At 36.9% G+C, this 72,089-nt stretch overlaps 1 protein-coding gene and 1 non-coding gene across 9 annotated transcripts; both read right to left on the bottom strand.

Moving 5' to 3' along the window:
- Positions 1-3,572: 3,572 nt before the first annotated feature.
- Positions 3,573-27,902, bottom strand: ZNF711 (zinc finger protein 711). Of its 8 annotated transcripts, XM_044234993.1 has the most exons (11): positions 25,716-25,827; positions 24,524-24,779; positions 24,054-24,158; positions 17,143-17,706; positions 11,372-11,527; positions 10,330-10,467; positions 8,077-8,214; positions 7,309-7,386; positions 7,178-7,225; positions 6,752-6,895; positions 3,573-6,275 (listed from the first exon to the last, which is right to left on the bottom strand). In XM_044234993.1, exons 3-11 carry the CDS (start codon positions 24,130-24,132, stop codon positions 5,098-5,100), a joined length of 2,523 nt encoding a protein of 840 aa, XP_044090928.1. In that variant the 5' UTR covers positions 24,133-24,158; positions 24,524-24,779; positions 25,716-25,827; the 3' UTR covers positions 3,573-5,097. The 8 variants fall into 8 exon arrangements, with proteins under 8 accessions (XP_044090928.1, XP_044090930.1, XP_044090929.1 ...); XM_044234995.1 differs by lacking the exons at positions 24,524-24,779; positions 25,716-25,827 and adding an exon at positions 27,771-27,902; XM_044234994.1 differs by having other exon boundaries at positions 24,054-24,612.
- A 1,640-nt stretch (positions 27,903-29,542) lies between these two features.
- Positions 29,543-29,684, bottom strand: LOC122897741. The gene has a single exon (XR_006382605.1). It is a non-coding gene; the product is annotated as a U4 spliceosomal RNA (small nuclear RNA).
- Between the last annotated feature and the right edge of the window lie 42,405 nt (positions 29,685-72,089).

Here is a 72,089-nt window from a genome sequence, read left to right on the forward strand (position 1 = left end):
TAAATAAATAAATAATAAATAAATAAATGAAATAGTAAATACTAACCTTTTAAGTAAAGATTCTAAGAAATAATTATGTCTGTCTTAATAAAACCTTTAACATTTAGTGACAAATAACACATAGTTCTTTTGCATCTACAAAGGAACACTGGAACTGTTATATAACATAATTACATGATAACCAGGAAGTCTTGGTAATCTTGAATCGGTCTCATAGATGAGATATTGTTAAGTCTAGGGTCTTTATGTTTGGTTTCCCCTCCCATTACGTTAAAATAATTACATTATTAAAGTTTATGTTCCAGAGATCCTTTACATTAAGAGATAGCCTTTGCGATACGCTTTGATTCACTACCTGGTATGCTAACAAAATCAACATCTTACAATCCTAGCTCCTACGTGCCAAGATTTAACAAAACAGACCAATTTCTTAAGATGGGAGAATATATGAGCTTTTTGAGATGGTCTCCTAAAGGGTTCTGATGAGCCAGTCATCAGGGTTATGATGGGTAGGTGGTGCTGGGATCTAGGATGACAAGGTTTGGGGCTCAAATGGATGGTGACTAGGACATAACATTATAGGTTAAAGGAGATAGTTTCAGTATGGCCAATTGGTCTAGATTTTAAAATGGAGCAGAGTTCCCTTTGGAATATTTACTTGGACAATGCTTAAAACAAAGGCATAGCAACTGGAACAAGGCGTATGAAAACATTTTCAGCTTCGGATATCTAGTACTAGAGCCTTGACCCTACAAATTATACAAGTTCTTCTATGAGGCCTCCAGATTCCAATTAACAATATCCAGTTTTATTCTAGGATCCAAGATTCTAAGATACCTTTCTTTCTTTTTTTTAAAGATTTTATTTATTTATCTGACAGAGAGAGACACAGTGAGAGAGAGAAAACAAGCCGGGGGAGTGAGAGGAGGAGGCTTCCCAGTAAGCAGGGAGCCTGATGCAAGGCTTGATCCCAGGACCCTGGGATCATGACTTGAGCCAAAGGCAGAGCCCAAGGCAGAGGCTTAACAACTGAGCCACCCAGGTGCCTCCCAAGAGACTTTTCTTAAGCAGTATCAAATTTACAAAGCTAATTCTTTTGGAATGACAGAATGGGGCTGAACAAAGCTGGGAAATTTCTCTAATCAAGTGATATAATATAATATAATCAAGGTTCTAGTTTAGTTCTGCATTTTCTCTAAGTCTTTTCTTAAACTTACTGAACAGAATTCCAAGTCTAGCCAGTTATTTTCTTGATTCTCACTAGGGGAAATAGGAAGATCTGAATAAGTGGATTCTTTTGTTCCTCTACCTTCACAGGAAGTGATTAATTTTTTCCCTGGAAGTAGACATATTTAAGAATCGTGCTATATTTTTCTTCAAAACTTTTTTTTTAAAAAAGCGGTCAGGGATTTACTTCACATTAAAGCCATTGGGAGAAGGGGATCTTCAGATTAAGCCAATCAGGTGCAGGTGGGTGAAGGGAACAATGAGGAATGTAAATGAGTCAAAACTGGCCAAAAAGTGATTGTTGACGCTGGGTGATAGTTATATAGGGTTTCATTTTATATATATATAATTATTATATATATATAATATATATATACATTATATATGAACAATGAGGAATATAAATGAGTCAAAATTGGCCAAAAAGTGATTGTTGAAGCTGGGTGATGGTTATATAGGGCTTCATTTTATATATATATATATATATATATATATATTATATATATATAATATATATAATATAATATAATATAAAATTATTATATATATATACACACACATTATATATATATTATATATATATATGATATATATATATATATATCATATATACCACACATATCTTTAAGGGCAGTTCAAGGTCCAAACTGGTAGTTGTCCTGTATGAGACATGGGTTGAATTTGAGAGTCCTACCCGAGTAACAATTCAAATAATTTCCTCTCCATTGTGGTATAGGCCATTTAGAAGTGACAACCAGACAAATCCATCTCCACATAATGACTGTGAACTGTTCTGGAAAAACAAATTTTTAGTAATTACCAAATTATTTCTCCTTATTTCATCACTTTGACCTGCTGGTAAAAATCTGTATTTTTTAAGACAATCTTCTTTTATTTGTAACATGGATTGAATTCTTATTTGTAATATCTTAGCTGAGGTTTTCTAGACCCAATTTACTTTTTTTAAAAGATTTATTTCTTTGAGAGAGACAGAGAGCTTGCGTATAAGTATGCACATGAGTGGGGGTTGGGGCAGAGAGAATCTTCAAGCAGACTTTGTGCTGAGCACAGAGCCTGACGGCAGAACCAATCTCACAAACCATGAGATCATGACCAGAGCCAAAACCTGAGAATTGGAGGCTCAACTGACTGAGCCACCCAGGTGCCCCTTAGACCCAATTTATAAGTAAAAGAAAATCCATCTATTTCTCTCCAGCTACACTGTAACTATGAACAACTGGAATAGCCTCTTCACATGGCTGTTTCCCTCAGCTTCTCTGCAATGCATTCCTCACAGAGCCTCCAGAGTGATCTTCAAAATGTAAATTGTATCATATTACTCCCTTTCCTAAAATCCTCTAAGGGTTTCCCATTTCAAATTCTCACAGGTCTCATCTCTTATCAGTCAGACTCCCTCACCAAAGTCCTGCCAAAGCTTGTTCCATCTCAGGTTATGTGTATTTGCATGTTTCTCTGCCTTGAATGCTCTTCCACAAGATCTTCATATGCCTTCTTCCTTCTTGCCGCTCATGCCTCCCATGTCTTCAGTATGGATCACCTGTATCCACTTAGCCATAGCTATCTGTTTAAGCAAACTTGCTGAAGTGTACCAGAATTACACTGGGGGATTTTGTCTAACGCATTTTTAATCCTATGGTGGTAACACATGGGGGCTTACTAGAAACGCAGAATTGAGGGCCCCATCCCACACTTACTGAAACAAAAAAAAATGTATTTTAATGAGATCACTAGGTGAACTCCATAGACCTTAAAGCTTATAAAGCACTGGTTTAACATATAGTGGCTAAAAGATTTCTTCTTTTTCTGTTAGTGATCATTTAGGAATAATTAGCCCAATTGACAATTTTAAGCAATAGGGCTATATATATATAGGTTCATGAATTCTATTGAATGTTGACTAATTTGAATATAGTCCGTTATTTTTATGCTCATTTGCATAAATCTTTCCTAAACACTTGATTTAATGCTCTTCCTTTTGAATGGGTATTGGTCTATTTGGAACATAATTAGATTATTTTCTCAGGTTTTGGTTACTTAAGCAGGAAAGGAATTTCTAGTTTTCTCTATAATACTAAATCCCAAGTCTTAAAATGAGCACCTTTATAGTATTTCATCACGGTTTTAGCAAAAATATACATTTTTGAGGAATAATAATGCCATAGCCATCATAATTGTTTAAGTTTCTAGCTCATGTTGTTAATGCACAAAATCTACAAGACATTAAATTATGGACCAAATTACCTAAGAGCAGTTTTAGGAAGAAAGTCTTTTAATAAAGAGTGAACACTACAACAAACTTTAAATAAATTCATAAAACCTTGAAGTGCAATAAATGCTTTTTATTGTATGCTCATTTCAATGAGTAACATTTAGAAATAATAATCCCACATAACAACGACAATCTTATTTTACAGCGTGTACATCATTTACAGCCACATAACACACTATTTTAAATTTTCCAAATTTAATATTCTGAAGTGAAGAAAGATAAAAAAATTTATTCTCAAGGAACAGATTCTCATCTGGTGCAGAAACAGAAAGGTGAACATTATTTCAAACACAAAGCCACAATATAGCATAAAGTAAAATTACATTTTAATTATGTTGAACAGCTGAGTGTAAACATGAAGCAACTATAACTTAAAAGTACACATCATATGCATTACATTTATGAACAAGATTTTCATTAAAATTTCCCTAAACCAGCTTTTTATATTAAGCGCCATTTTGATTTGCAGCATGCTAACACAAAGCGTTGTTAAAAGGATGCATATTTTAAATTTATACACTGTAAACTGAATATCCACCTCCAAACTCTATTGGCAACACAGTGTTTTGTTAAATACTGCATATATGCTACCTCACGTTGAAAATGCATGTTAATAATATGGTATATAGATTTTAAAAATCAAAATTTTCAATAATGGCATAAAATTGCACCTTGAAATATTAGAGCAAGTAAGACTAAACCAACCCTACTTGCTGAGACTGACCTAAAAAGAAACTTCTAAACATTGTTTTTTAAGAAAACTGTGTTCTCTCAATTTAATCTTAAGATCATTAAGAAATATAGTGCTAACTTTATTTGCAACACTACTGCTGCATCTGTTTTAGAAAGCCACATTTGACTCAAAATACTTTTGTCATATATGCCATACTGAAAAATCAACTTGAACATCAGAAAAAAGGGAGCTTTCATCTCAGACTTCACCTTAGACTTCAGCAAAGAATGCTGTATTTTAAACATCCTATCCTGTGATAAAATCTTAGCAGGTCTGAAATTCTTTTTAATAGCATTGAATTAATATAAGCTGTTTTTCAGTGACATTTCTTTTAATGAATACACAAAACTTTTGCCATTTCTGGAATTCAATTTTCAGATACCATAAAAAAGGATCAATGACTAAGTGACTGAAGGATGACTGCATTTTATTGCCCCACCTCATTTCGAAAATCACATAAAAGTGAGACTTGCTTGCCACAGCAAAGCACTGCTAAACTCAATTGATTATGATTTCTTCAGAAACATTGATCTCTAGTGTGATCAGCCAAATAAAGTCATTGTCTTTGCTTTTCCCTTCTGTAGTTTAATTATACATATAATACTATTAAATAGACACTTAAGAGTTTTTCTGCAACCGTTCTATGGTGCTTCTTAAATTCTTTAACTAATTTTCAAAGGGCTACAAGATCCCCTGTCAATTCAAATATTTCAAGATCTCTAATACAAAGAATGTAAAGTTATGATTTACTATCAAGCTTTGGAACTACATGAAACAGTTCATGAAATTTTCCTCCCATGTAGCATATCATATTCTTGAAATAGCTTCCTTCTTTATATTGATCTTATTACATAAGAGCCTCTTTGTGGTGCCTCATAATATGCTGATTTTTTTCTGATGGTCTTCGGAATCCCTTCTTGCAGAATTCACACCTGTGTGGGTAGTCTTTTGTATGTATTGATATCACATGTCGTTTAAAGCCAGATGCATCTGTAGTGCTATATTCACAATACTCACATTGATAAATCTTCCTTCCAGTGTGGGTCTTCATATGTTTTTTGAGCTCATTTTGTTGTCTGAACCCTCTCTTGCACCTTTTACACTTCAATGACTGATCCTTTGTGTGAACTGAAAGGATATGACCACTAAGAATAAACGGATCTGATGTTTTAAAGTCACAGTGCCTACACTGATGAATCTTTCTACCCTTATGGATATCGCTATGCTTTTTGAGCTCAGAAGGACGATGGAAACCTTTTTCACAGACCTCACATTTGTGAGGAAAATCCTTAGTATGGACAGATATGATGTGCCGCTTAAGGTCACTTGAGTTGGTGCTCTTATGGTCACAATGAGGACACTGGTGTGTCTTATGTCCTTGAAACAAATCCAGATGGCGTTGAAGCTCCCTCTCATCACCAAATGCTTGAGGACAATGCTCACATTTATATGGTAAACTGCTACCATGCTTAGACTTAATGTGAGTTTTCAGATTTGACTGATCTGCACATCTGAAGACACAATACTGACACTGATATGGCTTTTCACCAGTATGGGTTCTCATATGTTTCTTGAGTTCAGAGGGATGTCGAAAGCCCTTCCCACACTCAACACAAACATGAGGAAAATTCTTGCTGTGAACAGCCAGTAAATGTCTGTTTAATAGTCCTTGTTCTGCAGTTTCATAGTCACAGTATTTGCACTTGTGCATCTTCGGCTCCTTGTCTCTTAATATAAGTTTATTTGAACTCAGTGGACTAGCCTCTCTGTATCTTCGTGTGTATTCTGTAAATTCATGGGTTTTGTCAACTTTGTTTATAAGCTTATGGCTTTCCAAGTGGTTATGGAAACTTACTTTCTTGTTAGTTGTAAAGTCACAATCTGTACACTGATATTTTTTTCTCATCAAGTGATCAGGATGATTCTTCATGTGTCTTTTCAAGAATCCCCTGGATTTAAACTTTTTTGTGCAAATATGGCAAGGGTATACTGTCAGGGGCTGTCCATCAGGGCCTATTATAACAGCTACATTAAAAAAAAAGGAAGTTGTGACATTTGGCCAGATGTTTTAAAGGGTTTTACAATAAAGGTGCTAAAATTAGCTGGCATTCACAATATGAAAACTATACTAGTAGAATAAAATCTTGCAGGATAAAATGTACGTTAAAAGCAACTTATGATAAAATAGCTCACTAAAAAGTACTAAGCATCTTTGTACTATAGATTATTCACCTACCAACATTTTATATACATTTTGTAAACTAGAAATAGGCACCCTTTATTGTGAAACCAACCTGAAAATTCTCATTTGGGTAAAGAGCAAACAAACATAGTTTATATACCAGTCAAATATTAAAAAAGAAACAACTAATTAAATCAAACACAGGTATATGGAAGTGGGTCTACACTGTACAAACTGACTCTTTCTTTTGCTTATAAAAAAATGACTTCTACATTTCAAATCATGGCAATATTCATAAAAGAAAGTAGTAGTATTTTACCTGTTTGCCACTGCCTCGTTTCTCCCCTTCTCCTCTTCTTGGCTTTTTGTTTAAGTACTTTATTTGTATTAATGCTATCACAAATTTGAAGGTACTGTGCTGCTGTACTACTTCTGCTCTCTAATGTTGAGTCCAAGGCATTTCCTGGAAAAAAATTGATACACTATTAAATTATATAACATTTATACATTTTGCTTTTGGTTAGATGAATTACTAGATATGACATGGCATTAAGTTGCCATTGTGGTGCTAAATTTCACAAAGTATATCCATATTCTCTCCTATGTAATTAACTAGATAAGATATGACCAGGCAAGTCAGAGTCTAACATATGTGTCTTTACACACAAACCAGTAACTACTTATTTTTCAACCAGTATATAAAACTGGCTATTTAACTTACATCTCATATGTAAAGCTCTCTCACCTGATGCTTGACAATCTTCATACCTCCGGGTAACTCTTCTTTCATCTCCTAAAAAAAAAAACTAATTAAAAACTTACATGCTGAGTATAATGATTACTAGTGGATCACATCTTAATCTACAAAAATCTTACTTTGACCACTGTTCCTTGGATTAAAATTTTTTTTTGTTGAGTTCTTCCTCTCCCATAGATTAGAAATAATTTCACGCACTGAAAATAAGGGCTACTGTTAGCATCCTTGGAACTGTTAACATACAGAACAATCTTACATTTTAAATAAAAATTGAGTAGATATTTCTGCAAAATACACTCAAAACTGAAGATGCTCAATAAACGACTGCTGAATGAATGAACCTTTGAAAAAAACCAAGATAAGATAATGAATTGGAACACCAAAATTTTTCAAAGTAAAGAGTATACCTGGACCTTCTTGTAAATTAAGTAGGAATGAGGTAAAAAAAAAAAAAAAAACCTTGATAAATTAACCTTCCATTAGATACTTTGTAGAAGAGCATACCTGGATTTGTTTCTTTTCAAACCCCCAAGATTTTATTTGTGTCGTTAAAACATGAAATAAGTTTTTGAAAAAAGGGAAAGATCAATTTTCAAAGGATATTCCTATTTTAGAAAAATAAAAACTTTTTAATGGTACCCACTAATGCAGGTAGGATTTTAAATAAATCCTACTGAAAAACAATGCATTAAGCAAGGTTTATTTTAAATAACATAAGATATATGGTAGGAAAATCATGTAAAAGTACCTAGAGATTAATCAGTCCACAGCAAAACATTTTATAATATTAGTCAACTCAGGGGGGGCATTAGCACAGCATATTTAATGACCTAAAGGCTGATCAAATAGATATGTACTTATCAGGTGAAAAAATACCAGTGTCCTACCATATGCCGCAGCCCAGACAACAGGGACAATTGTTTTATTAACATCAGAGTCCTCAAGCTGAGTCTCAGGGAGAGAAGTTCCTTCCTCTTCCCCTACAATGACTTCCATGTAAACTTCATCTGCTATTTCAGCGCAACCTAAATTTTAGAAATAATTGCTTGTTTATAACCCCAAATATTTAATAAATGGGTAAAAATTCTAAACAATTTAAATCTTTCAACTGTCAAGATTTCAGTTTGGTTAATTTAAAAATGACATTAGGCACTTTGGAGACTAGTGCCACTAGAGACAATCATTTATCAAAACTCTTACTCTCCTCTTAGAACCTACCCTATGAAAAGGACTTTTAGGTTATATAAAACATGTGCGCTTGAAATATACTGACTGATTTTACAGACCATTGGGCATTACAAATTTGTAAAAAAATGTCGCAGTCCATAATTCTGCCTGATTGTTCTTTGGAACTCAGAAAGCATTTCCCGTAGAACCAATACTAGAAAGTGGTCCTTGCTACCCCACATTCTGTAACTTAAATGCAGTAGTGTACATGCAAAGAAAAGTAGTAAAAAATACTAGTAATTGAAAAAAATTAAATAAAATAATTAAAATTAAAATTTTAATTAAAATTAAATTAAAATCACATATATATGTAATATATATCCATACACACACACATACATACACACACACACACACACACTACATATATAAGCTGGTGCTCACGAATATGTGGACACCTTTTAAGAGGCAGGATTTTCAGAGACCCTACTGAGAAAAAAAAGCATTAAGTGAGATTCATTTTTAAAGAATATATAATTGGTGTAAAAAAATTTAAACCTACAGGGTCATTAGTGTATTTTATGTGCTTTAACCCACTTAGATTTAAGCTGTTAAGTAAAAAACTGGCTTGAATTTATGCTTTTCCTTTGACTCACACCCTGGGATCTTCTGTTCACTATGGAAGAAATGTGGAAAAAAATGTAGGGAAAAAGTATCCCTCTTCTCCCAAGTTTCCCTTCTTTCAACTGATGAGAAAGAGACACTGATTGAAGTTTGCCACATGCCCAAGGAATTCTGGCTTCAGCTAACCTCAGCTTCAGTCTCCCACCTTCCATTGTGCCCCTTTACCAACCAATGAGTAAATAAATAAATAAATAAATAAAGAATTTAGAGGCCAATAGAAATTATTTTCCTCTTTGATCAAATCCTCTAGACTTACTTGTTCTTATATTTTCAACTGTAGTGTATTATTCATGTTTGGGATTGGAATTCAGCTTCCCATGGCTTCTAGGGAAGGAAATCTGAGGAGTGGAGATCAGAGTACAGTATAGGTAAAACTGAGTATCATCCAGGTAACGTACTGAAGTGGAGGCTCTTGCCCTTCTAGGGCAAAACAAAATATTTTTTTCTCAGCATATCAAGAAAACAGAAGAAGCCTTAGGGAAGGACTGCATTCCTACACTGAGGTGAAAGAAAGTAGGCAGAGAGTAACATGTCTTCGTAAGGAAATGGGCAGCATGGCAGGAAAGGAAATCTGAGGAGTTATTTTCACCCTATGGTACTCAGCCCCAAGAAACCTTAAACAGCAACTACTTGAAGACCATCAAAGGCATAATAAGTAAATATTCTGGCAGCTTCACCTATTTGGAAGAATATTTACTTATCTAATCCTTCAGTGACAGAAGGAGAACCACCAGTTAACCCTTCCATTGCTAAATCCAGAGAGAGGCCAACAGTGTTCACTGCCATGTGGAAAGTACATTGGCAGTATTTAGGTAGATATGAGTTGAAATCCTACATTCCTCACTTAATATTGAAATTATCTTGGGTTATTCAATATCCGTGAGCATTTTTTCCTTCCATAAAACGAAGATAATACCACCTACCTCAGAGACGAGTTGTGAGTTTTAACATGCATGCAACATATCCAATAACACACAAAATAGATTTCCAATAATTCCATATATATCTGTGGGGACTAATGAAGTCAGGAACCATATGTTATTTATCTCTGTATCCCTGGAATCTGAGACATAGTATTTCATGTTTGCTGATTTGAACAATACGTGTATGCATGACTGGACAAAAGGACCATTTCCTTTTAAAATAATTACAGCAAAGGTCAGACTTATTTTACTGTACTTAGTTCCTATATAGTGCTTGTATTTCTGAGATTGCTTTCTCTTTTTTTTAAAAAGAATTCATGATGGCTACTGACAAGTCACTACAGTGCCCTTGTACTGATATCTTACTAATATCATCTTCTTCTTGAGAAGAATCTTTAACTGCCATGTAAACCATCTTCTCCCGCTGCATTCGGCTCTGGTCAAGCACTCCAGCTACGGAATGTCCATTGGTGTACTCACTCTCTGTGACAATTTCTGTTCCACCTTAAAAATTAAATCACATATCAAAATAGAGAAGTATCATGGAATAATTTCCTAAATTAGTAAGAAGGATGTGTAAGAAATATTTTCCTGGGTGCCTGGGTGGCTCAGTTGGTTAAAGTGCTTCAGCTCAGATCACGATCCCGGAGTCCTGGGATGGTGCCCTGCATCAGGCTATCCACTCAGCAGGGAGTCTGCTTCTCTCTCTGCCCCTCACCCCACACATGCTCTCTCTCTTACTCTGTCTCTCTCTCCAATAAATACATAAAATCTTCAAAAATTTTTTAAAAAGGAGCATTTTCCTTTAGAAAAAAATATTCCCCAAAATATTCCCCAAAATATTCCAATATAAATTTCCAAGTGTCAAGAGAATTTTCTTATAAATTACACTCTAAATTTCAGTAACCACTGAGAAATAAAAACAAATGTTAACACATTATACACATGCCAAGCACTATATAAGTCTTTAACATGTGCTTTGCCCATTTAATCCTCACAGTAGCCCTATGAGGTAGTAGTTACTGTCATTATGGCCATTTCATGGATGAGGAAACTGAGACAGAAGGAGGTTAAGTAACTCACCAATAGCCACTCAGCTAAATTGCAGAACTAGGATTTCTAAGCAGCCTGCCTCTAGCAGACCCTTAAACACTCAATATAACTTTCTACTCTAAATCAAATCCTCTCTACTCATTTGTTTTTGTAGTTCCAAATTTAATAGTCTACTTATGCTGAACGAATCCAAGAATGACATATTCTGCATTCCTTTTTATTCATATACAATTTTTTTAATATTCCATCCCCAAAGAAACCTATAAAAAATCTGCACTTTAAAGACAATTTTAGAATAGTTGCCAGAAAAGAATTAGTTTTAATTCCTATTATAGCAATAAATTAAGATTTGTACCTATTTCAACATCATCTTCAGCCTCAGCTTTAAATATATACACTTTAATTACTTCTGAACCAAATGCATCTTCTTTAACATCTTCTTGTGAACCATCACCTCCGATTTTTAATGGTGTGTTCCCCATATGCTCTAATTTTTCCCCAACATCATCCACTGTAAAATATAAAGAAGAAACTATTTTAGTCAAAAAGTACAACTGACATTTAGTGGATGTTAAGCACAAGTGAAACATGAATGTGTTAATCACCTATCCACTATCTTCACTTAATGAATTATTGTGCAACTATTGAAAGTGATATGATTCATGAAAAAAACAGTATATGAGATCAGATACATTACATGATCATAACCATATAAAAACTTATCTGGAAATTTTAATTTATATATGAAATACTTAATAACCATAGGGTTTTAATTAAAACAGTTTGAGAAATTATTAAATCATCTTCCATTACGTTCAACATTTTAAGTTAAATCTTAACACCCAGTCAATAAACAGAAAAAAATCAAAACATAAAATACATAGTACTCATAAAATAAGCTCACATAAACAACAATTTCTAAATAAAATAGCAATAATTCTAAAAAAAATTAGCATATGAAATCTAGAGTTAAATAAGAGGGAACAGAAAACAACTGAATTATTTTATAAAAAGGGCCTTTTAGGAATTAAAAAAATAAAATCTTAATACTTTTGATTCCTGTTAAGTCAATGGAAGACAACTTCAAACCAGAAATTTTGTGTACTTCTATATTTACTAACATATGCTAGACTCCAAAATCATGTAGAAAGGTAAAGCAACAATATGAAAATATTACTTACATTTTAAGTATGCTTAAAATTTTGATTCTCTGCTCTACAGTCTTTAAGAATAACACTTATTTCACGTGACTACTATGCGCAAACTATGCAGTAAATATATATTAATAAACTTTGTTCTTTGACCACAAATATTAAGTAATACACTTCCCCAAATATTATATGTCTACCATTTTTTATTTCAATGTTTGTACCCATGAAAACCGAAATGTAATCTGTATGAAAAATCTGCTCCTTCCTATTATGTATATCATAGCATCATATATGAAACATAAAATCCTAAAGACTCTGCCTATATCTAAACTGTTCCAGAACTACTTAGAACAAGAATAAAGTGACATAAAAAAGATAATTCAGTAATCTTACAAAAATGAATTTCAAGAAGATCTAAATGGGTCAAAGTCCAGATTTCCCTTACCTCAGTTACAAATCTGATACCTACAAGCTCAAAAATATTCTTTTGGCCTTTCAAAATGGTGAAAGACACTAAGTTTCAGAAATTCTTTTTAACAATGCAAAGCTACTTTAACTTTTTGATAAAACAGAAATGATTCCATACTATTTAAGAGTTCAAATAGCCTGTCTCTGAAGGAAAGGACCCAAATGATCAAAATAAATAGAATAAATATTGTCATTCCATAATAGCCCTTAATTCTAATACTATGTTTTTTTGGCAAAATTATTTTTGACAATGGGACAGATTAAAATGAAAGAATGAAAGATGATAAAGTATCTGATGTTGAATTAGTAGCTTCTTTTAAAATCTGTTAAATTAAAACAATGATATCACAGAAAAAAGAGGCAAGTTACGCTTCCAGAAAATGCTTTCTCATTCTTGAAAATAAAGACATAGGTTATGCAAAAACCTCAGAAAGTGTCCAAAATATTAATTTCTTAACTCAGAATAGCTAACAGTAAATTAATAGAATACTGAAAATACTCTCATTTGATATAATTGAATAGTTTAAAGTGATCACAGTTCTGCAAAAACTGAATTAAAACTGTAATTCACAAAATTTAAGCTCATGAAATGAAATATAGTTTGTGGTCACTTCTCCATAGCTTTGTACCATAGCTTTTACTTTAAGTACTGAAATAACTCTTGCTATTCTGATACCTACAAGCTCAAAAATATTCCATGTATTTATATCTATATATCTATACCATGCCTTATATCTATATCTAATATATCTATACCATGCCTTAAGGTCCATAGCTTAATGTATCCGTTATTTTCTACTTACATTCCTCAGAATGAACAATTTTGAAATATATGGAGTAACCAAACTTGTTCTGTATTTTAAGTTCATAAAAGATGATAAAGTTATTAAGGATGCTTGTGTGCAGTTTTAAAAGATAAACCATGAACTTAACCAAGATATATTCTATATTCTTTGTTATAGAAAGTAACAAAGTTAACAAAGACTTAATAGACAATGGAGTGATTTTAGAAAAGGATCCTCAAAGATCTTTTTAATGCAAATACTACTCAAAATACCCCAAACTAAGGCTTAACCTTTTTGCTTGTTGTAAGGCTTGCAATATCCTAGTCTCACAGCGCTCTTTCTTAACCCACAAGATGTTCCAAACAGTAACAGCAGGTAATATTATACACATCACAGAATTCTACTGGTGCTAAATATAACATAAAATAGTAAGATGCATTGTTGGCAAGTTTGCTAATGTTTAATATTCTTTTATATATCTCAACAGCACAATTTGATTAAAAATTTAATATTCCTTTTAAAAGCGGAGTAGGCTTTTTAACTCTACCCCTTTTGTGTTACATCTACCAAAATTATCTGGTAGATATGTTATTATCAATATAGAGTATTTGAATGCTCTATTATTATAATAACCACAGAAATCAGGTTAGGCAACATGTAAAGGATCTATACTTCATAGCACTGAAACAACCAAAAGTTGGTAACATTTAGATTACGAAGGTGTTCTATTCCCAGGTGTAAACCCAAGATATCTTAAAACATATGTCTGCATCATATCATGTACATGAATCTTCATAGCAGCATTATTCATAACAGCCCCAAAGTAGAAACAACCTAAATGTCTATCAACCAATGAATAGATAAATAAATTGTATACCCTTATAATGAAATATTAGTAACAAAAAGGAATGAAGTACTGACACATAACACATGCTACAATATGGATGATCCTTGAAGGCATTATGCTAAATGAAAGAAGTCAGACATAAAGGGCCACAAATTACATGATACTGTTTATATGAAATGTTGAGAATAGGCAAATCTATAGAAACAGAAATTGGATTAGTGATGGCCAGGGGAGGGGGAGTGGTAGGTGGAGGGGGGTGGGTCCAAGGTGACTACTAAAGGACATGGGGTTACTTTTTGGAGTGAGGAAAAAAATTCCAAAATTGTGGTGATAGTTATACAATGCTATGAATACATTAAAACCACTGTGTGCCTTAAATGGTGAATTTTATGACATGTGAACTGTGTCTCAACAAAGTCATTATATTAAAAAATACAAAGGTTTTAACTTTTCATTTTAAGCCTTGAAATTGGTGAGGTTTGATGGGATTTCCCATAATGACCCTGCCAAGAAATTTTACTTTATACAAAATTATGTTCCTGGAAGAAATATTAACAAATTTTATAGGTAAAAAACAATTGAATACTTTATATTGGTTCATTATCTAATGGAACATCCCTCTTCCAGTGCAGCTCTTATAAAGGAAATCATCACCCATAAATGTTTTATGGATGTTAGGTATTTTTAAAGAACAGCACACCTAAGATAATTTTAGAATTATACAGTTGTTCTATATTAATTTTCAAGTTGCTTAAGCACAAGTGGGAAACCCTAAACATCTGCTAAGACAGAGAACTTGTGACATTTGGCCTGAACGGGGAAAAAGCTGAAATGCTCCTCAGATATGAGATAAGACAAATTCCCTAACTGTAAAATTCAGCTACTGGAAAGATTTCCTTATGGGAATATTTAGGGATTCAGGAACAAGGCAAAGGTCTGCTTTAATTCCTCTACTTTATCTCTTAGATATTTTGAAAATCTCTATCTTGGGAAAAAAAAAAAACAAACAGAAAAGAGGACTTTTAAAATTGGCACTGAGGCCTTTATGGCAATTTATTCTCATAACTCCTGTAAGATTCAATAGCCAAGAGAAACCAAGAGGTAAAGAAAATGAAATGAAAATTATGAAGGAAGAAAGGGAAAAGCTAAATCAAAAGAGAACAAAATAAAATAAATGAAAATTGTAATGAGTAAGTAGCTCCAATTTGAGTATAACCATTATAAAAACGGTCAAGGATCTGTGTGGTGAGAAAATGGGTGATATAAAAAAATATTTAATTTTTGCATATTCCCTTAGCTACAGTAAAAAACTGCTTAGGTTTTAAATGGATTAAAAAAAATCATTGTTGTTTCTTTACTAATGATTAAGGAGTTAATTAATTCCCAGTCTAAATTTCCTCTAGAATGGTCCCATAGCAGTCCCAGCACTATTCGAGCAATACAATTTTCTTTATAATCTTCAGTTTACTCCTATTAGAGTAGGACAAAAATCATTTGCATTTAACATATATGGCAATATAAAGATAAACAGTGTAAATTAAAATATTCTAGAAACTCTTAAAAGATTCTGCAGAATTAAATCATAGCAGATATGTTAAGGTCTGACAATTCACAAAACATATGATGCCTAAATTTTTAACTACTCTAATATCAAAGAGTTTGATCTGACAAGTACTTTTTTAAAGGCATAATATTACTTTGATACAGAACGGCTGCTAACTTTTGTCACACCATTAAAAAAACAGATTAAAAATGAAAAAAAACATAGTTTTTTTTAACATCAGGCTAAGTTGTAAATATGAATTGCTTTAGTAATGGACATCAATTTAAAAAGAGGTAATAACATTTGCAGACAGTATTTTAGTGGCACAACTTATTCCCTTAGAAACAATGTAAATATTCACCCTGAAAAGTGGTTATAGAGGGAAAAAGTTAACATGCTAGACTTCAGAATCATATTTGCAAATTAAATAAATCCAATTGGTTTTTAGTTTTGTATTCACTGATACACATATAACATACAATCACTTTATAAACACATACACATAACTCTACCTGTTGATGTACTTCCCAATAAATCCTTTTTTATTTTAAAAAGAGAAGCACAAAAATCCACCATGAAAAAGTGAAGTTTTATCTAATCTTTAGTACTTCCAGCATGATCCCTTCAAATTTTTAAAGAATAGACCCACTTCTTCCTCACGCTCCTTCAATAACTCATCATGAGATTTTTATTATTGTTGCTGTTCAGGCAAACCCACCACTTAAAATGAGAACAAGATATTTCTATCTTCCTCCTTCAGATAGAATGTCTTATAGACATCATAAAGTAATCTGAAATAAACACAGTAAAGTATTTTTTGCTTAGAATATACACATGCACATTTAGACAAACAAAATAAACACAGGGAGAATTACAGAACACAGAGTTTAAGATCTCCTTTTCAAGTATTTATTAAAAAATTAATTACACATTTCTTAATATATTACGCTTAAATTCCTCAGCAAAACTGAACTGACAACTCCAGTACCTGCTACAATAAAAAGAAAGCAGTGGCTACACAAACTTCCCACTTTGAAATATATATATTTACCATTAAAAAATTTATCAGTTAGTGTTCTTATTGAACCTTCCTTTCTGCTCTAAGATATTAATTACATTATTTTGCTTAGTTCTGGATATGAACTTTCAATGAGCAAATTAAAAATATGAGCAAGTTCAAAAAAGCATCACAACCATACAGCTTTGGAAAAAATTATTTTTCAAAAAGATTATCCCCATGATTTTTATTGAATATATTCCCCATCCCAGAAAGCCTTCCCAGGTTTTATATAAATCAATCTCCCAAGTAATTCTGTCTTTTGTTTCACTTACAAGATATCATTAAGTAGTCTTCAGAAGTGCTCTTGACATCATCATCATCATCATCATCATCATCATCATCATCATCTTCGGTTTTAATAGTAACTGAAGAACCAGGAACACCACCAGCTGCTTGAATCACAGTTTCTGTATCCGAATTAGTTACAAGAACCTCCTCTGATACCATTGTGGGAGAGTCAACTCCTGAAACACAATCTTGGACCACATGTTCTAAGTGTCCATCAGGACCAGTAACAAGGTCAGCCACAAAAACCTGCTCAGGTACTCTAACAGTTTCTGTAATTAGCTCAGAAGTCAAGATATGATCACTATCATCTTCCTCTAAATCTTCTTCAATAGCAACATCAGCTTCAAGTACAGCTTCAGGAACAATTACACCTTCTGTTACTACATCAGTCTCAGTGATGATATCAGGCCCATGGACAACTTCAGCTGCAAGGCCATGATCAAGGGTTATCCCATCATCTGTGACAACATCAGAAACTAATACAGCCTCAGGAACTGAAACAACAATATGGTCTCCATCGATATGTGCAGTACCAGCCATTCCAGCCACTATAATACAAACAATTATCCAAAAAAAGTAAAGTTATTTTATTAATTAAAAGTACCATATTTAATGTATGAGATGATATAAAACATTTTAAAAATAGGAAATCGTTCTGGCCAAACTATCATTAAAAAAAAAAAACAACACTGACAAATTAACTGCACTAAAAACCATCAACAGCGGCATCTGGCTGGCTTAGTCAGTAGAATACATGACTCTTAGAACCAGGATTGTGAGTTCATGCCCCACATTGGGCATAGAGCTTACATAAAAGTGAAAAACAAACAAAATAGCACCAACCAGGCACTGGGGTGAAGGTAGGTGAAAACAATGTCAGTAAAATCTAAATCACGACCTTAAAAATAATGCACTTTATTTTCAGGTAAAACATGAAAGCCACATGAGATATCATTATATTAGAACAGATAAAATTAAAAAAAAAAAGAATAATATCACCACAGGTTGGTGAAGATACAAAGAAATGGTATGTCATACATTGCTGGTAGAAATGTAAAATGGTAGCAGCAACTCTAGAAAATATATGCCAGCTTCCTACAAAATTAAACATGTATTTACCATACAACCCAGAAATAACACTCCAAGGCATTTTTCCCAGAGATATAAAAACATATGTTTACACAAAAAACCATAGATGAAAATTCATAACAGGGGTGCCTGGGTGGCTCAGTCATTAAGCGTTTGCCTTCATCTGAGGTCATGATCCCAGGGTCCTGGGATCAAGCCCTGCATCAGGCTACCTGCTAGGCGGGAAGCCTGCTTCTCCCTCTCCCACTCCCCCCTCTTGTGTTCCCTCTCTCGCTGTCTCTCTCTGTCAAATAAATAAATAAAATCTTAAAAAAAAATCGTAAGAGACCATATTAGCTATTACACATAATAGCAAAAAATTGAAAATAACCCAAATGTACTCCCAGTAGATAAATAGTTGGTAAAACCAACTCTGGCACATCTTTACTATGGAATACTACACAGTAATAAAAAGGGGATAGACTATCCATACATTCAACACCTGAATGAATCTCCAGAATTGATATTGTACTACAGTTATATAAGATGGCACCACTGGAAGAAGAGGAGTACAGGCTACACAGGACACTATGTATTATTTTTTCTACTTCCTGTGAGTCTTGTATTTCAAAAAACTAAAATTAACATAAAAAGGACACACAAACATAAATGGGTACTAAAATGTTTAAGTTAGTAAACATTGTTACAACAAGGTGGCTATATTATAAAATATGCATTATAAACATAAAACTTATAAAAATTGTTATATTCAAAAGAGGAAGGAATCATTTAACACCTGATTTTGGGGAGAAAATTACAACTCATTTTAGATAAAGATTTGGTTTGATATAATTAATACACAGGGACTCTAAATTGCACTAAATTCTAAACTAGTAAATCTGCAGGAACAAAGCTTTAAACAATGTTTTTCTTGAGTAGCATGGTAAACACCAACTCCTACCCCCCTTACAAATGTAAAAGTGTAAAATCCCTTCATGAGGAACTCTTAAATCCAGCCTCACTGAAGTGTACAGGAAACAAGTTAATAGAGTTTATGGACCAGGTTATAACAAAATTATCTACATTAAATAATCTAATACAAAGCCTTCTTCACATAAAGTCATACCTGAAAGAGTGTCATCTGCTACCCAGCGTTCATTATTATTAACCAATGCATTATGGAAGTCAGTTAACAAGTCAGGATGGAGACCAATGGACATTGTTATTATTATTTTTTAAAGATTTTAATTTATTTATTTGATAGAGATCACAAGTAGGCAGAAGGCAGGCAGAGAGAGAGGGGGAAGCAGGCTCCCCGCTGAGCAGAGAGCCCGATGTGGGGCTCCATCCCAGGACCCCGAGATCATGACCTGAGCCGAAGGCAGAGGCCCAAACCACTGAGCCACCCAGGCGCCCTACCAATGGACATTATTAATACTCTTACCCAACAAAAGATAAGGTGAGAAGGGAAAGCTACCTTTCAGAATTATCTTCCTTTCAATCCCTCTGCATTGTTCTCAGTATTCTCAAACTCTTGCCTAAACCACCATATTATCCCAAAAGGACATAGCCTCAATCTTGGAAATCTGGTAGACAAAGAGAGTATGTATGAAACAAGTACTTCCTATTCACTTGTTTCTCCACTGGCCATTTTGGAGATAGGCAGTTGGTGAAGGTTCAAATTCAGCATTCAACCAGATTAGGAACGTGGTTTTTAGCAAGGGAAAATTAAATGCTAAACCTATAAAATTCATAGTATTAGAATTCTATGTATATAAAAAATTAAATTAATATTTTATAAAATCCTTCCACAGGTCAGACTTAAAATATGGAAAATTCTGGAGGTTAGTGTGATTCCTGAGAATAGACACTAGGTAATGGTGGAAGCAGAGAATAATGCTTAGTGCTGGCCTGGGTTCAGATGAACCCGGCTGGGAGCCTCTACTAGCCTCTACTCTAGTAGGAACTTGCCCATCAGAATAAATCAGATCTAAGCTAAAATAAATCCAAATATGCTTATTTACACTGAACTAAATAATATCAAGGATGCTAGATAAGGAATTGACAAGTTCCCCATAGGGTGCTGGCAGATTACTCAGGACAAGATCCAAGACATTTCCTATTAAATTTGCTTTTTCCTCTTATCAGCTCATCTGCTAGATCCCAGTGAATTTCTAAATAAAGTCAGGTATTTAACTACACACTAGCTATATGAACCAATGACTATGAATCAAGCAACCTGCTAATATTTTTACATGTATTACCTGTGTTATTATCTCCTATTTAAATGTGAAGGAACTATAAAAAGTATGAAGGAATAATGGTTTAAAGAAGTTAAATAAGCTTGATCAATGTTCAAGCTGAGGGCTGAACTTACTGTTTAACTCTAGACTTAATTCTACCTGCCAAAAGGAGAATAGAATTTACTTACCATAGAGACTGTTGTTTTGTTTTGTTTTGTTTTTTAAGAGATTTATAGGGTTAACCTCACTATTAAAGGAATAGTTTGAGAGAGGAAAGAGTAAAAAAATCTGGGGCACCTGGGTAGCTCAGTTACGCATCCAACTCTTGATTTGGGTTCAGGTCATGATCTCGGGGTTGTGAGACCGAGCCCCACATTGGGCTCTATGCTGGGCATGGATCCTGCTTAAGAGTCTCTCTCTCATTCTCCCTCTCCCCATCCCCACTTGTGAATGCATTCCCTCTCTCTCTTTACAAAAAAATGAGTAAAAAGATCTATCACATAGTCACTCACTCAATTAAATTTTAAAACATTTAATAAGCAGCATTAAGTGGCATTAACTATTTATGTCACTAGGTGACAAATTATAAATGGTAAGAAATCATTTAAAAAGTGTGAAAGAAATTGTATAACCAAACAACAGTAAGAAATAAGTCATCATTTCAAGCATTTCCCATTTTACTAAAGTTATTTCACTTAAATGTAAATACCTGGAATTTCACCAGAGGTATAGGATAAAATTTGGTATTTGTTGGGTCTATCTTGGGCCACTGTCTAAGGTTGTTTTGCTATTTAAGTCACAGAGCAACACAGAGTTTTTGCATCAATAAAATCTTAACTAGTAAATTCAGAGGCATAGATTCCAAGGACAACTATTATACTGAGACATAAGCAAAGTTATTACATAAATCATGTAATTTTTTTAAATCTCAGGGGCACCAGAATGGCTCAGTTGGCTAAGCTCTGCCTTTGGTTCAGGTCATGATCCCAAAGTCTTGGGATCCAGCCTGGGTGGGGCTCCCTGCTGAGCGGGAGTCTGCTTCTCCCTCTCTGCCCCTCCCCCTGTTCATGCTCACTGTCTCTCACTCTCTCCCAAATAAATAAAATTTAGAAAAAAAATTAAATCTCAAATATCCTTCAAAAGAAACTGGTCTAATGAGTTTTCTGAATTAAATTACTATTTCAAATCCTTAATATAGTAGCTATCCTATCCCCACAAAGAACATTATAGAATTAAAAGTTCCTGTGATACATAGTATCATTACACAGTATCCTTACTTGGCTAGCTCTACCTGTGTATGCCGAAGTGTTTCACAAACATCATTAATTTATGAGACTACAAATATCTAAGTTTTGATATTGGCAGAAATTTAAAAAGAAGCTGATACAGGCTACAATACTGATAAAACTTAAAAGGCCACATAAGGTATGGTTCCACTTATATATAGGTAAATCCATAGACAGAAATATTAGTGCTTGCTTAAGTCTGGAGCAGGGTTGGGGGTGACTGCTAATGAGTATTAAGTTTTATTTTTCCAATGAAAAAATGTTCTATAATTAGGTAGCAGTGATGTTTGCACAACTCTGTGAATATACTAAATCATTGAATTCTATTTTTTAAAATGGGTGAATTGCATGTTATATGAATTATTATCTCAATAAAAAAATAAAATAAGAAAAAAAAGAATATACATAATGTATTTCAATATGCATGTTCTACTTCCCTAGCAACTAAAAGAAAGTTTAGACATAATAAAGGATTGATTAAATCTTAAGACACCAAGGAGGAATAATGAAAAAGGTAAGAGGAAGACCAAGTAAATATTCACCAGCACTAAATAGATTTTTTTTTCAATCTTAGAAAGGTGTCAGGCTTTACTTGTTAACAGGCAACTTCTTCAGGAGTGAAGGGGGTCTGACACTTCTCCAAATGCTACAGGGTAGGTTAAATTTTGTATCATATGGAGAAAATGCTGTATTTCTTCCATTTCTAAGATATTTTTATTTTATTTTATTTTATTTTATTTTTTAATAGATTTTATTTATTAATTTGAGAGAAAGAGAGCACAAGCAGAGGGAGCAGCAGGAGAGGGAGAAGGAGGCTCCCTGCTAAGCAGGGAACCTGATGCAGGGCTCTATCCCAGACCCCATGACCTGAGCCAAAGGCAAACACTTAAACCAGCTGGGCCACCCAAGTACCCTCTAAGATATTTTTAAAAGGCAAAAAAAATTAAAGGTGACATTTCAACCAACACTTATTTACTATTCTGAAGTTCAAGTGCTCCGGTATTTTAAAAACTATTTCTAGCGAGGAATTCACAAAATTCTTTGTGAAATCTTTACTCTTCAGTTCTTTGTTCTGCTTCTAGAATTTATTCCTGTACTTTTTTCATCCAAGATCACTTCTAAGTCATCCATAATCAACATAATTGACTACTGACTCATTTAGCAAAATGAATCCATGATTGTTTTCTATTTCATCAATTCACTACACAGTCATCTCGATCTCCCACCACATTTAATCTTGATCTATGCACCACATCTTTATTCATCAGACAAAAGTGTCAAGGAATCATAGAACTGGAGAGGACCTTAAATGTTATCTAGTCCAATCCCCTGACAAAAGTGAGTTAAGTAATTTGCCCAAGTTTACACAGATAGCTAACGGGACTGCCAAGACTAGAATCCAGTTCTTCTGACTCTCAATACTTTAGGCCTTACAAGGGACAAAATAACATATTCATATTAATGTGAAAACATTGGTAGCATTTTCTTAACTGAGAAAAGCATTACTAGTTGTAATCCCCCATCCCAATATCATCTTTGATAATTCCATAATACCTTGTTTTCTCTTTACTTTTTATCCCAATTTACTATTTGTCTTTTCTACTCTCACTCTACTTTTCTTCAATTCTTACCACACTATCCCTGCCTCTTATACTTCGGATACGTCAGTCTCTTCTATAATTCAGACTGACCCTGCCCCAATTCAGTTTCTTTGTTGACTGTGATAGTCTTAACATTTCATCCAAATAACTATTGTTAAGAGTCTACTGAAAAACTTGGCCACAAAAGTAGGGAATCTTTTTTTTTTAAAGGAAAAATGTGATGTTATTAGAAACAACTTTCTGAGGATATTGCATCAGAATATAATTCATCACACAATACATGATTTTCCTATATCTCACTATATAAACACTTAACTTCTCTGTAATGACTGAAGTAGTTCTTTTTCCAGTTTTAGCAGCAATTTAAAATGAACTTTAGAAAGTCAATTCAATAATTCCTACATTTGAGAACTGATGTTTTTATTTATGTAAACTGAGTTTTTTTTTTTCATTTTCAATGTCACATTACCACTATATTCTAAGTTTCCTTATTTCACCCTTCCCACAAAATTTTTAGAATGATTTTAAGAAGACTACGGACACATAGTTTACTTTAAGAAAATGAGCCCTAAATATGAATTTTCCTATCAAAAGAACTTTTCTTAAACTATCCCTTTCTTCAATATAGTTTTGATATTTAGTATGCTATGACTCTTAAAAAAGAAAGAAAAAAAATACAACAAAGAAAATGCTTTACCAAAATCCTGCATAATCATGGTATGGGCCATTCTACAGTCTGATGTGTGCAATCCAAGACTTCCACCACCTGAATCCATATTTAGCAAAGTTCATTCACAAACCTCTGTAAAAGAAATGGTTTTAAAAATAGTTTAAATACATTTATTTAGGCCAAAGTATGTTGTTCTGAGGAAAATGCAATGGATAATATGCCTCAGAACCAAGTGTGCAAATCTTATTACAAAGGAAAATAAAAACCTTGATTAGATACTTTATGTGACAAGCATAAGTAAAAGAAGGGCTAAGTGAAAAAAAATAAATCAAAGATAATGGAGAATAAGGCACAGTAAGGGTGACAAGCCACAGGGGAAGTGATAGAAGCAAGCAAAAGAACAAAACAGTAGCACTGACGCTCCAGTTAAAATGTAGGTTATAAAAGAAGAAAAAGAACAAGATGACAACAGACAATATGGGATATGTATACATTACTAGAGGACTCAGATGTCTAGTATTAGTGAATTTCATCCAGTGGCTCTCATCCATTTCTTCCAGACCCAGCTCAGCCCTGCAGCGGAGCTCTGCAGATAAACTTGTGTTCACCTCTGGCTCCCGGGGTTCTACTTATAATGTAAAATGTTCTATCCCAGTTTCCCTGGAGTTCTTTGAGCCAGTAAGGACTTCTGGCCTCACTCTACTACATTCTCTTGTCTCATAGTTTTGAGGACTCATGAAACATGACTGCTTCCTAAATATGGTAGAGATAAGATCAATCACATACAAACATTTAGCAAATTGTTCCTTTCAGAATATCATTTACTTATAATTGTACAACTGATTTTTTTTCTCTTAATCGTTAATAAAGTCACTCTAGCTTCAAGCTAGTTTTGAAAGCAAGGATTCTATTTCATTTCAAGTGATGTATCCTATATTTAAGATCACCAGACAGTATGGAACCTAAAGTCAAATGCTGTCACTAAGTATATTTCTTACAAGTATATATGTGCATTTCCCCTTCAAACATGAAATTCTAAGTATATCAACCAAAAAACTATCAATTTTATAAAGCGTTTGTCTCATTTTTATTTAGGAGTGTTGAATAAATTGGGCTATATTGCACAAAAGATGAGGTTATATCATTAAACTTTTAGAAAGCTGCCATGTAAAGCAACTTAATCTATCTTTAAGATCACAAAGATTTTGTTTCCTTGCCTTAAAGTTCTGTTAAGTGTACAGAAGGCAGGAGAATATAACATTTTAATCATGTATATAAAAATCCTGACAGCAGGTGTTCTTTCTGTTTATCAAATGTTTCAACAAAATTACTTTATGTATTAACAAAATTTCAAAGTTTTAGAAATTCTTGGCGATATTTTGTCTTTTTTTCCCTTTTTTTTTTTCAAATACCACATTGTTTCCTGCCTCCAAAATGAAGCCATCATAGGCCAGGAGAGTTCATGATAAACTACCTAGAGTTCATGATAAACTACCCCAGTGTTCACGGAGATAAATCAAAATGCCATAAGGACTTATTTTTAACATTTAAAACAGTGTACTATTTCAACTTTAATTAGAATAATTGCTTTCTTTCTCACATAACTAATAGAACAATTACAAATGCCTGAAAATGTCTTAAACACTTACTTTTAATTATTAAATAAGATAAAACAATTTTGTTAATCACCTTAATATGACTGTCTCGAAGAGATTGTAGATTTTCTTACATATTGTAAAATAAAATCTGCAGCAATTTGTTTTGGTTATTTTTCCTTCTGACTTATGTTATTTTCTTTAGAAAAACGTTCTTTTTACCTATTGTAAAAATACACTCATAATTAGACATTTTAAAACATTTTAAACCAAATCTCTTATACAACTTGGGAATATTCTTTACACTTTAGCATGCAGGTTGAGGATGAGAAGGGCTCAAATGCTCAAATCTGTTCATCTAAAAAGCATCAGAATGGACTCCGACAGAAACATCTACTACGATATAAGCAACAATACTACACTCAGAATTCAACCACTTCATTACCTCAAATCTTCTCTAAAGCACATTTAAAAATCACTAGCAACACCTTATTTTGGAAAGGGAAAGAGAATCAACCAAGGGCAAGCTTTCTCCTTGCCAAATGGATAGAGAAAAATCTGCACTAGCGCTCAATTAAGTGTAAATTTTTTTAAGATTTTTATTTATTTATTTGACGGAGAGAGATCACAGTAGGCAGAGAGGCAGGCAGAGAGAGGGGAAGGGAAGCAGGCCCCCTGCTGAGCAGAGAGCCCGACGCGGGACTCGATCCCAGGACCCTGAGATCATGACCTGAGCCGAAGGCAGCGGCTTAACCCACTGAGCCACCCAGGCACCCCAAGTGTAAAATTTTTAACACATAGTGCAACTACTGCAGGAAGTATCACACTGTATGAATACAAATAAATAAACTGGAGGACCTTTTCCCATACAGGAAGTTTAAAATAAGATCAATAATAAATAAGGTGTGAGAATAGCATTGTGTTAAGTATTCAATAGCCAAAGATAGCTGGGCTTCTCAGTATTCTCAAGAGTATCTCACATCCTTATTGAATGGAGGTAACCGCTAAGTACGCTTCAAGTAAACATCTTCCTATCAGTGTACGGAGAGAAGAAATCACAATACAACCAAAAGAAAAAAAAAAAAAATTTACTCTCATCCGTCTCATCCAAACAGCTCATTCCAGACCTAGCTTCTTGATGATGTAAACAGGGTGAGAGGGGAAGAGAAATCTTAAGGCAGCAGAGCAAGAGAATGTGAAAGTATTATTTGCGGAGACAGCAGACAAAGGAGCTCTGGCAAGTAGCAGTATTGCAGCTTTGGACGCAACCTGCTCCCCGCATAAGTCTCCCTTTCCCACGACCATGCCAAGTTTCAGTCATTTAGGCAGAACGCACACACGTGCCCTCTTCAATATTCCCCATATGACTGGATCTTAAACCGAACCAGAGAACCTTCTCCGTGGAAAGACAGAAAGCGAAGAGACAAGAATACCCTTTCCCCTCCTCCCTCCTCTCACTTGGTGCAGCGGTTGCTACCGCTGCTACCCACGCCGTGCTGCCCAACCCCTCATCCTCCTCGCGCTCTTTCAGCCCTGCTACAAGGGAGACGGCTGGGAACCAAAATGGTGGTATTTCAGTGGAGGCGACAACTGCCGCACACACCCGCCCTCCCCCTAGGCTCTGCCTGCTCCCTACCCCCTAATATGCCCGATTCAGTGCCACCTCCTTGCAAACGCCAGCATCCCTCACGCATTCCAAGGTTACCATAAACAGCAGGCAGGGTGGGGGACAGAGAAACGGGAGGGGGCGCCAATGAAAGGAATACTGGGGGGTGTCGCCGAGAGAAAATGCCAGGGGGATGCCGCATTCTTCAATTCACCGTTTTGTTTTCCGCCATTTTCCCGTCACCCTAAACCACCGACGGTCTCAACGACGGCTCTTGCCCCTAGGGGTTCTGGCCTAGAGGAAGGTGAGGTGGCCTGTAGAGGGAAACACTCCACTTCCCTCCATTCCTCCAGTCGCCAGCTGCGGCTCAGAGGAAAAACTGCCAGACCGAGGGGGAGGTAAAGCTGAGGGACTAGACGCCACTTCCATTGTTCCCTTCGCCCCACACTACAGGCTGGGTGTGAGCCTCTCCTCCTCTCCCACGGGCGACACAGAGCGCCGCGGACCCAGATCCCTCGACTTTCTCCTCAGGCGTCTCCTTACCTGCTGCCACCACTACCGCCGCCGCCGCCGGTAGGATTCTGACCGCGCTCCAGATTTCTGCAGGGGTCGGCAGCTGTGGATCTGTAAGGTCCTCACATTCGGGTTTCCGAGGTTCCGCAGCCCGAGCCAATCACAAGCTACTCTGCGTCTGGGAGGCGCGCCGCCTTGTCCTTCTTTATATCGCTGCCGACTTGCTGAGGTTGCATTACGTCACGCTGCCCTTGCTGCAGGGTAGGGGGCCGAAGAGAGAGCGCGCGCGCGCGCGCGCTCGGGAGCTCGAGAAGCCCGCGCTGGGTTTGTGCTGGAAGATGCCGCGGACTTGCAATGGGTGGTTGGTAGTGGGTAGTGGATGGCGGGGGAGGGTGCAGCGCGCGCGAGTCCAAGTAAAGAAGCTTTGGATGTTGGGGCGCCCCTGAGGAGTTTCCGTGGGCAGATTTTGTTTTCCAGGATTCCCAAGGGAGAGGGGGAGAGGAAAAAAAAATCAATGACTGAATGGCAACTCACTGAACCTTTAATACATGTTGGAAGATATTTTAAAAAGCAAAAACAAAATAAACAAACAAATAAAAAAACCGGCCCTACTCTCGAGGATTTGACCTATTAGGCCGTCCAGAGTGGTTAAGAGGTATGTCTCCCTACCAAAAACCCTGTGTGTGTTTCACAGTTTCCTTCCCTCCCTGCTTGAAATTCCCTTTATATTTCATAAAAGTAGACAATTCGATGAGGAAAGTAAAGAAGAATGAAAAAAGGCATGGAAGGGAGAGGTGGGCAAGGGACCTAAAGTAAACGAACATGAGATACCTTCCATGTGTCGATTTCAGCTTGGGTCTGCACAAAATGGGAGAACAGTGAGAAATTCAGTGGTGATAAGTAGGAAGAGAGAGATGAGATGTGACTAAAAGGCAAAAGGCTTTATAATCTGAAAATTTAGCTTTAGTACTGTAAGCATTTGGACTGAAGAGCAGTGTTAAAGCAGGGAAAGAATACCATCCTAAAAAATAAATGAAAGGTGACTCATTACCTTTGTCTAAATAATTAGAATATTTTACAAATAAAACCTATCACTGTTCTTAATTAGCTAATTTCTCCAGTTCCCTATGACCTAATAGACCATTAAAGGATTCGACAAAATTAGAGGGCACATGATGTGAAAGCCCTAGGCACAGTCCCTGGCTCAGAGTGGACCAGGAGTCAGCGACTTTTTCTGTACAGGACCAGGTAGTAAATATTTCAGGCTTTGAGGGCTCTAGGGTCTCTGAAACAAATATTCAAGTCTGCAGTTGTAGCCCCAAACAAAGACTGCTTGTACACATAGTATGTACACAAATGAGCATGGGTGTGTTCCAGTAGAACTTTTATTTGTGGACACTGACATTTGAACTTTATATCATCTTAATGTGTCATGAGAAATTATTTTTCTTTCAATTATTTTCCACTACTAAAAATGTCAAAACTGTTTTTAGTCACAGGCCATTAAAAATATAGGCAGTGCTCCAAATTTGGCCTGTGGGCCATAGTTTGCCAACCCCTGTAGGTGCTACATTTTTGTTTTCCCTCCTAAATGAAGAAGGCATTTTTATGAGTGTATCTCCCATCCAAGTACTAACCAGGCCCGACCCTGCTTAGCTTCCGAGATCAGACGAGATCGGGCGCGTTCAGGGTGGTTTGGCCGTAGACTTATGAGTGTATCTCCATGTAGACGTGCTTCTATATTGACTACTCTAGTAAATACTACTGGAAATGTCTTCTCCCAGAGACTATTCCAATGGGACTCTGATGGAAGAAAGCTAAGAAAGATATGGGGTTTTTAATGTCAATCACCTTTGTGAAGAATTGTGGTAGATAATTTTTAATTAGCAATAATCGCGCCTCGGATAAACCTCATTGGCTATGATACTGCCACTGTGCAAAGCTTGTGGTAGATAATTTTTAAAACCTGAAGATCATCCTTGCTCTTTTTTCTTTCTTGAATCATTGGAGCCATAAAAATGTCCTGAGAATTCTACTTCCTTAATATCTACGGAATTTATCCTTTAAAAAAAAAGATTTTATTTCTTTATTTGGGAGAGAGAGAGAGAGTACAAGCAGGGAGAGCAACAGGCAGATAGATGGAGAGGGAGAAGCAGGCTCCCCGCTGAGCAGAGAGCCCTATGCAGAACTGGATCCCAAAGGCAGATGATCAACTGACTGAGGCACCCAGGATCCTCATCCTTTTTTCTTTTTTTTTTCCCCATTCCTAATATCATTACCTTGTTCAGGTTTACATCCCTTCTTACTTGCATTACTGCAATACTTTCCTAACTAGTTATTCTGTATTCATTTGCTCATCAAATCATGAAATCAGAAATCACCAAATGTGAAAAATATCTCAAACCGAGCTTCCTCACTCCATTTTCATTTTACTCGAGGTTCTTAACAAATGAGACTGCAGAACAGCTTCCTGACTCATTTCTCTGCGACAAGTATCTCTTTACTCCCCTTGGTAACTTTTACAGTATAGCCTACACCACCACAGAGTCACTTGCATAACAAAACAAAGAAAATTGATTATCTCACTCTCCTGCTTAAACAATGCTGTCAACTTCCATTAGCAGTCAAGGATGACACCCACACAAGGACAGAAAGAGACTTGTGGGAATCCCAGCTGGGCAACAATGTGAAAGACCATTCAGCATACGTCTTTTAAATATTTGATCAGTATTTATTTAGAGGAGTAAATTGAATGCTATCTTAAGGATGGCTGTACTATTATTTTGAATAGTGTTTTCATATCTAGACTTCAGCATTTTTGCAGTTTCATAGTAGCAACAAGACCAATAATATTAATTAGGTGCTATAAACTCTTCTTGATTTGTAGCTTTCTTTGTTTTGTAGTTTGCTCACTTTACTACTTCTACTTCACCCACTAATCTTAGCCAACTAATAGTGTCTTGCTGTGGTACATTTAGACGTCACATATTGCTGTCTCTTCTTCCTCATATGCCTCTGGAATCACAGTTTGTTGTCAGCTATATTTCCTTTAATCTCAACCTCTTACATAAAAACTCAGCCTTCATTCTTTAACTATAACTTGACCATCTCATAAAGAAATACTCTAAATTAACATGAGCATATTCTGGGTCATCTAGAAGGTCACCTTATAACTGAACCCTATTATGCATTATCAACACTCATATTTGTGTTTGTATTTGCAAGTACATTGTCACCAGATAGTACCACTTCAATTGTTGAGGTTGATTTGAAATGAAGGAGTCAGATTTTGTAAATTATATGGTCCTATACCAGGTGTGCTGTACATAATACAGTTTCTTGGTAGTTAGAAAAAAGTGGTAAGAAATGAGCCATCCCAAAGCACACAAGACAAGCTGCACTCAACATGCCATTGTGGAGTCACATGTTGTGAACTGTAATTTAGTTTCAGCAAAATAATATAATGCCTAACTTTAATGCTGTGAATATATTAGTTTTATTGTTTATTGTTTTGGCTTTATAATTATATAAACACCATAAGCCCAAGGCATTTATCTATACATAGTTCCACTGTTGTTTAAGTAACAGTATAATAAAACTAACTTAAATCAACATTGAGAATACAAATTTTCTTCTGTTAAAAAAAATACAAAATGATGAACAAATGGTCTTTAAATATTATTCTACATAAAAAGTATCAGGACTTCTTGGGGGAGAGGGGGAGAAGAGCTAATTCCAGATTTGAGGCAGGAAATAAATAAGATAAATTGTGTCAGTGAGCAAAACAGAAAAGACTAAGGGAAGCATGTTAAAAGTACACAAAGGCATCAAACAAACAATATTAATTGGAAGTAACTGAAACACATGGAATATATAAAAATCATGAGATTATTAGGAATACAGAAAGAGAGATAGAGATCCCCCTCACTTCCAAAGAAAAACCTCATTAGATACCATTTGAAGTGAATAAAATATCAACTTCTTACTCAACAATGAACAATTAAAGGAAGAAGAACTCAGTATTTTAATTCTACTTTTCTTCTACAAACTATTTGAGGACAATTGAAGAGCCCTAACTTGAAGAAAGGAAGTTCTTTAGAAGAAATAAAATTAATAACTGTATAATAAATGTGGAAAATCACCATTTTACAAACTTACTGGTTGTAGTAACCTGTTGAAGTAACTGGTTCAGACAATGATGACAGATAGGTGAAACGTAAAATGAAAGACTGATAGAAAAATTGTAAAGGAGTTTGAGCTCTCATCATCTGAAACCTCTAATCAGTTTTTCTGTCTCCTCACCAGCATTTAGTATTGTAACTATTTTTTGCTTTAGCTGGTCTAATAGTTATATATTAATACCACATTGTGGTGTTAATTTGCATTTGTCTGCTAGTTAATGATGTTAAACATCTTTTTATGTGCTCATTTGCTATAACTTCTGGTGAAGTGTCTGTCCAGTTTCTTTTTCCATCTTTTACTTTGGTCGTTTCCCTATTGTTGAATTTCAGAGCTTTAAAAACATGTATTGGGAAGCAAGTCCTTTAACAGGTATGCTGTTTTTTTTTTTTTAAGCTATTATCGCCTGGGATTTTCTTTTATATATATATATATATTTTCTTTTGCATATACTATACACTATAGTATACCATACATACAGCAAAGCAAAGTTTTTAATTCTGATAAAGTTTAAATTATCAATTTTTTCTTAAATAGATTGTGATATGGTATGTATTTTATGACTTCTTTGCCAGAAAAAAAAAGAATTATTTGCCTACTTTTAGCTCATAAACATGTTCTATTTTTTTTCTAAAAGTTTTATCTTTTTAGGCTTTACATTTACATATATGATCTATTTTGAGTTAGTCTTTGTATAAAGTGTGTGATGTAGGTTGTGGTTCATTTTTATGCTTATCAATGTCGAACAACATTTGTTAAAAAGACTGTCCTCTCTTCAGTGATATTTTGTGCCTTTGTAAAAAATCAAATGGCCATATTCATGGAGATCTATATCTGTCCTATTTACTAGGTTCCATAGATCAATGTGTATCTATCCCTTCACCTATACAACACTGACTTGATTACTTTAGCTTTTTAGTAATTCCTAAAATAGGGTAGTATAATTCTTCCAGTTTTTTTTTCAGAATTGTACTAGTTATTCTTGTTCATTTTAGTATCACCTTGTCTATATCTTTAAAAATTTGTGCTGGCATTTTGATTGATATTGTGTGAATCCTTTGATCTCTAAGGAAAACTGACATTTTTTTTTTACTACTTCCATTCTTCTAATATATATAACACAGTATGTCCATTTATTTGAGTCTCCGTGGGTGATTTCATCAGCATTCTTTAGTTCTTAGCATTCAGATTCCATACAGGTTTTGTTATATTCATGCATAAGTATTTCATTTTTTTGAATTACTGTAAATATATATTTTTTAAATTTTTGTTTTCAATTTGTCTTTAGTATTAAGTAGTTTGATGACAATGTATCTGAGCTTGGATTTCTTTGGATTTACTGTTTGGAACACATTCAGCTTTTTCTTTGTATATTTATATCAAATAATTTGCCAAATTAGGGACATTTTCAACCATTATTTCTTTGAATACTCTTTTATCCCATAATCATTTTCCAGTCCTTCTGAGACTTTGACTATATAAAGTTGAGACATTTTGTTGTGCCCCAGTCTCCTGAGGCTTTATTCATTTCTTTAATCTTCTTTCTTTTTATTGTTCAGATTGGATAATTTCTACTGGACTAACTTAAAGTCACCAACTTCTTCTGTCATATCTATTCTGTTGTTAAATTCAGAAAGTAGGGTCTTAGGGGTTTTAGATTTTTTGGTTATTATATTGTTAGGTTCTAAAATTTCCATTTGGTTCGGCTTTATATGTTCTATTTCACTGTTGATACTTTATTTTAATATTTGATTCAGTAGTGTTCATGATTGCTTTTTATTATTTCAATTCCAGTAGATTTAACATACAGTGTTATATTACCTATAGTGATTCAACAGTCCCAGACATCATCCAGTGCTGAACACAAGGGCACTCTCCTTAATCTCATCACCTGTTCACCCTTTCCATCCACCTCCCCTTTGGTAACCACCTGTTGGTTCTCTATAGTTAAGAGTCTGTTTCTTGATTTGTCTGTCTGTCTGTCTCTCTCTCTTTTTTTACCTTGCTCATTTGTTTTGTTTCTTAAATTCTATGTATGTGTCAGATGGTCAACAGACACATGAAAAGATGCTCAACATCACCCATCATCAGGGAAATGAAAATCAAAACTATAATGAGATAGCACCTCACACTTGTCAGAATGGCTAAAATAATATATATATATATATATATATATATATATATATATGAAACAAATATGGATGAGGATATGAAGAAAAGGGAACCCTGGGATGCCTGGGTGGCTCAGTTGGTTAAGTGTCTGCCTTCAGCTGGGAGTGTCCTGGGATTGAGTCCCACATCAGGCTCCTTGCTCAGCAGGGAGCCTGCTCTCCCTCTGCCTGCTCTGCCTGTTCTGCTTGCAACTCTCCATGCTTCTGTATTCTCTGAAAAAAATAAAAAAAAAAGTCTTTAAAAAAGAAAAAAAAAGGGAACCCTCTTACACTGTTGGTGAGAATGCAATCTGGTGTAGCCACTGTAGAAAACAATATGGAAGTTCCGCGAAAAGCTAAAAATAGGATCTACCCTACCATCCAGAGATCACACTACTTTTTACCCAAAAGTACTATTTACTCAAAAAACACTAATTCAAAAGGATGCATACCCCCTATGTTTATAGCAGCATCATTTATAATAGCCATATTATGGAAGTGGCCCAAGTGTCCACCAATAGATGAATGGGTATAGAAAATGTTATATAAGCATGGAGGACAAGGGGTGTTAGAGAGGAGAAGGGAATTTGGGTAAATTGGAAGGGGAGGTGAACCATGAGAGACTATGGACTCTGAAAAACAATCTGAGGGGTTTGAACTGGTGGGGGGGGTGGGAGGTTGGGGTACCAGGTGGTGGGTATTATAGAGGGCACGGCTTGTATGGAGCACTGGGTGTGGTGAAAAAATAATGAATAATGCTTTTCTGAAAATAAATAAATTGAAAAAAATAATAATTAAAAAAAGAAAATGTTATATACTATAGATATAGATGATAGATAGATATAGATATATATATTCAGCTAAAAAAAAAGACTTAAATATTGCCACTTGAAATGGTTGGAGCTAGAGAGTATAATGCTAAGCAAAATAAGCCAGTCAAAGACAAATACCATATGATTTCATTCATATGTGGAATTTAAGAAAGAAAACAAATGAGCACAATAATTTATTTGAGCAACTTTTTTGTCATAGTTACTTTAAAGTCTTGTTAGATATTTCCAACATCTTTATCATCTCATCATTAGCATCTGTTGATTATTTTTTCTCATGTAAATTGAGATTTTCCATGGATTTTCATGTGTTGAATACTTTGGTTTGTGTCCTGTACATTTTGAGTAATACACTGATACTATAGATCTTGTTTATATCCTATGGAGTATGTAGATATTTTGTTTGAATATACACTTGACTTGGTTGGGTCAACTGAATGAAGAAGAGTGAGAGAAAAGAACAAATAAATAGTGTTTTCCCTTACCCTCTTGAGCTTTAGAAAATCTCCTTTTTCCTCTCTCCCAGCCAGAACTAGTGGATTCATCATGTCTCTCTATCCTTGGAACCCCAGTACTCACTTTTGGGTTTCAAGTTATATCCAGTTAAGGTCACGGAATAATGGAGGGGGAAAAGGGGATAAATTAACCCCTGGTGTACTGGTACATTGAATTTTGGTTTTCTTCCTTGACCTTTTTGCTGACATTTACTTTTCACAGTTCTCAGCTTTCCATGAAGTCTCTCCATGTTTTATACTTGAGTTTGGTAGGTAATAGAAGGAAACATGTGTTTGCTACATCTTACCTAGAAGAAGTTTCAAAGTAAACATTTTCAACTGTTTTAAATTTATTCAAAAATCATTTTTCTTTCTTTTTTTTTTAACGGTTCTATTTATTTATTTGTCAGAGAGAGAGCGAGCACAGGCAGACAGAGAGGCAGGCAGAGGCAGAGGGAGAAGCAGGCTCCGTGCCGAGCAAGGAGCCCGATGTGGGACTTGATCCCAGGACGCTGGGATCATGACCTGAGCCGAAGGCAGCTGCTTAACCAACTGAGCCACCCAGGCGTCCCCAAAAATCATTTTTCTAAAAACATTTAACCAAATATGCAAGGAATGCTCAACATATCAAAAGCTTTTGACAGACAGTTCAAGTGTAATAACAGCTAATAATTGATTATTGGATTTGAAAATATGAAAATTATTTGTGTTCTTAACCAAACATTTCCTTGGAAAGTGGTGGGGACAAAAGCTTAGTTAGGATGAGTTTAAGATAGAATTGGATGAGAAAAATTAAATATAATGACGACAGATAACTCTTGAATTAATAAATTAAGGCTTTAGAGACCTGAGGCACCGAGGTCTAGTATTAGTCATTTATTCAGTCAAGCAGTCACTCACTCTCTTTTTCACCTATTTATTCAATAACGATTTAGTACCAGGCACTTCTAGACACTGGCATTAGAGATGTGAACAAGACAGTTCCTATCTTCAAGGAGCTTACATGCTTATAAAGATCTAATATTTAAGCCAAAGAAGGAGGGAACTCACATGGACCACTTGTCACTGTAGGGACTATAGGAAAAATTTTGAAAATCTGTGCATCAGTTTCTTCATTTGTAAAATGAAGATTTAAAGGTAATTTTACCTCATAAGATTGTGAGAATTGATGTAAAAATTAGAAGAAGATTCCTTATAAACAAAGGTGAATATTTGGCACATAGTAAAAATTCAGTAAATATTAGTTATTTTTTCTATCCTTTTTTAGAGAAGGAGTGGGGGAGGGGCAGAAGGAGAGGGAGAATCTTTTTTCTTTTTTAAATTTACATTCAATTAATTAATAAATAATTTACATTCAATTAATTAATATATAATTTATTATTTCTTTCTGAGGTAGAAGTCAGTGAATCATCAGTCTTATGTAAAGTCACCAGTGCTCATTACATCACATGCCTTCCTTAATGTCTATCCCCCAGTTGTCCTATCCTCCCTTCCCTCGAGCAACCCTGTTTGTTTTCTATGATTAAGAGTCTTTATGGTTATCTCTCTCTCTAATTTTGTCTTGATTTGACCCTAACATCCTCTGTTTCTTAAATTCCACATATAAGCGAGGGCATATGAAAATTGTCTCTCTCTGAATAACTTATGTGGCTTAGTGTAATACCTTCCAGTTCCATCCATGTCATTGAAATGACAAGATTTCCTTATTTGTTGATGACTTAGTAGTATTCCTGTGTGTGTGTGTGTGTGTGTGTGTACACACCACATCTTCTTTATCCATTCATCTGTCGATGGATATTTGGGTTCTTTCCACGGTTTGGCTATTTTGGACATAACTGCTATAACACTGGTGTGCAGATGCCCCTTTGGATCACTACAATTATACCTTTGGGATAAACACCCAGTAATGCAATTGCTGAGTCATAGAGTAGCTCTATTTTCAACTTTTTGAGGAACCTCCATACTGTTTTCCAGAGTTGCTACACCAGCTTGCATTCCCACCAACAGTGTAAGAGGGTTTCCTTTTCTCCACATCCTCTCTGACATCTGTCATTTCCTAACTTGTTAATTTTAGCCATTCTGACCAGTGTGAGGTGGTGTCTCACTGCAGATTTGATTTGTATTTCCCTGATGCCAAGGGATGTTAAGCATTTTTCATGTGTCTTTTGGTCATCTGAATGTCTTCTTTGTAGAAATGTCTGTTCATATCTTCTGTCCATTTCTTGATTGGATTATTTGTTCTTTGGGTTTGAGTTTGATAATTTCTTTATAGATCTTGGATACTAGCCTTTTTTCTGATATGGCATTTGCAAATATCTTTTCCCATTCTGTCAGTTATCTTCTGGTTTTATCAACTGTTTCCTGTGCAAAAGTTTTTTTTTTTGTTTGTTTGTTTGTTTGTTTGTTTTTTATCTTGGGGGCGCCTGAGTGGCTCAGTAGGTTAAGCCTCTGCCTTTGACTCAGGTCATGATCTCAGGGTCCTGGGATCGAGCCCCACATCAGACTCTCTGCTTAGCGGGTAGCCTGCTTCCCTCTCTCTCTTTATGCCTGCCACTCTACCTACTTGTGATCTCTGTCTGTCAAATAAATAAATAAATTTTTTTATAAAAAGGTTTATATCTTGATGAAGTCCTAAAAGCTCATTTTGGTATTTGTTTACCTTGCCTTTGGAGATGTATGTAGCAAGATGCTCCTGTGGCTGAGGGCACAGAGGTTTCTGGCTGTATTCTGTAGGATTTTGATGGATTCCTGTCTCACATTTAGGTCTTTCATCCATTTTGAGTCTATTTTTGTGTATGGTGTAAAAAAATGGTCCAGGTTTATTCTTCTGCATGTGGCTGACCAATTTTCCCAACACCATTTGTGGAAAAGACTATCTTTTTTCCACTGGATATTTTTTCCTCCTTTGTTGGAGATTAATTGACCATAGACTTGTGTGTCTGTTTTTGTGCCAGTTTCATACTGTCTTGATGATTACAGCTTTGTAATAGAGCTTGAAGTCGGGCATTGTGATGCCCCCAGCTTTGGTTTTCTCTTTAAACATTCCTTTGGGTATTCAGGGTCTTTCCTTGTTCTATACAAATTTTAGGAATTATTTGTTCCAGCCCTGTGAAAAAGATTGGTGATATTTTCACAGATATTGCATGGAATGTGTAGATTGCTCTAGGTAGCATAGACATTTTAACCATATTTGTTCTTCCAATCAATGAGCATCAAACTTTTTTCCAGATTTTTTTTCTTCCTCAATTTCTTTCATGAGTGTTCTGTAGTTTTCTGAATACAGATCCTTTGCCTCTTTAGTTAAGTTTATTCTCACGTGTCCTATGGTTTGGGGCACAGTTGTAAATGGGATCAACTCCTTAATTTCTCTTTCTTCTGTCACATTGTTAGTGTATAGAAATGCAACCGAATTCTGCCCATTGATTTTTTTATCCTACCATATTGCAGAATTACTGTATGAGTCCTAGCAATTTGGGGGTGGAGTCTTTTGCTTTTTCCATGTAGAGTATCATGTCATCTGCAAAGAGTGAGAGTTTGAATTCTTCTTTGCCTATTTGGATCTCTTTTATTTCTTTCTGTTTTCTGATTGCTATTCTGGGACTTCTAGTATTATGTTGAGCAACATTGTGAGAGTGGACATTCCTGCCATGTTCCTGACCCTAAGGGAAACAGTCTCAATTTTTCCCCATTGACAATAATATTTGCTGTGGGATTTTCATAGATGGCTTTTATGATATTGAGATATGTACCCTCTATCTCTACACTGTGAAGAGTTTTAATCAAGAAAGGATGCTGTACTTTGTCAAATGCTTTTTCTGCATCTATTGAGAAGATCATATGGTTCTTGTCCTTTCTTTTATTAATGTGGTATATCATGATGATTGACTTGTGGATATTGAACCACCCTTGCATCCCAGGAATAAATCCCACTTGATCATGGTGAATAATCCTTTTAATGTACTGTTGGAGTCTAATGGCTAGTATTTTGGTGAGAATTTTGGTGTATGTGCTCATAAGGGATACTGGTCTGTAATTTCACTTTTTGGAAGCTTCTTTGTCTAATTTTGGGATCAAGGTAATCATGGCCTCATAGAAAGAGTTAGGAATTTTTCCTTTCATTTCTATTTTTTGAAACTGCTTCAGAAGAATAGGTATTAGCTCTTCTTTCAATGTTTGGTAGAATTCCCCTGGGAAGACATCCAGGTCTGGACTATGGTTCGTTGGGAGATTATGATTACTGCTTCAGTTTCCTTACTGGTTATGGGTATGTTCAGGTTTTCTATTTGTTTCTGTTTCAGTAGTTTATATGTTGTAGGAATGCATCCATTTCTTCCAGATTGCCTAATTTGTTGACGTATAGTATGTCATAATATGTTTTTATACAGGTTTGTATTTCTTTGCTGTTCTTCATGATCTCTTTCATTCATGATTTAATTTATTTTTTCCTTTCTCTTTCTTTTTGCTAATCTGGCCAGGTGTTTATCAGTCTTATTAATTCTTTCAAAGAACCATCTCCTAGTTTCACTGATCTGTTCTACTGTACTTTTGGTTTCTATCCCATCGATTTCTTTTCTGATCTTTAAATTTCTCTTCTCCTGCTGGGTTTAGGCTTAATTTGCTGTTCTTTCTCCAGCTCCTTTAGGTGTAGGGTCAACTTGTGTATTTGAGACCTTTCTTGTTTCTTGAGAAAGGCTTGTATTGTTATTGTAGTCTCTTCTTAAGACCTCCTTTGATGCATCCCAAAGGTTTTGAAGAGTTGTGTTTTTATTTTCATTTGTTTCCATGAATTTTTTTTAAAAAATCATCTTCATTTCCTGGTTGACCTGTCGGTGCCCAAGCAGCTTGCGGCGCATGTGCAGCGGGTTGGGCTGTGTGCAGGGCCAGCGCGGAGCCGGAGCAGCCGCGGTGATGCTTCTGGGCTCCGCTGAGACTGCCGTGCCTGCTTGTTGCCTTGGCCGCCGCTGCCTCAAGCCGTTGCCGCTGCCAGGTGAGCGGCTGCCTATTGTTCTTCTTGGTGGTGACGGTGCGGAGCTGCTCCGGCTGGGCCCGCGGGGGGGGGGGGGGCCCAGGCGCCGCAGGACTTTGTCGGTGCCGGAAAGTAAACACGCCATTAAGATGGCGGCTGCAAGTGATTGGTTGTGCAACTTTGGTATATATAGACATGCGTGGGCGGGAGAGGGGGAGATCCCAACAGATACCCAGAAATAAAGCTTGCTTCGCTGAGGTCTCCTGGTCGTTCTTGCTGGCGAGAGCAACATTGACCTTTTCATTTTTTAGTGGAATGCTCTTTAGCCTCCATGTATTTGAGTTCTTTCCAACTTTCCTCTTGTGATTGAGTTCTAGTTTCAAAGCATTGTGGTCTGAAAATATGCAGGAAATTATCTCGGTCTTTTGGTACCAGTTGAGAACTGATTTATGACCAGTATGTGAACTATTCTGGAGACTGTTCCATGTGCACTCAAGAAGAATGTGTATTCTGTTGCTTTAGGATGAAATTTTCTGAATATATCTGTGAAGACCATCTGTTCCATTGTGTCATTCAATGTCCTTGCTTCCTTGTTGATCTTCTGCTTAGATATCTGTCCATTGCAGTGGGGTGTCCTCTCTTATTATTGTTTTGTATTATTGTATAATATTGTATATTGTATATGTATTATCATATTGTATTATTATCAATGTATATCTTTAATTTTGTTATTAATTGGTTTATATAATTGGCTGCTCCCATGTTAGGGGTATAAATATTTACAATTGTTCTTGGTTTCAGCTAAACCCTTTAATTATGATATAGTGTCTTTCTTCATCTCTTATTATAGTCTTTTTTTTAAGATTTTATTTATTTGACAGAGAGAGATCACAAGTAGGCAGAGAGGCAGGCAGAGAGAGAGAGGGAAGCAGGCTCCCTGCTGAGCAGAGAGCCCGATGCGAGGCTCGATCCCAGGACACTGAGATCATGACCTAAGCTGAAGGCAGTGGCTTAATCCACTGAGCCACCCAGGTGCCCCTCTTATTATAGTCTTTGACTTGAAATCTAATTTGTCTTTTTTTTTGAGCAAAAGGAAATTTTATTGATTTAAAGAAATGTGTGAACATATTGACAGAAATGTGTTTATACAAAAATGTGTAAACATACTGACATGCATTCTCTTAATGTTACACTCTTTTCAAATTTTCTCACCATACGCAAGAATATTAGAAGCTAATCAATTTTACTTTGAATATTAGAATATTCATTCTTACACAGTAGTTTATTGTTTCAATATTTTGACTTCCAGGGTGGAAAATTTATGATAGCAAAAATCTTCCCAACACTCAGTATCTGGGTCTGATACTATCTTAATTTGCAAAATAGATTTGAATACTTCAGTTAAGGTTAGAGGAAAATTTCTTTCCAAACCATAAATATACTTGAATCTAATTTATCTTATATAAGAATTTCCGCCCCAGCTTTCTTTTCATGTCCATTGACATAATAAATTATTTTCCACACTAGAGGGAGAGAGAATCCTAATCAAGTTCCATGGGCAGTGCAGATCCTGACATGGACCTTGATCTCATAATCCTGAGATTGTTATCTGAGCCACAATCAAGAGTCAGACACAACCAACTGAGCTACCCAGGTGCCCTCATTATTTTATTAAATATTATCACCCTTACTAACAGAACAATTTAATTATATCCTTTCCCTAAATTCTCTGCTAGGAATCAGAAATAATTTACTCAAGACTAATTATCTGTGAGTGGCTATTCGATTGCTTAAACTTTGTTTTTGTGGTTTATGATAGTTCAGTGGTAGGCTGGGAAGTAATGTGGAGGAATATGTGAACTTCTATTTATTTTGTTTCCTGATATTCATGGGGGTAATTATTCCCACAAGGGGCAAATTAAGCTACCAATGTGACATCACTGAATGCAGATTTGAAATGAAATCAATACAACAAGCTTTAGTGAGTATGTACATATGACTCTTGAACAACACAGGTTTGAACTTCTCAGGTCCACTTATACACAGATTTTTTACAGTACGGTAATGTATTAACTCTTCCTTATGATTTTCTTAATAATATATTCTTTTCTTTAGCTTCTATTATACTAAGAATACAGTATAAAACATATAACTTACAAAAAAGTATTTTATCAATTGGTTATTGGTAAGGCTTCTGGTCAAGAGAAGACTATAAAGTTTTGGGGGAGTTAAGAGTTATATGTGGATTTTTGACTGCATGGGCATCGGTGCCTCTAACCGCCATGTTGTTCAAGGGTCAACCATATATGTATGGCTCTAACACACCATTGGAAAACCCTTGTTATTTCCTGAATTCCTATGTTTGGAACCAATGTCACTTCAAACCAAGTAAAATTTAGGCAACTTGTGGCATCAAATACTATTTTTTGTAATGTTACAACCATCTTGGAAAATACGTTCACATCATCAACTAAAGCTGAGCATATAAATGCCTGATACCTAGAAGTTCCTCTCCTAGATATATCCCCATCAGAAATACATACATAAACATGAAAACAACAACAACAAACATATACAAGAACGCTAGTAGCAGCATTATTTGTTTCTAGGAATTTATCCAATTCTTCCAGGTTGTCCAATTTTTTGGCACATAGTTTTTCACAATATTCTCTTATAATTATTCATATTTCTGTGGTGTTGCTTATTTCTCCTCTCTTGTTTGTGACTTCTCTTAAAAAAGATTTATTCATCTATTTAAGTGAGAGAGAACATGCATGAGTGGCGGGGAGGGGCAGAAGGAGAGAATCTCAAGAAGACTCCCCTCTGAGCATGGAGTCTGATGCAGGGCTCCATCTCATCCTGACCCTGAAATTACTACCTGAGCCAAAATCAAGAGTAGGATTCCCAACCAAGTGAGCTACCCATACAATCCTCTTGTTTGTGATTTTATTTATTTGGGTTCTTCCTCACTTATTCTTAATAAATCTGGCTATCACTTTATCAATTTTATAATTTTTCCAAAGAACCAGCACCTAGTTTCATTGATCTGTTCTATAGATCTTTTTAAATTGTTGTTGTTGTTTCTGTATCATTTATTTCTACTGTATTCTTTATTATTTCCCTCCTTCTGCTGGCTATAAGCTTCATTATGTATAAGATTAGGAGGTTTATTTAAGATTTCTTTGCTTCTTGAGGTAGGCCCATATTGCTACATACTTCCTTAATAAGACCACCTTTGCTGTATTGCAAAGATTTTTGACAGTCATGCTTTCATTTTCATTTGTTTTCTTGTATTTTTTTTTAATTTCTTCTTTAATTTCCTGGTTAATCCATCCATTTTATGTTGTTTAACCTCCATGTGTTTGTGGTCTTTCCAAATTTTTTCTTGTGGTTGATTTCAAATTTCATAGTGGTGTAGTCAGAAAATATGCCTGGTGTGATCTCAACCTTTTTGCAGTTGTTGAAAGCTGATTTGTGACCTTGTACATCATCCTTTCTGGAGAGTGTCTCATGTGCACTTGAAAAGAATGTGCATTCTGCTGTTTTAGAATGGAATGTTGTGAATGTATCTGTTAAATCCATCTGGTCCAGAGTGTCATTCGAAATTATTCATTGTTTCCTTGGTGATTTTCTGTTTTAATGATCTATTGATGTGAATGGGCTGTTAAAGTGTTCTACTATTATTGTATTATTATCAATAAGTTCCTTTATGTTTGCTATTAATTGTTTTATATATTTGAGTGCTCCTAAGTTGAGGGAATATATATTTACAGTTGTTGGATCTTCTTGTTGGGTTGTCCCCCCCCACCCTTTTTTATGATATAGTGTCCTTCTTCATCTCTTTTGTCACAGTCATTGTTTTTTTTTAAAGATTTTATTTATTTATTTGACAGAGAGAGATCACAAGCAGGCAGAGAGGCAGGCAGAGAGAGAGAGGGAGGAGGAAGCAGGCTCCCCGCTGAGCAGAGAACCCGATGCGGGACTCGATCCCAGGACCCTGAGATCATGACCTGAGCCGAAGGCAGCGGCTTAACCCACTGAGCCATCCAGGCACCCTCACAGTCATTGTTTTAAAATCTATTGTCTGGGGCACCTGGGTGGCTCAGTGGGTTAAGTCTCTGTCTTCGGCCTAGGTCATGATCTCAGGGTCTTGGGATTGAGCCCCACATCAGGCTCTCTGCTCAGCAGGGAGCTTGCTTTCTCTACTCTCTCTGCCTGCCTCTCTGCCTACTTGTGATTCTGTCTGTCAAATGAATAAATAAAATTTTTTAAAAAAATAAAATAAAAGCTATGGCCTTATACAAGTATTGCTAGTCTGGCATTCTTTTGACATTCGTTTGCATGAGAAATGTTTCTTCATCTCCTCACTTTCTTTCTTTAAGACCTTATTTATTTGACAGAGAGGGAGTGAACACAAGCAGGTGGAGTGTGAGGGTGATGCAGGCTCCTCACTGAGCAAGGATCCCAATGCAGGGCTCAGTCCCAGGACTCTGGGATCATGACCTGAGCTGAAGACAGACACTTAATGGCTGAGCCACCCAGTCACCCCATCTCCTCACTTTCAATCTGCAGGTGCCTTTAGATCTAAAATGAGTCTCTGATAGGCAGCATATAGATGGGTCTTGTGGGGTTTTGTTGTTGTTGTTGTTGTTTGTTTGTTTTTAACCATTCTGACACCTTATGTCTTTTGATTGGAGCATAGTCCATTTGCATTCAGAGTAATTATTGATAGATATGCATCTAATGACATCTTATTACTTGTTTTATCATTGTTTCTGAAGATTTTCGTGTTCTTTTTTCTCTTTGTTCTTCTTGGTCTCTCTTTTGCACTCAAATCGTCATTATTTTGAAATAACCAAAAGCTGGAGACAAAATATCATCAAGTCATTCATTTATTCAAATTCTTTGAATGCCTACCATGTGCCAGACATTCATCTAGTGTGTCTCTGTTTCTTGGAGTTTACATTCTAGTTAAGGTATAGAGATAATAAACAAAACAAACTAGCAAGTTTTAGGAAGTCCTGTGAAAGAAAAGGTGAGTGCTTACATAAAGCTTCTCTGGGGACATGATGAACTGAGAACTAATTTTTGAGAAAATTTCAGTCAGAAGAAGAATTAAGGAAAGAGAAGTACAGAGAACAAGCATAAGCAAAGGTCCTGAAGCCAGAAAAATACTCATGCACTTAAGAAATTGAATGTGGGTAGGAGGAGTCAAGATGGTGGAGAAGTAGCAGGCTGAGACTACATCAGGTAGCAGGAGATCAGCTAGATAGCTTATCTAAATATTGCAAACACCTACAAATCCAACGGGAGATTGAAGAGAAGAACAGCAAGCCTAGAAACAGAAAATCAACCATATTCTGAAAGGTAGGACTGGCGGAGAAGTGAATCCAAAGTGACAGGAAGATAGACTGCGGGGGGGAGGGGCCAGCTCCCGGCAAGCAGCAGAGCAACGGAGCACTAAATCAGGACTTTTAAAAGTCTGTTCCACTGAGGGACAACGCTCTAGAGGCTAAATCAGGGTGAAGCCCACACAGGGTCAGTGTGGCCCCAGGTCCCGCAGGGTCACAGAAGGATCGGGGGTGTCTGGGTGTCGCAGAGCTTGAAGGTATTAGAACAGGGAAGCGGGCTACAGAGACAGAGCCAAGGAGTGAGCTCCTAGCTCAGGGTTACCTTGAACCAGTCGCAACCTGGGTGAGCTCAGAGCACGGCCGGAGGCCAGGGAGACAGGAGTTATTGGGCACTATTCTCTGAGGGCGCACTGAGGAGTGGGGCCCCGAGCTCTTGGCTCCTCTGGGCCGAAGACTGGGAGGATGCCATATTTATTCCTGTCCTCCAGAACTCTACAGAAGGTGTTCAGGGAATTTGTTCGTTCCCGAAAGCGAACCCGAGCAGATTACTTAGCCCGGCCCCTGGTAAGGGCAGTGCAATTCTGCCTAGAGCAAAGACACTTGAGAATCACTACAATAGGCCCCTTCCCCAGAAGATCAACAAGAAATCCAGCCAGGACCAAGTTCACCTACCAAAAAGTGCAGGTTCAATACCAAGGAGAGCAGCGGAATTCCAGAGGAGGAGAAAGCAAATCACTGAACGCATGGCTTTCTCCCCATGATTCATTAGTCTTGCAGTTAATTTATTTTTTTTTCAATTTTTTCTTCTTCTTCCGCTAAATATTTTCTAACTTTTACCCTTTTCTTTTTTAACATTTTTAACTAGTTTATCTATCTATCTATCTATCTATCTATCTATATATATATATTTTATATTTTTTCTTTATTCGTTTACTTTTTTAAATTGTTTCTTTTTTTCCTGAACCTCTTTTTATCCCCTTTATCCTCCCCATGATTTGAGGTCTCTTCTGATTTGGTTAAGGCATATATCTCTGGAGTCTTTGCCACGCTTTTAGTATTTTACTTGCTTCTTCATATACTCTTATCTGGACAAAATGACAAGGTGGAAAAAGTCACCACAAAAAAAAAGAACAAGAGGCAGTACTGAAGGCTAGGGACCTAATCAATACAGACATTGGTAATATGTCAGATATAGAGTTCAGAATGACGATTCTCAAGGTTCTAGCCAGGCTCAAAAAAGGCATGGAAGATATTAGAGAAACCCTCTCGGGAGATATAAAAGCCCTTTCTGGAGAAATAAAAGAACTAAAATCTAACCAAGTTAAAATTAAAAAGCTATTAATGAGGTGCAATCAAAAATGGAGACTCTCACTGCTAGGATAAATGAGGCAGAAGAAAGAATTAGTGATCTAGAAGACCAAATGACAGAGAATAAACCAATTAATAACAAAATCCAAAGAACACATCAATGATAATACAATCATAGTAGGGGACTTTAACACTCCCCTCACTGAAATGGACAAATCATCCAAGCAAAAGATCAACAAGGAAATAAAGGCCTTAAATGACACACTGGACCAGATGGACACCTCAGATATATTCAGAACATTTCATCCCAAAGCAACAGAATACATATTCTTCTCCAGTGCACATGGAACATTCTCCAGAATAGATCACATCCTGGGTCCTAAATCAGGTCTCAACTGATATCAAAAGATTGGGATGATTCCCTGCATATTTTCAGACCACAATGCTCTGAAGCTAAAACTCAATCACAAGAGGAAATTTTGAAAGAACCCAAATAAACATTGGGGTACAGATGGCCCTTCTTTTCACTACATCTGTATCTTTGGGGTAAATACCCAGTAGTGCAATTGCAGGGTCGTAGGGAATTTCTACTTTTAATTTCTTGAGGAATCTCCACACTGTTCTCCAAAGGCCATCTGTACCCCAGTGTTTATAGCAGCAATGGCCATGGTCGCCAAACTGTGGAAAGAACCAAGATGCCCTTCAACAGACGAACGGATAAGGAAGATGTGGTCCATATACACTAAGGTGTATTATGCCTCCATCAGAAAGAACGAATACCCAACTTTTGTAACAACATGGACGGGACTGGAAGAGATTATGCTGAGTGAAATAAGTCAAGCAGAGAAACTCAATTATCATATGGTTTCACTTATTTGTGGAGCATAACAAATAGCATGGAGGACATGGGGAGTTTGAGAGGAGAAGGGAGTTGGGGGAAATTGGAAGGGGGAGGTGAATCATGAGAGACTATGGACTCTGAAAAACAATCTGAGAGGTTTGAAGTGGCGGGGGGGTAGGAGTTTGGGGTACTAGTTGGTGGGTATTATAGAGGGCACGGATTGCATGGAGCACTGGGTGTGGTGCAAAAATAATGAATACTGTTATACTGAAAATAATAAAAAATAAATTAAAAAAAATAAATAACCCAAATACATGGAGACTAAACAGCATCCTTCTAAAGAATGAATGGGTCAACCAGGAAATTAAAGAAGAATTGAAAAAAAAATCATGGAAACAAATAATGAAAAAAAAAAAAAACGTTCAAAATCTGTGGGACACAGCAAAGGCAGTCCTGAGAGGAAAACATATAGCGGTACAAACCTTTCTCAAGAAACAAGAAAGGTCTCAAGTACACAACCTAACCCTACACCTAAAGAAGCTGGAGAAAGAACAAGAAAGAAAGCCTAAACCCAGAAGGAGAAGAGAAATCATAAAGATCAGAGCAAAAATCAATGAAATATAAACCAAAAAAACAAAAGAGCAAATCAACGAAACTAGGAGTTGGTTCTTTGAAACAATAAGATTGATAAACACCTGGCTAGACTTATCAAAAAGAAAAGAGAAAGGACCCAAATAAATAAAATCATGAATGAAAGAGGAGAGATCACAACCAGCACCAAAGAAATACAAACAATTATAAGAACATACTATGAGCAACTTTACGCCAACAAATTTGACAATCTGGAAGAAATGGATGCATTTCTAGAGACATATAAACTACTGCAACTGACCCAGAAAGAAATAGAAAACCGGAACATACCCATAACCAGTAAGGAGATTGAAACAGTCATCAAAAATCTCCAAACAAACAAAAGCCCAGGGCCAGACGGCTTCCCAGGGGAATTCTACCAAACGCTTAAAGAAGAACTAATTCCTATTCTCCTGAAACTGTTCCAAAAAATAGAAATGGACGGAAAACTTCCAAACTCATGTTATGAGGCCAGCATCACCTTGATCCCAAGGATCAAGACAAGGATCCCATCAAAAAAGAGAGCTATATACCAATAGCCTTGATGAACACAGATGTGAAAATTCTCACCAAAATACTAGACAATAGGATTCAACAGTATATTAAAAGGATTATTCACTACGACCAAGTGGGATTTATTCCAGGGCTACAATGTTGGTTCAACATCGGCAAATCAATCAATGTGATACAACACATTAATAAAAGAAAGAACAAGAACCACATGATACTCTCAATAGATGCTGAAAAAGCATTTGACAAAGTACAGCATCCCTTCCTGATTAAAACTCTTCAGTGAAGGGGTAGAGGGCACATACCTCAATATTATCAAAGCCATCTATGAAAAACCCACCGCAAATATCATTCTCAATGGAGAAAAACTGAAAGCTTTTCCACTAAGGTCAGGAACATGGCAGGGATGTCCATTATCACCACTGCTATTCAACATAGTACTAGAAGTTCTAGCCTCAGCAATCAGACAACAAAAAGAAATTAAAGGCATCCAAATCAGCAAAGAAGTCAAACTATCACTCTTCACAGACGATATGATACTATATGTGGAAAACCCCAAAGACTCCACTCCAAACCTGCTAGAACTAGTACAGGAATTCAGTAAAGTGTCAGGATATAAAATGAATGCACAGAAATCAGTTGCATTTCTCTACACCAACAACAAGACAGAAGAAAGAGAAATTAAGGAGTCAATCCCATTTACAATTGCACCCAAAATTATAAAATACCTAGGAATAAACCTAACCAAAGAGGCTAAGAATCTATACTCAGAAAACTATAAAGTACTCATGAAAGAAATTGAGGAAGACACAAAGAAATGGAAAAATGTTCCATGCTCCTGGAGTGGAAGAACAAATATTGTGAAAATGTCTTCGCTACCTAAAGCAATCTACACATTTAATGCAATTCCTATTCAAATACCATACATATTTTTCAAAGAAATGGAACAAATAATCCTAAAATTTATATGGAACCAGAAAAGACCTCAAATAGCCAAAGGAATATTGAAAAAGAAAGCCAAAGTTGGTGGCATCACAATTCCGGACTTCAAGCTCTATTACAAAGCTGTCATCATCAAGACAGCATGGTACTGGCACAAAAACAGATACATAGATTCATGGAACAGAATAGAAAGCCCAGAAACCCTCAACTCTATGGTCAACTAATCGTTGACAAAGCAGGAAAGAATGTCCAATGGAAAATAGACAGCCTCTTCAATAAATGGTGTTGGGAAAATTGGACAGCCACATGCAGAAAATGAAATTGGACCATTTCCTTACACCACGCAATAAAATAGACTCAAAATGGATGAAGGACCTCAATGTGAGAAAGGAATCCATCAAAATACTTGAGGAGAACACAGGCAGCAACGTCTTCGACCTCAGCCACAGCAACATCTTCCTTGGAACATCGCCACAGGCCAGGGAAGCAAGAACAAAAATGAACTATTGGGGCTTCATCAAGATCAAAAGCTTTGGCACAGCAAAGGAAACAGTTAACAAAACCAAAAGACAACTGACAGAATGGGAGAAGATAATTGCAAACGACATATCAGATAAAGGGCTAGTGTCCAAAATCTATAAAGAACTTAGCAAACTCAACACCCAAAGAACAAATAATCCAGTCAAGAAATGGGCAGAAGACACGAACAGACATTTCTGCAAAGAAGACGTCCAGATGGCCAACAGACACATGAAAAAGTGCTCCATATCACTCGGCATCAGGGAAATACAAATCAAAACCAGAATGAGATACAACCTCACACCAGGTGAGTACTTTATACTTTTCTGAGTATCCCCTGGGGATAAAAATATATGTTTATAAAAAATAAAAAATTTTAAAAAAAGAAATTAAATGTGGCAGGATCATGGTAGGTGAGGTGGAGAGTAGGGGAAGATGAAGTTGAAGGCATGCAAAACCCAGATCATTCAGGGTCTTTTTTTTTTTATCAATGTTCTAATGTTTTTATTAACATATAGTGTATTATTAGCCCCAGGGGTACAGGTCTGTGAAGCGCCGAATTTACACACTTCACAGCATTCACCATAGCACATACCCTCCCCAATATCCATAACCCCACCATCCTCTCCCTACCCCCTCCACCCAGCAAACCTCTGTTTGTTTTGTGAGATTAAGAGTCTCTTATGGTTTGTCTCCCTTCCAATCCCATCTTGTTTCATTTATTATTTTCCTACCCCCACCCCTCGCATTGCATCTTCCCTTCCTCATATCAGGGAGATCATATGATAGTTGTCTTTCTCTAATTGACTTATTTCGCTAAGCATGATACCCTCTAGTTCCATCCATGTTGTCGCAAATGGCAAGATTTCATTTCTTTTGATGGCTGCATAGTATTCCATTGTGTATATATACCACATCTTCTTTATCCATTCATCTGTTGATGGACATCAAGGTTTTTTCAATAGTTTGGCTATTGTAGACATTGCTGCTATAAACATTTGGGTCCACGTGTTCCTTTGGATCACTACATTTGTATATTTAGGGTAAATACACAGTGCTGCAATTGCTGGGTCATAGGGTAGCTCTATTTTAAAGTTTTTGAGGAAACTCCATGCTGTTTTCAAGAGTGGGTGTACTAGTTTGCATTCCCACCAACAGTGTAGGAGGGTTCCCCTTTCTCCACATCCTCGCCAGCATCCGTCATTTCCTGACTCGTTAATTTTAGTCATTCTGACTGGTGTGAAGTGGTATCTCATTGTGGTTTGATTTCTATTTCCCTGATGCTGAGTGATGTGGAGCACTTTTGTTTGTGTGTGTGTGTGTGTGTGTGTGTGTGTGTGTGTGTGTTTAATTTATTTTTTATTTATTTTCAGGATAACAGTATTCATTATTTTTGCACCACACCCAGTGCTCCATGCAATCCATGCTCTCTCTAATACCCACCACCTGGTACCCCGACATCTCACCCCCCGCACCTTCAAAACCCTCAGATTTTTTTTCAGAGTCCATAGTCTCTCATGGTTCACCTCCCCTTCCAATTTCCCCCAACTCCCTTCTCCTAACTCCCCATGTCCACCATGCTATTTGTTATGCTCCACAAATAAGTGAAACCATAGGTTAGTTGACTCTCTCTGCTTGACTTATTTCACTCAGCATAATCTCCTCTAGTCCCGTCTATGTTGCTACAAAAGTTGGGTATTCATCCTTTCTGATGGAGGCATAATACTCCATAGTGTATATGGACCACATCTTCCTTATCCATTCATCCATTGAAGGGCATCTTGGTTCTTTCCACAGTTTGGTGACCGTAGCCATTGCTGCTATAAATATTGGTGTACAGATGGCCCTTCTTTTCACTACATCTTTATCTTTGGGGTAAATACCCAGGAGTGCAATGGCAGGGTCATAGGGAAGTTCTATTTTTAATTTCTTGAGGAATCTCCACACTGTTCTCCAAAGAGGCTTCACCAACTTGCATTCCCACCAACAGTGTAAGAGGGTTCCCCTTTCTCCACATCCCCTCCAACACATGTTGCCTGTATTGCTAATTTTGGCCATACTAACTGGTATAAGTTGATATCTCAATGTGGTTTTAATTTGAATCTCCCTGAGGGCTAGTGATGATGAACATTTTTTCATGTGTCTGATAGCCATTTGTATGTCTTCATTGAAGAAGTGTCTGTTCATATCTTCTGCCCATTTTTTGATATGATTATGTGTTTTGTGTGTGTTGAATTTGAGGAGTTCTTTCTAGATCCTGGATATCAACCTTTTGTCTGTGCTGTCATTGGCAAATATCTTCTCCCATTCCGTGGGTTGCCTCTTTGTTTTCTTGACTGTTTCCTTTGCTGTGCAGAAGCTTTTGATTTTGATGAAGTCCCAAAAGTTTATTTTCACTTTTGTTTCCTTTGCCTTTGGAGACATATATTGAAAGAAGTTGCTGTGGCTGATATTGAAGAGATTACTGCCTATGTTCTCCTCTAGGATTCTGATGGATTCCTGTCTCACGTTGAGGTCATTTATCCATTTTGAGTTTATCTTTGTGTATGGTGTAAGAGAATGGTCGATTTTCTTTCTTCTACATATAGCTTTCCAGTTTTCCCAGCACTATTTATTGAAGAGACTGTCTTTTTTCCACTGTATATTTTTTCCTGTTTTGTCGAAGATTCTTTGACCATAGAGTTGAGGGTCCATATCTGGGCTCTCTACTCTGTTCCACTGGTCTATGTGTCCGTTTTTATGCCAGTACCATTCTTTCTTGGTGATCACAGCTTTGTAGTAAAGCTTGAAATCAGGTAGCATGATGCCCCCAGTTTTATTTTTGTTTTGCAAAATTTCCTTAGTGATTCCGGGTCTCTTCTGATTCCATACAAATTTTAGGATTATTTGCTCCAGCTCTTTGAAAAATACCGGTGGAATTTTTATCAGAATGGCATTAAAAGTATAGATTGCTCTAGGTAGTATAGACATTTTAACAACGTTTATTCTTCCGATGAAAGAGCATGGAATGGTCTTCCATCTTTTTGTGTCTTCTTCAATTTCTTTCATGAGTGTTCTATAGTTCCTCAAGTACAGATCCTTTACCTCTTTGGTTAGGTTTATTCCCAGGTATCTTATGGTTCTTGGTGCTATAGTAAGTGGAATTGATTCTCTAATTTCCCTTTCTGTATTTTTATTGTTAGTGTATAAGAAAGACACTGATTTCTGTACATTGATTTTGTATCCTGCCACGTTGTTGTATTGCTGTGTGAGTTCTAGTTGTTTGGGGGTGGAGTCTTTTGGGTTTTCCATATAAAGAATCATGTCATCTGCAAAGAGAGAGAGTTTGGCTTCTTCATTGCCAATTTGGATACATTTTATTTCTCTTTGTTGTCTGATTGCTGTTGCTAGGACATCCAATACTATGTTGAGCAAGAGTCGTGAGAGTAGGCATCCTTGTCTTGTTCCTGATCTCAACGCGAAGGCTGCAAGCTTTTTCCCATTGAGGATGATATTTGTTGTGGGTCTTTCATAGATAGATTTATGAAGTTCAGGAATGTTCCCTCTATCCCTATACTTTGAAGCGTTTTAATCAGGATCTGATGTTGGATTTTGTCAAATGTTTTTTCTGCGTCAATTGAAAGGAGCAAGTTGATCTCTCTTCTCTTATTAATTTGTTGTATCACACTGATTGATTTGCGAATGTTGAACTATCCTTGTAGCACAGGAATGAATACCACCTGGTCATGGTGGATAATCTTTTTAATGTGCTGTTGGATCCTGTTTTCTAGGATCTTGTTGAGAATCTTAGCATTCATATACAATACTGATATTGGTCTGAAATTCTCCTTTTTGGTGTGGTCTTTGCCTGGTTTAGGGATCAGGGTAATGCTGTCTTCATGAAAAGAGTCTGGAAGTTTTCCTTTTGCTTCAATTTTTTGAAACAGCTTCAGGAGAATAGGTGTTATTTCTTCTTTTGAAGTTTGGTAGAATTCCCCAGGGAATCCGTCAGGTCCTGGGCTCTTGTTTTTTGGGAGGTTTTTGATCACTGATTCAATCTCGTTACTAGATATCGGTCTATTCAGGTTTTCAATTTCTTCCTAGTTCAATTTTGGGAGTTAATAGTTTTCCAAGAATGTATCCATTTCATCTAGGTTGCTTAGCTTATTGGCATATAACTGTTGATAATAACTTCTGATGATTGTTTCTACTTCCTTGGTGTTAGTTGTGATCTCTCCCTTTCCATTCATAATTTTATGGATTTGAGCTTTCAATCTTTTCTTTTGGATTAGTGTGGCCAATGCATTATCGATCTTGTTGATTCTTTAAAAAAACAGCTTCTAGTTTCATTGATACATTCTACTGTATCTCTGGTTTCTACCTCATTGATCTCTGCTCTAATCTTGATTATTTTCCTTCTTATGTGTGGAGTTGGTTTGATTATTGTTGATTCTCCAGTTCTTTAAGGTGTAGAGACAGCTGGTGGGTTCTGGATTCTTCAGTTTTTTTGAGGTGGCTTAGATGGCTATGTATTTCCCCCTTAGGACCACCTTTGCTGTATCCCGTAGGTTTTGGACCGAAGTGGCTTCATTCTCATTGGTTTCCATGAATTGTTTCAGTTCTTCTTTGATCTCCTGGTTGATCCAAGCATTCTTAAGCAAGGTGGTCTTTAGCTTCCAGGTGTTTGAGTTCCATTCCGAACTTTCCCTTGTGATTGAGCTCCAGTTTTTATTGTGATCTGATTATGTGAATGGAATAATCTCGGTCTTTTGGTATCAGTTGAGTCCTGGTTTGTGACCCAGTATGTGGTCTATTCTGGAGAAGGTTCCATATGCACTTGAGAAAAATGAGTATTCTGTTGTTTTATGGTGGAATGTTCTGTATATATCTATGAGGTCCATATGGTCCAATGTGTCATTCAATGCTCTTGTTTCTTTATTGATTTTATGCTTCAATGATCTGTCTGTTTCTGAGAGAGGTGTGTTAAGGTCTCCTACTATTAATGTATTCATATCAGTATGACTCTTTATCTTGATTAACAGTTTTCTTATGTAATTGGCTGCTCCCATATTGGGGGCATAGATATTTACAATTGTTAGATCATCTTAGTGGATAGTCCCTTTAAGAATGATTTAGTGTCCTTCTGTATCTCTGACTACAGTCTTTAGTTTAAAATATAATTTGTCTAATATGAGAATCGCTACCCCTGCCTTCTTTTGAGGCCCACTGGCATGAAAGATGCTTTTCAATCCATTCACTTTCATTCTGGTTGTATCTTTAGGCTCAGTATGGGTCTCTTGTAGACAACATATGAATGGGTCCTGTCGTTTTATCCAGTCTGCAACCCTGTGCTGTTTTATGGGCACATTTAGGCCATTCACATTGAGAGTGATTATTGATTCACTTCAATAATCACCTTGAATTGAATCACCTTTTTATTGACATCGTGTTAGCTTTGAAGTCTTTCTTTCTGTAGATTGTCTCTATATTTCAGTTCCATGATATTCTTAGGATTTTTCCTCTCTTATAGAACCCCCCCTTAAGATTTCCTGCAGTGTTGGCTTGGTGGTTGCATAGTCTTTTAAGCCTTACCAGTCTTGGAAACTCTTTATCTCTCCATCCATTTTGAATGTTAGTATTGCTGGATAAATTATTCTTGGCTGCATGTTCTTCTCACTTAGTGCCCTGGATATATCTTTCCAGCCCTTTCTGGCTTGCCAGGTCTCTGTGGACAGGTCTGACGTTATTCTGATGGGCTTTCCTCTGTAAGTAAGGTGCCTCTTTGTCCTAGTGGCTTCCAAGAGATTATAGCTACAATTATGATTCCTCAATTTGACTATCAGGTGTCTTGATGTTTTTCTGGAATCTATAATCTTGGGTGGAGACCGTTCAGCCTCTAGTACATGAACGCTGGTTCCATTTGTGACATTGGGAAAATTTTCATGAAGAATTTGTTCCACTATATCTTCTAGACTTCTTTCTTTCTCCTCCCCTTCAGGGATTCCAATAATTCTGACGTTGGAACGTTTCATGGCATCATTTATTTCCCTGATTCTGTTTTTGTGGTTTCTAAGCTTTTTGTTCCAGGCTTCCTCCTGATCCTTTATCTCTATCTGTTTGTCCCCCAGATCACTAATTCTTTTTTTTTCCCCAGATCGCTAATCCTATCTTCTGTCTCAGTTTCCCTAGCTTTGAGAGAATTTAGATTTGATTGGAACTCATTGAGAGCATTGTGAACCTCAGCCCTGGTAGCTTTCAGCTCTGCCCTCACATTGTGAACATCCTATTCGCTTTCAGCTCAGCCCTAATCAATTCTGTTTGGTCATCCATGGCTTTCTCCAACCTAGCTATTGCCTGGATAATTGTTAGCCTGAATTATCTTTCCGACATTTTGTCTATGTTGATGGCCGTTAGCTCTGTTGCAGAAGGTCCATCCTCTGTATTTTTCTTCTGTTGGGCATTCTTCCTCCTAGTCAGTTTGGTGAGATATGACTGAACAAATGTAGCTGGATGTATCGATTGTGGTGCAGTCAAGGTGCACCCTGGAACACTTCTGAGCATCAGGATTCCCCACCCAAATGAGAGTAAAAAGAAAAGACAAAGAATAAGAGAGAGAGAGAGAGGAAAGAAAGGGAAGATAAAAGAGAAGGTTCAGCCCAAATGGGCCTCAAGGTAAGATTTATGAAGTAGACAAACAAAAACAGACAAACAAAAAGACTGATTAAAGTATATGACAAGAGAAAAAATATATATATAAGCAAAAAAAGGAAGAACCTCGTCAAAAAAAACCCAAGTTTAAGATTTATATACTATTAGGACAAACACAAAAACACAGAAACAGTGGTGGAAGAAAATATTGGGAGAGTGGTTATAAATTCTCAGCGTGGGCGAGGAAGATTGTTTTGATTCTTCCTGGATGTATCTTGATATCTTTGTTAAAGGACTCAACTTTCCTAAGATAAAGGGAATTAAAAATTGGTTTACCTATAGGGGTAGTATTTATTGGGGAAAGGGGGTTTCTTTTTTTTTTTTAAGATTTTATTTATTTATTTGACAGAGAGAGATCACAAGTAGGCAGAGAGGCAGGCAGAGAGAGAGAGAGGAGGAAGCAGGCTCCCTGCCGAGCAGAGAGCCCGATGTGGGACTCGATCCCAGGACCCTGAGATCATGACCTGAGCCAAAGGCAGCAGCTTAACCCACTGAGCCACCCAGGCGCCCCGGAAAGGGGGTTTCTTTGAAGTTTATCTCTACATGAATACTAGAAAATAAAAATAAAAAAGGAATAAACTACACTAAACTAAAATTAAAAAAAATAAATTTAAAAAATAGAAATGCAAAAGAAAAACACAGGTGTATGTGTCTAAAAGTTCAGGTTAGAAGGTTATTATGGAATTTGATGTACTGGACTTCTCACTGTGATGGTAAATAGGTTAAAATTATCTATATATATATTTAAAAAATGAGCCAGAATAGTGGGGACGAATTAAAAATAAAAGTTGTCCTATGAAGTAGTGGTGTTTGTTCTCTTGTTGCCTTTTTTTTTTTTTCTTTCCTGGTTGGTTTTTTGGGGGAGGGGCCTGCCAGGTGGGTTTTCAGTCAATGATGTTCCCTGAGTTAATTCCTCCCGCCCCCCTCAAGGGGGTGTGCTCTGAGGAAACCTTTTTTTTCAGGCTTTTGTTCTCTTGAGGTTTTTATGGTTGTTCACTTTTTTTTTTCTCTCGCCTTGACTGCTTTTGATGTTTTTTGTAGGTTTAGAGGAAAGCAAACTGCACCCTGACCTCCTTCTCATAAAGTTTGCTCTCCTGTGGGTGCTGCAGAGCCCATATAAATTCCCCCTTGGCTGCTGGCAGGGCAGGTTCCCAATTGCGGTCCCTGGGGACACAGGATCTTCTGCTTGTACCGAAAACCATGGCACGGAACCACCAGAGAGGTTCCAACCAGCAATCACACACTGAGATTTTCCTGATGGCCCAGGCTGGGAGTGCCTGGTCTTTCTGGGTCTAAGAGCAACGGGTTTGCACGCACCTCTCTCAGGGGAGGATGTGGGTCGCATGTGCATCTCAGGATCTGAGAGCAGGGCACGGGTCTGAGAGCACCAGGCTGAGCCTTCGCGCACCTCTCTCAGGGGAGAGTTTGGGACACGCAGACCTCTCAGGCTCTGAAACAATGAGCGGGTCTCATAGCGCTGGGTGGGCCTTCACGCACCTCTCTCAGGGGAGGGTGAGGGGCGTGTGTGTCTCAGGCTCTGTAGTTTGCCTCGTTGTTTTGCCATCTGGTGAGGCTCCCAGCCCCTCACAGGAGCCAGAACCCATGTCATCTTGGGCGCGCTGGTGGCTCAGGGACCAAGACCTGGTTCCTTTGCCGCACTCTCTCTGGCTTAGCAGCAGGGGAGGCTGTCCTGGGTCCAGGGACTTAAGCCCCTGTCCCTAGCCGCCCCGATTCCCACAATTTTCCCCCCGCAATCCTTTGCTCTTCTTGAGTGCTTTCAACCAGTCTCCAAGTTAATGCTGGTCCCCAGATGCAGGGCACTCTCGTATTAGGGGTATTACTTTCCAGTTGGTCACCTCTGGTGGCTCCCTCCCCCTTTTGTTTATCTTCCAATATCAGTCCAATGTTCCTACTCTGCTTTACCTGGCCACTGGCATCTTCTGCCCCCGTAGAGATCCAGATGTGTATAATTCTGATCTCAGGCTGATTTAATAGGTGATCGGAGTTCTTTGGTAGGTAATCAGCTCACTTTAGGGTACAGGTTGAAAAGTGGCCTCCTCCTACTTCCCCACCATTTTGTCTCCAATCTGCTCTGATCTTTATTATTTCTCTTCTCCTGCTGGGTTTAGGCTTTCTTTGTTGTACTTTCTCCAGCTCTTTTAAGTGTAGGGTTAGGTTGTGTATTTGAGAACTTTCTTGTTTCTTGAGAAAGGCTGGTTTTGCTATATATATTTTCCTCTCAGTACTGCTTTCGCTGTGTCCCACAGATTTTGAACTGTTGTGTTTTCATTATCATTTGTTTCCATGATTTTTTTCAATTCTTCTTTAATTTCCTGGTTGACCCGTTCATTCTTTAGAAGGATGCTCTTTAGTCTCCATGTATTTGGGTTCTTTCCAAATTTCTTCTTAGGAATGAGTTCTAGCTTCAGAGCATTATGGTCTGAAAATATGCAGGGAATGATCCCAATCTTTTGATACCAGTTGAGACCTGATTTATGACCCAGGATGTGGTCTATTCTGGAGAATGTTCCCCATGCACTAGAGAAGAATGTGTATTCTGTTGCTTTGGGATAGAATGTTCTGAATATATCTGTGATGTCCATCTGGTCCAGTGTGTCATTTAAGGCCTTTATTTCCTTGTGGATCTTTTGCTTGGATGATCTGTCCATTTCAGTGAGGGGAGTGTTAAAGTCCCCTATTATTGTATTATTGTTGATGTGTTTCTTTGATTTTGTTATTAATTGGTTTATATAGTTGGCTACTCCCATGTTAGGGGCACAGATATTTAAAATTGTTAGGTCTTCTTGTTGGACAGACACTTTGGGTATAATATAGTGTCCTTCCTCATCTCTTATTATAGTCTTTGGCTTAAAATGTAACTGATCTGATATAAGGATTGGCACTCCAGCTTTCTTTTAATGTCCATTAGCATGATAAATTGTTTTCCACCCCCTCACTTTAAATCTGGAGGTGTCTTCGGGTCTAAAGTGATTTTCTTATAGACAACATATTGATTTTTGTTTGTTTGTTTGTTTGTTTGTTTGTTTGTTTTATCCATTCTGACACGCTGTGTCTTTTGATTTGGGTATTTAGCCCATTTTCATTCAGGGTAACTACTGAGAGATATGAATTTAGTTTCATTGTATTACCTGTAAGTTGATTATTACTGTATATTGTCTCTGTTCTTTTCAGATCTACTACTTTTAGGCTCTCTCTTTGCTTAGAGAACCCCTTTTTATATTACCTGTAGAGCTGGTTTGGTGTTAACAAATTCTTTTAGTTTTTGTTTGTCCTGGAAGCTTTTTATCTCTCCTTCTATTTTCAATGATAACCTAGCCGGATATAGTATTCTTGGTTCCATGTTTTTCTCGTTTAGTTCTCTGAATATATCATGCCAGTTCTTTCCTGCCTTCCAGGTCTCTGTGGATAAGTCTGCTGCCAATCTAATATTTTTACCATTGTATGTTACAGACTTCTTGTCCCAGGCTGCTTGCAGGATTTTCTCTTTGTTGCTAAGACTTGTAAATTTTACTATTAGATGATGGGGTGTAGACCTATTCTTATTGATTTTGAGGGGGGTTCTCTCCGCCTCCTGGATTTTGATGCTTGTTCCCTTTGCCATATTAGCGAAATTCTCTCCAATAATTCTCTCCAGTATACCTTCTGCTCCCCTCTCTCTTTCTTCTTCTTCTGGAATCCCAATTATTCTAATGTTGTTTTGTCTTATGGTATCACTTATCTCTTGAATTCTCCACTTGTGTTCCAATAGTTTTTTTCTCTCTTTTGCTCAGCTTCTTTATTCTCTGTCATTTGGTCTTCTATATCACTAATTCTCTCTTCTGCCTCATTTTTTATTGCACCTCATTAATAGCTTTTTTAAATTTCAACTTGGTTAGATTTTAGTTCTTTTATTTCTCCAGAAAGGGCTTTTATTTCTCCAGATAGGGTTTCTCTAATATCTTCCATGCCTTTTTCAAGCCTTGCCAGCACCTTGAGAATCATCATTCTGAACTCTAGATCTGACATATTACCAATGTCTGTATTGATTAAGTCCCTAGCCTTTGGTACTGTCTCTTGTTCTTTTTTTTTTTTTATGGTGAGTTTTTCTGCCTTGTCATTTTATCCAGATAAGAATATATGAAGGAGCAAATAAAAATACTAAAAGGGTAGCAAAGACCTCAGGAAAGTGTGATTTAACCAAATCAGAAGAGACCCCAAATTGTGGGGGTAAGTAAGGGGGGAAAAAGAAGTTCAGAAAGAAAATTTTTAAAAAATAAAGAAAAGATATAAAAAAGAATCTATCTCTATGTCTATATCTATAGACATATCTCTAGAGATATATAGATTTATCTCTAGAGAGATCTCTCTAGAGAGATCTCTATATAGGTCTATAGATATATAGATCTATATAGATATATAAGATATATCTTAGTGACCTATCTTAATGACCTAACGTCTTTCTTATAACCCCACCTACACTACTATATAGATAGATATAGATAGATCTAGATAGATCTATAGATATCAATATCGTGGATCTATAGATCTATAGATCGATCTCTATAGAGATCTCTATAGATATAGATATAGATATTAGACTGGTGAATAGAACAGGGTCACTCACTTCATTCAGGGTCTTGTAATGAGTTTGGATTTTATTTTATTCACAATAAAAAGTCCTTGAAAAATTCTATTGATTCTACCTTCTAAATATATTTTGTATTCATCATCCCTAGGGCCTATACTGTATTTCAGTCTGTTATCATCTCTTACTTGCATCACTGATAAGTTTCTGAATGGTCTCTTAACTGATTCTGCACCTTCCTTCAGGCTAGAATTTTCATGTCCACAAAGAGATCTTTTAAAAATGAAAATCTAATAATTCTGCTATTCACTTATATACTTTTCTAGTTCCTCTTTATTCTACAAGATGAAGTTCAAATCCACAACTAGGCTCATCAAACCTAGTATGTAAGAGCACTTCATGACATTCATGGGCCTGGCATCTTGGTCTTCTTACATAAGAATATGTAAAAAAGGGGGGGACAAGATGGCAGGGTAGTAGGAAGAGGCGTCTTTTCAGCCAGTACCCCAAAGTGAGCAAAGGATCGCGGGGGGAAATTGTGGGAATCGGGGCGGCTAGGGACAGGGGCTTAAGTCCCCGGTCCCAGACGGCCTCCCTGGCGCTGAGGCAGAGAGAGTGCGGCAGAGAAACCGCTCCTGGTCTCTAAGCCGCCAGCACGCCCCAGAGCGCATGGGTTCCGGCTCCTGTAAGGGGATGGGAGTTGCGCCGGTCTGCGGAACGCGCGCTAGCCCTACCACAAAGCTTGAGATACGGGCGCACGTCCCTCACTCTCCCCTGAATTACTGAGGCCCGGCGGGCGCTCCTTGACCCGAGCCATTGTTTCAAAGCCTAAGCCGCGCGCGCGCGCGAAACTCTTCCCTGGACAGAGGCGCGCAAATGCCCAGCCTGGGGCTCACGGACCCACGCCCCGTTCTCAGTGCCCCAGATGCGCGCCCGACCCACAGCTGCCTCTGAAAAGAGGTGCGCGCAAGGCGGGCACTCCCAGCCCGGGCCGGCGGCAAAATCTCAGTGTGCGATCGCTGCTTGGAACCTCTCTGGCGGTCGGGAGCTCCCAGACAGCCGCCACTGCCTTGGCTTTGGGGACGAGCAAAAGATCCTGCACCCCCAGGGTCTGCACCTTGGAAACTGCGCTGCCAGTGGCCAAGGGGGAATTTATTCAGCTTCTGCACCCAGACTGAGGCTTCTCTCTGAGACGGAGATCAGGGTGCGGTTTGATTTCTTCTAATACTACAAAAACCTTCAAAGGCAGTCAAGGTGAGAGGGAAAAAAGTGAACAAGCAAAAAAACCGCCAGAGAACAAAAGCCTGAAAAAAACCAGTTTCCCCAGAGCCCACCCCCTTGAGGGAGACGGGGGTCTCAACTCAGGAAATATCATTGACTGACAGCCCACGTGGCAGGCCCCTCCCCCAGAAAACAAACCAAGAAAGAAAAAAAAAAAAAAGGACTACAAGAGAACCACCACTACTTCATAGGAAAACTTGTATTGTTCACTCGTTTCCACTATTCCGGTTCATATTTTTTAATTTATTTTATTTTATTGTTTTTTACACATAGGTAATTTTTTTAACCTATTTACCATCACATCAAGCTGTACAGTACATCAAATTCCATAATACCTTTCTAACCTGAACTTTTTGATACATATACCTATGTTTTTCTTTTGCATTTTTATTTTTTGAATTCCTTTTTTAAAAAAAAATTTAGTTTAGTTTACTCTAGTATATTCCTTTTTATTTTTATCCTCTAATATTCATATAGAGTTAACTTCAAAGTAATCCCATTTTCCCAATCAATACTACCCCTATAGGTAAACCAATTTTTAATCCCCTTTATCATAGGAAAGTTGAGTCCTTTAACAAAGACATCAAGATACATCCAGGAAGAATCAAAACAACCTTCCTCATACCCACTGAGAATTTATAAGAACTCTCCCATCTTCTTCCACCAGTGTTTCTGTGTTTTTTGTGTTTGTCCTGATAGCATATAAATTTTACACTTGTGGTTCTTTTTGACGAGGTTCTTTCTTTATTTGCATATATATATATATATTTTCCTTTTTTTCTCTTGCCATATAATTGTATCAGTCTTTTTATCTCTTTTTGTTTGTCTACTTCATAAATCTTACCTTGGGGCCCATCTGGGCTGAACCTTCTCTTTCATCTTCCCTTTCTTTCCTGTCTCTCTCTCTCTCTTTTTTCTTTTTTGTTTTTCTTTTTCTTCTTTTCCTCTTTTTCTTTTCTTTTGTCTCTCGTTTGGGTGGGGAATCCTGATTGCTCAGAAGTGTTCCAGGGTGCACCTTGACTGCACCAGAGTTGATACATCCAGCTACATCTGTTCAGTCTTCTCCCACCAAAATGACTAGGAGGAGGAATGCCCAACAGAAGAAAAATACAGAGGATGGAACTTCTGCAACAGAGCTAATGGCTATCAACATAGACAATATGTCGGAAAGAGAATTCAGGCTAACAATTATCCAGGCAATAGCTAGGTTGGAGAAAGCCATGGATGACCAAACAGAATTGATTAGGGCCGAACTGAAAGCGACCAGACAGGATGTTCACAATGTTAGGGCGGAGCTTAAAGCTACCAGGGAGGAGGTCCACAATGCTCTCAATGAGTTCCAATCCAATCTAAACTCTCTCAAAGCTAGGGTAACTGAGACAGAAGATAGAATTAGTGATCTGGAAGACAAACAGATAGAGAGAAAGGATCAGGAGGAAGCCTGGAACAAAAAGCTTAGATCCCACGAAAGCAGAATCAGGGAAATAAATGATGCCATGAAGCGTACCAACGTCAGAATTATTGGAATCCCTGAAGGGGAGGAGAAAGAAAGAAGTCTAGAAGATATCGTGGAACAAGTCCTTCATGAAAACTTTCCGAATCTCGTGAATGAAACCAGCGTTCATGTACTAGAGGCTGAACGGTCTCCACCCAAGATTATACATTCAAAAAAACACCACGACACCTGATAGTCAAATTGAGGAATTATAATTGTAGGTATAATCTCTTGAAAGCCGCTAGGGCAAAGAGGCTCCTTACTTACAGAGGAAAGCCCATCAGAATAACGTCAGACCTGTCCACAGAGACCTGGCAAGCCAGAAAAGGCTGGCAAGATATATTCAGGGCACTAAATGAGAAGAACATGCAGCCAAGAATACTTTATCCAGCAAGACTGACATTCAAAATGGATGGAGAGATAAAGAGTTTCCAAGACCGGCAAGGCTTAAAAGACTATGCAACCACCAAGCCGACACTGCAGGAAATATTAAGGGGGGTTCTATAAAAGAGGAAAAATCCCAAGAATAGCATTGAACAGAAATATAGAGACAGTCTACAGAAAGAAAGACTTCAAAGGTAACTCGATGTCAATAAAAACGTATCTATCAATAATCACTCTCAATGTGAATGGCCTCAATGCACCCATAAAACGGCACAGGGTTGCAGATTGGATAAAACGACAGGACCCATCCATATGTTGTCTACAAGAGACCAATTTTGAACCTAAAGATACATGCAGACTGAAAGTGAAGGGATGGAGCAGCATCTTTCATGCCAATGGGGCTCAAAAGAAGGCTGGGGTAGCGATTCTCATATCAGATAAACTGGACTTCAAACTAAAAACTGTAGTCAGAGATACAGAAGGACACTACATAATCCTTAAAGGGACTATCCACCAAGATGATCTAACAATTGTAAATATCTATGCTCCCAATATGGGAGCAGCCAATTACTTAAGAAAACTGTTAATCAAGATAAAGAGTCATACTGATATGAATACACTAATTGTAGGAGATCTTAACATGCCTCTCTCAGAATTAGACAGATCATCGAAGCAGAAAATCAATAAAGAAACAAGAGAATTGAATGACACATTGGACCACGTGGACCTCATAGATATATACAGAACATTCCACCCTAAAACAATAGAATACTCATTCTTCTCAAGTGCACACGGAACCTTCTCCAGAATAGACCACACACTGGGTCACAAATCAGGACTCAACCAATACCAAAAGACTGAGATTATCCCTGCATATTCTCAGATCACAATGCTTTGAAACTGGAGCTCAATCACAAGGAAAAGTCCGAAGGAACTCAAACACCTGGAAGCTAAAGACCACCTTGCTTAAGAATGCTTGGATCAACCAGGAGATCAAAGAAGAACTGAAATAATTCATGGAAACCAATGAGAATGAAGACACTTTGGTCCAAAACCTATGGGATACAGCAAAGGCGGTCCTAAGGGGAAAATATATAGCCATCCAAGCCTCGCTCAAAAGAATTGAAAAATCCAGAACACACCAGCTGTCTCTACACCTTAAAGAACTGGAGGATCAACAACAAATCAAACCAACTCCACACATAAGAAGGGAAATCATCAAGATTAGAGCTGAGATCAATGAGGGAGAAACCAGAGATACAGTAGAACGTATCAATGAAACTAGAAGCTGGTTTTTTGAAAGAATCAATAAGATTGATAAGCCACTGGCTACACTAATCCAAAAGAAAAGAGAGAAAGCCCAAATTCATAAAATTATGAATGAAAAGGGAGAGATCACAACTAACACCAAGGAAGTAGAAACAATCATCAGAAGTTATTACGAACAGTTATATGCCAATAAGCTTAGCAACCTAGATGAAATGGAAGCTTTCCTGGAAAAATATAAACTACCAAAATTGAACCAGGAAGAAATCGACAACCTGAATAGACCGATATCTAATAACGAGATTGAATCAGTGATCAAAAACCTCCCAAAAAACAAGAGCCCAGGACCTGACGGATTCCCTGGGGAATTCTACCAAACCTTCAAAGAAGAAATAACACCTATTCTCCTGAAGCTGTTTCAAAAATTTGAAGCAGAAGGAAAACTTCCAGACTCTTTCTATGAAGCCAGCATTACCCTGATCCCCAAACCAGGCAAGGACCCTACCAAAAAGGAGAATTTCAGACCAATATCACTGATGAATATGGATGCTAAGATTCTGAACAAGATCCTAGCCAACAGGATCCAACAGCACATTAAAAAGATTATCCACCATGACCAGGTGGGATTCATCCCTTGGCTACAAGGATGGTTCAACATTCGCAAATCAATTAATGTGATACAACAAATTAATATGAGAAGAGAGAAGAACAACATGGTCCTCTCAATTGATGCAGAAATAGCATTTGACAAAATCCAGCATCCGTTCCTGATTAAAACGCTTCAAAGTATAGGGATAGAGGGAACATTCCTGAACCTCATCAAATCTATGTATGAAAGACCCACAGCAAATATCATCCTCAATGGGAAAAAGCTTGCAGCCTTCCCATTGAGATCAGGAACAAGACAAGGATGCCCACTTTCACCCCTCCTGTTCAACATAGTATTAGAAGTCCTAGCAACAGCAATCAGACAACAGAGAGAAATAAAAGGTATCCAAATTGGTAATGAAGAAGTCAAACTCTCTCTCTTCGCAGATGACATGATTCTTTATATGGAAAACCCAAAAGACTCCACCCCCAAACTACTAGAACTCATACAGCAATTCAGCAACGTGGCAGGATACAAACTCAATGTGCAGAAATCAATGGCTTTCTTATACACTAACAATGAAAATACAGAAAGGGAAATTAGAGAATCGATTCCATTTACTATAGCACCAAGAACCATAAGATGCCTGGGAATAAACCTAACTAAAGAGGTAAAGGATCTGTACATGAGGAACTACAGAACACTCATGAAAGAAATTGAAGAAGACACAAATAGATGGAAGACCATTCCATGCTCTTGGATCGGAAGAATAAACATTGTTAAAATGTCTATACTGCCTAGAGAAATCTATACTTTTAATGCCATTCCGATCAAAATTCCACCGGCATTCTTCAAAGAGCTGGAGCAAATAATCCAAAAATTTGTATGGAATCAGAAGAGACTCCAATTCGCTAAGGAAATGTTGAAAAACAAAAATAAAGCTGGCGGCATCACGTTACCTGATTTCAAGCTTTATTACAAAGCTGTGATCACCAAGACAACATGGTACTGGCATAAAAACAGACACATAGACCAGTGGAACAGAGTAGAGAGCCCAGATATGGACCCTCAACTCTATGGGCAATTAATCTTCGACAAAACAGGAAAAAATATACAGTGGAAAAAAGACAGTCTCTTCAATAAATGGTGCTGGGAAAACTGGACAGCTATATGTAGAAGAATGAAACTCGACCATTCTCTTACACCGTACACAAAGATCAACTCAAAATGGATAAAAGACCTCAACGTGAGACAGGAATCCATCAGAATCTTAGAGGAGAACATAGGCAGAAATCTCTTTGATATCAGCCACAGCAACTTCTTTCAAGATACATCTCCAAAGGCAAAGGAAACAAAAGCGAAAATAAACTTCTGGGACTTCATCAAAATCAAAAGCTTCTGCACAGCATAGGAAACAGTCAAAAAAAAAACAAAGAGGCAACCCACGGAATGGGAGAAGATATTTGCAAATGACAGTACAGACAAAAGGTTGATATCCAGGTTCTATAATGAACTCCTCAAACTCAACCCACATGAAACAGACAAACACATCAAAAAATGGGCAGAAGATATGAACAGACACTTCTCCAATCAAGACATACAAATGGCTATCAGACACATGAAAAAATGCTCATCATCATTAGCCCTCAGGGAGATTCAAATTAAAACCACATTGAGATATCACCTTACACCAGTTAGAATGGCCCAAATCAACAAAACGGGAAACAACATGTGTTGGAGAGGATGTGGAGAAAGGAGAACCCTCTTCCACTGTTGGTGGGAATGCAAGTTGGTGCAGCCTCTTTGGAGAACAGTGTGGAGATTCCTCAAGAAATTAAAAATAGAGCTTCCCTATGACCCTGCAATTGCACTCCTGGGTATTTACCCCAAAGATACAGATGTCTTGAAAAGAAGGGCCATCTGTACCCCAATGTTTATAGCAGCAATGGCCACAGTCGCCAAACTATGGAAAGAACCAAGATGCCCTTCAACAGATGAATGGATAAGGAAGATGTGGTCCATATACACTATGGAGTATTATGCCTCCATCAGAAAAGGTGAATACCCAACTTTTGTAGCAACATGGACGGGACTGGAAGAGATTATGCTGAGTGAAATCAGTCAAGCAGAGAGAGTCAATTATCATATGGTTTCACTTATTTGTGGAGCATAACAAATAGCATGGAGGACAAGGGGTGTTAGAGAGGAGTAGGGAATTTGGGTAAATTGGAAGGGGAGGTGAACCATGAGAGACTATGGACTCTGAGAAACAGTCTGAGGGGTTTGAAGTGGCGGGGGGGGTGGGAGGTTGGGGTACCAGGTGGTGGGTATTATAGAGGGCACGGCTTGCATGGAGCACTGGGTATGGTGAAAAAAATAATGAATAATGTTTTTCTGAAAATAAATAAATAAATAATAATTAAAAAAAAGAATATGTAAAAAATTACATTTTGTGACTGCATTAGTATATAGCCTAATATTATATATTCATTATTAAATTTAAAAAATATTTATGTATGTTTAGAGAGAGTGTGAGCAAGAGGAAAGACAGAGGGAGAGAAAGAATCTTTTTTTTTCTTTTTTTTCCAATTTATTTATTTTTCGAAAAACAGTATTCATTATTTTTTCACCACACCCAGTGCTCCATGCAATCTGTGCCCTCTATAATACCCACCACCTGGTACCCCAACCTCCCACCCCCCCCTGCCACTTCAAGCCCCTCAGATTGTTTTTCAGAGTCCATAGTCGAGAGAGAGAATCTTAAGTCAAATCCATGCTGAGCATGGAGCCAGATGTGGATCTTGATTCCACAGCCTGAGGTCATGACCTGAGCTCAGATAAAGAGGTGTACACTTAACCAACTGAGCCACACATGTGTCCCCATTATTATTATATTCCTTTTTCCTTCTGATTTTAGAATAAAGTTAAAACATTTTCATGATCTTTAAAAGTATCATGGGGTTCTAAGCATGGTGACTATTATACTTAATGAATAGTCAAACTTGCTAGTGTGATTTAACTGAAGCTTAACTCGCTAGATTCATTCACTGATTAATTTTAAAATGTCTATTGAGTACCTTCTATATGCCAGATACTGTTCTAGGAACTGAGAGCACATCAATGTACAAAAAAGAAAATACGACTTTATATTACCTTCATTGAGGAGGGAGGGGGGCAAAATTGAAGAAATAAATAAGTAATTGAGTAGTATGATAGACAATGAGGAAGTAGGGAAGAATAATGAACATTTGTGGGATGGCTTGCAATTTGAAATCTGGTGTTCAGGGAAAACATTATTGAACATATATTATTTAAGCAAACACCTGAAAGAGATAAAAGAATGAGCTAGGTGGATACTAAGAGGAAAACACTTCAAGTAAGGCAAGAGCAAATATAAAGGTCCTGAGACAGGAATTCATCTAGTGTACCTCTGAATAGCAAGGAAGCCAGCGTGGATGGAATCAGAGAGATGAAGTTTTTTCACATCACTGGCTTTTTATCATCATAACTTTGTATTATACTTTGTCTGAAGGAAATGGAAACCTAATGGAGGGTTTTAACTATGCAAGTGACATGATTTGACATATTTTTTAAAGGATTATCCTGTCTGCTGTGTTGAGAGTAAACTATAGCAGTGTAAAGCATGAAGTAAGGAAACCATTTAGGAATTAATGACAATAATTCAGATGAGAAATATGGCTTTGACCATCATGGGAACAATGGGTGGTGAGAAATGGTCAAATTCTAGATATAATTTTTAGGTAGACCTAATATATTTCACTGATAAATTGGATTTGGAGCAGAGACAAAGAGAAAAGTCAAGAATGAAGGGGGAAAAAAAGGGTGACCCCAGATTTTTCAGCCTAAACAACTGGAAGGATGGAGTTTCTATCAACTGAAATGAGGGAATCTGTAGAAAGGAAGCATGTTTTTAGGGAGTTCAGTTGTATACCTGTCAAGTTCATGGTGCCTATTAAATATCCAAGTAGAGTGTGGATTTTAGGGCAAAAGATCATATAGAAACATAAAATGTAGAGATGATCAAGAAAGAGTGTAAATACAAAAGAGAAGGACCAAACTCTAGGGAGGTAATTGTTTAGATACCAGAAAAGTGAGAATAAGCTAGCAAAGGGAACTGAAAAGGAAAGAACGGTAAGAAAGGAGGAAAATCAACAGAGTATGTTATTTTGGAAGCCAAGTGAGGAAAGATTTTTGAGAAGGGAGCAATCAAGCATATCAAATGTTAATGATAGTTCAGGTAATATGGGGACTGAGAATCGATCAGTGGATTTACCAACATCGAGGTCAGTGTAGTGGAACAAGTAAAAGCCTGGTTGGAATGGATTCTAGAGAGAGTGGGATGGGAGAAATTGGAAACTATGAATGTAGAAAATTCTTCTGAGTTTTACTCTTTAAAGGATCAGGAAAATGGGGCAATTGTTGGAGGGGGATACAAGGTGTCTAAAGAGGATGTTTTTCTTTAATGTTAGAAATGATAGCAATATTAATATGGTGATTAGGGTTGATCCAGTAGAAACGGGATAATTAATAATGCAAGTGAGAAAAAGGAGAATTTTTGGAATGATATCTTTGAATAAGTGAGAGGGCGATAGGTCCTTATGCACAAAGTGTCTCCCTTACCATGGAGCATGGATTGGCACTTGGGAAACGGAATATGTGTGCACTGTTGCAGGTGGGTCAGTAGGAAACTCTCATCTGATTGCTTGTGGAGAATCTCTTTTAAGATGTGCTTTGTTAGGGAAAAGTTCAAACATATGAAAAATAAAGAGAACTAGATAATGAACCTCCATGTTGCCATCTTTAACAATTATCTTTAACAGTTATCTTAATGACCTAATGTCTTTCTTATAACCCCACCTACACTTTTTCCTTTCTCCAGATTATTTTGAGGGAATCCCATATGTCATATTATTTCAACTATAAATACTTCAATTTATGTCTTTAAAAGATGGCTCTTTAAGAAATATAACCACATTACCACACTTGAGAGATTAATAACTAATAATTCCTTAGTATCATCTTAATATCATTCCTTATCCTTAATTAACAATTCTCCAATTGCCTTTTGGCATTTTTATTAAAATAAGATATCCAAATAAGGTCCATGCATTGCAGTTGGTCAATATGTATCTTAGGTCATTTTTAATTCATAGATTCTTTTTCCATCTATTTTCTCCACTTTATTTGTTGAAAAAACTGAATTATTTGTCTTATAGAATCCCCTACAGTCTAGATGTTTTGCTTCCATCCTCATGGTGACTTTTCACATATTCTTCTTTTCTCCGTAATTTCTCTTCTACATGTTTAATGAGATTTGTGTT

Source organism: Neovison vison, chromosome X (genome assembly GCF_020171115.1).
Source record: "Neovison vison isolate M4711 chromosome X, ASM_NN_V1, whole genome shotgun sequence".
Classification (NCBI taxonomy): domain Eukaryota; kingdom Metazoa; phylum Chordata; class Mammalia; order Carnivora; family Mustelidae; genus Neogale; species Neogale vison.

Bases quoted from the DNA above. Each gene is read 5' to 3' on its own strand.
- ZNF711 (XM_044234995.1), bottom strand. From the start codon at position 24,132: ATGGATTCAGGTGGTGGAAGTCTTGGATTGCACACATCAGACTGTAGA. The intron at 8,215-10,329 runs GTAAGATATCAG...TCTAAAATTTAG, and splicing joins TCAAGAAGAAGATGATATTA to GTTGCGCTGAAATAGCAGAT. The intron at 6,276-6,751 runs GTAAAATACTAC...TTTTTAATGTAG, and splicing joins AACGAGGCAGTGGCAAACAG to CTGTTATAATAGGCCCTGAT.